Source organism: Rosa rugosa, chromosome 6 (genome assembly GCF_958449725.1).
Source record: "Rosa rugosa chromosome 6, drRosRugo1.1, whole genome shotgun sequence".
Classification (NCBI taxonomy): domain Eukaryota; kingdom Viridiplantae; phylum Streptophyta; class Magnoliopsida; order Rosales; family Rosaceae; genus Rosa; species Rosa rugosa.
Window position 1 is genome coordinate 26,838,031 of NC_084825.1, and position 72,089 is coordinate 26,910,119.

The 72,089-nt window shown below is 38.8% G+C and overlaps 4 protein-coding genes across 10 annotated transcripts; 1 reads left to right on the top strand and 3 right to left on the bottom strand.

Annotated features, from left to right (window-relative positions):
* The first annotated feature begins 6,252 nt into the window (after positions 1-6,252).
* LOC133718903 (phragmoplastin DRP1E-like) lies at positions 6,253-12,422 on the top strand. The gene is made up of 15 exons (XM_062145778.1): positions 6,253-6,510; positions 6,656-6,719; positions 6,803-6,910; positions 7,445-7,546; positions 8,164-8,214; positions 8,312-8,373; positions 8,966-9,056; positions 9,157-9,221; positions 9,541-9,735; positions 9,823-9,942; positions 10,025-10,095; positions 10,781-11,006; positions 11,121-11,171; positions 11,262-11,666; positions 12,073-12,422. The coding sequence occupies exons 1-15, from the start codon at positions 6,370-6,372 to the stop codon at positions 12,199-12,201; spliced, it is 1,881 nt and encodes a 626-aa protein (XP_062001762.1). The 5' UTR covers positions 6,253-6,369; the 3' UTR covers positions 12,202-12,422.
* Positions 12,423-12,932: 510 nt separating this feature from the next.
* On the bottom strand, positions 12,933-17,286 carry LOC133718904 (very-long-chain aldehyde decarbonylase CER1-like). Its single transcript, XM_062145779.1, has 10 exons — positions 17,090-17,286; positions 16,724-16,944; positions 16,371-16,621; positions 15,603-15,822; positions 14,930-15,302; positions 14,734-14,841; positions 14,040-14,240; positions 13,848-13,943; positions 13,436-13,609; positions 12,933-13,319 (listed from the first exon to the last, which is right to left on the bottom strand). Exons 1-10 carry the CDS (start codon positions 17,147-17,149, stop codon positions 13,146-13,148), a joined length of 1,878 nt encoding a protein of 625 aa, XP_062001763.1. The 5' UTR covers positions 17,150-17,286; the 3' UTR covers positions 12,933-13,145.
* Positions 17,287-45,358: 28,072 nt separating this feature from the next.
* On the bottom strand, positions 45,359-49,185 carry LOC133718509 (uncharacterized). Of its 7 annotated transcripts, none has more exons than XM_062145365.1 (6): positions 49,024-49,184; positions 48,567-48,775; positions 48,366-48,483; positions 46,417-46,568; positions 45,806-45,932; positions 45,359-45,615 (listed from the first exon to the last, which is right to left on the bottom strand). In XM_062145365.1, the coding sequence occupies exons 3-6, from the start codon at positions 48,419-48,421 to the stop codon at positions 45,606-45,608; spliced, it is 345 nt and encodes a 114-aa protein (XP_062001349.1). In that variant the 5' UTR covers positions 48,422-48,483; positions 48,567-48,775; positions 49,024-49,184; the 3' UTR covers positions 45,359-45,605. The 7 variants fall into 7 exon arrangements, 5 of the variants coding, with proteins under 5 accessions (XP_062001349.1, XP_062001347.1, XP_062001348.1 ...); XM_062145363.1 differs by lacking the exon at positions 48,366-48,483 and adding an exon at positions 48,894-48,940 and having other exon boundaries at positions 49,024-49,182; XM_062145364.1 differs by lacking the exon at positions 48,366-48,483 and having other exon boundaries at positions 45,359-45,612; positions 49,024-49,185.
* Positions 49,186-57,128: 7,943 nt separating this feature from the next.
* On the bottom strand, positions 57,129-61,428 carry LOC133718834 (very-long-chain aldehyde decarbonylase CER1-like). The gene is made up of 10 exons (XM_062145710.1): positions 61,282-61,428; positions 60,922-61,142; positions 60,584-60,819; positions 59,800-60,019; positions 59,125-59,497; positions 58,923-59,030; positions 58,180-58,380; positions 57,987-58,082; positions 57,575-57,748; positions 57,129-57,456 (listed from the first exon to the last, which is right to left on the bottom strand). Exons 1-10 carry the CDS (start codon positions 61,339-61,341, stop codon positions 57,283-57,285), a joined length of 1,863 nt encoding a protein of 620 aa, XP_062001694.1. The 5' UTR covers positions 61,342-61,428; the 3' UTR covers positions 57,129-57,282.
* Between the last annotated feature and the right edge of the window lie 10,661 nt (positions 61,429-72,089).

Consider the following 72,089-nt stretch of genomic DNA (forward strand, 5'->3'; position numbering starts at 1 on the left):
TTGAGACAAAATTGAGCGAAAATCTGTTTTGTTGATACAGTTTGATATAACTTAATACAGTTTGACGTGGCAACCCTGGGTTCCAAGGGTGATTTGGGACAAAATTGAGCGAAAATTTGTTTTGTTGATACAATTTGATACAGCATAATATAGTTTGACGAGGCAGGCCTAGACTCTGAGGATGCTTTAAGACAAATTTGAGTGAAAATGTGTTTTGTTGATACACCTTTGATTAGGGCTGCCACTTAATTGGTTTGGTAATTACAAACCGATCGAATACCAACCGATGTTTTAAGTTTAGTAAATCGACTTTTTGGTAACCGAAACCGGTAAAATTGAAATCGAAAATGACTGAAAAAGTTGGTTTGGTTTTGGTAAATACCGAATCTACTGACTATCTAAATATTACCTTTATATACTATGGTTTTCAATACACATACATGTATATTAAGAAATAAACATAAAAAATTTCATAATAGTATGAACATTACTACATATACTACATTAACAGTACATGTATTTTTAGTAACCTAGTCAAAGACGGTTAAATAACCTAGTTTTATTGAAAATGGCCAAAACTTGATGTCATATATACAAAAGAAAGCTATAATTAGTAGATGAATACAAAGTTTACGACTATAAAATTGAAAAACCTAGTTTTGTTTATTTTAATTTATATTACAAAGAATTAGTTGTTCTAAAGTTGGTAATATCGAAAACCGAAAACCAAAAACCAAAATACCAAATTCGGTAGATATGATTAAAAACCAAAAAATTTGGTTGGTAATTGGTAGCTCAATTTTGAAACCGAAAGCTTTGATTTTGAAGTTAGTAATACCTATAACCGATTCGAACCGACTAAGTGACAGCGCTACCTTTGATACAGCTTGACGTGGCGGGTTTGGGCCTCGAGGGTGAGTTAGGAAAAAATTAAGTGAAAATGTGTTTTTTTATTTTTAAATTTTTTTTTGATCAAATAAACAACTCAAATACTACAACTAGTCTTTCGTGAGTCGAGCTCACAACCTCTCATTTACGATGGGAAGACTATATCACTAGACCAAATGGTAGGGGTGGGCGCGGTGCGGTTCGGTTCGGTTTGAGGCTCAAACCCAACCAAACCGTTTTTATCGGTTGGCCTATATATCAAACCGCAACCGCATTACAAAAGGGCTGAACCGATTATTTCGGTTACACCATTTTTCGGTGCGATGGGGGTCGGTTTCGGTTTGGAGCGATTTATTAATTTCAACTAGAAAGAGAGGGCTAAAATCAGACTTATTTTTACTGAACAATTTCAATAAGGCATAAATAAATTTTGAATGCATTTAGAGTCCACACAAGTCGGCAAATGTTACCCAAATATCAAGCAACTTGCAGAAAGACCATAGCAACTTATTACACACACACACACACACACACACAGATATATATATATATATATATATATATATATATATATATATATATATATATATATATATATATATATATCAATGATCAAGCAAACATAACAACTTATTACAAACTGAAAACCTAATCAAAAATGGATTTCTTATATATTGAAAACCAACATTTCCATCAATAGAGAAATAATAAATAAATAAAATGTAATTAAAATAAATCGGTGTGGGTCGGTTTAAATCAGGCGGTTTATGACCCGAGACCGCAACCGAACCGCTTTTGTACGGTTCGGTGCGGTGTGATCATAAAACGACACCGTTTTAGTTCGGTGCGGTTACCGAACCTTTTTTTCAGTGCAGTTCGGGTCGGTAACCACATTTTCGGTACAAAATGCCCACCCCTACCAAATGGTACTGGGCAGTGAAAATGTGTTTTGTTGATATAGTTTGATACGACTTTGAAAAAAAACTTTAAAAAACAATAGAAAAAAAGAAGAAGAAAAGGTGAACAATTATATTTAAAAGAGTTTCTAAGGAAACTACCCCTAAAATATCAATATTTCTCCATATTTCTATTAAAACTTTCACAATACTCGACTAGCCTCGTATAAAAATCACATAGTTTTTTCAAGGCAGCCGCGCTCTCTCTCTCTCTCTCACCACGTCTAGGGTTAGGGGTTTTTTGTAGTATGCAGCATTTTCTCTCCAACATCAATGACGATTGATGCAATGGCCATGCGTCTCTCTGCTTCTCTCGCTCTCGCAGAGGGGAAGAGACCCGTGGATTTGCGTCCATCCAAGGGACTGCGACAATAGGAGGCTTTTGTGGTGGGAAAGCTACTCACAGTAAGAGACTATACTTGCCGCTCATTCATGGGGATGTTTCGATCTGCATGAAGGGTGAATGACACTCTTAGGGTTGAGGAACTGGAGAAGATGATTGGGTTCTTTTCTCTTTTTGGATCCGGCTAACAGATTTAGGGTTTGGAAAGGAGGACCATGGGGCTTCAACAAAGCTCCGATTACACTTGTAGACTATCATGGCATCGAACAGATCTCGGCGGTGCCACTGCGGGCGTCGTCCTACAGGAGGACGTTATTGGGTGTTCCTCCTGCCCTTTAGATCTGAAAGGATTATGCGACTGATTGGCAGTACCTTAGGTGACTTCAAAGAGTATGATAGAACGACTTTCCGACAAAGGGTACTGCGCATCCGAGTTGAGATCAAGTATGTTAAACCATTATTGTTCAAACAGATGTTCTGGGTTGAAGATGATGTTGAGATGTTCAGTTTTTGGTAAAGTTCAAATATGACAAGGTTTTTGGGCGTTGTGGTTTTGTTACCCACGTTGGCCTCCCGTGCTCTGGCCCGAAACTGGAGGAGGATGAGGAGGAAGTTGCGGGTGTGGTGGTGCAACCATCTGCATTAGCGGTACTGTGTGATGAGCCAGGGACGAGTTCTAATGCACCTAGGGTTTCAGCGACTGGCCCAACCCTAATTTTCAAGGCCAAGCTACCGAGCAACGTTCCGGAGTTCTGTCTTCCTTCGACAATGGCAGCAGCGTGGCGTGAGAAGCGGCAAGTACATATTAGGGAGATCACAGAACCACGACAACAGGTCGAATCTATTCTTGGCCAACGTCAGATTAGGGATGGTGATGAGGTAACTATTTCTCCCAAAAAGCTGAGATTGAGTTTAGCTATAGGCAGAAAGAATTTGGATGCAGTGACTATGGGACTTTTGGAGGGGCCATCTGAGCAGGTTGAGCAGCAGAAAAGAAAGAGAGTGTGAATAAATAGCCTTATGGCATAGCGAGAAAAGGAAAAATGCCAAAAATGAGGATGACTCGGGAAAGAAGGTTCCAAACAAGAGCAGGAAGACCAACCTGATGCCGAGGTTGTTAGCTGTTGAGGGGACTGAAGATGGTACTACCTCCAACCCTAAGAGCATATGCACCTATGAAGCAAGAGCAATTGTTGATTTGCCAACTAATTAAATTGGTATTGCCAACTAAATTGGTACTACCAATCCACTATTCATCCAAAATTAGCAATTGCCTCCAGCTTATACAATGCACCAATAAAAGGTAATTGACATGCCAATCCACTATTTACATTTAAATATGTCATTAATTAAAATAAGATTAAATCATAGATTTAATTTATTAATCGATTTACAATGCAATTAATTGTAAACTATTAATATAACAATTTAAGACAAACAATGAGATCAGATTTCTCAGAAGAAGCAAAAAAACCAAGAATTTTTTATAGAACAACGATTGGAGATGACCTGAGTTATTGTACCTTCTTACGTCAAGAAATCCTAGGGTTTAGCAGAGTGAGGTGGCCAGAGCTTTTCCGGTTGCAGGTGGTTCTAGCAATGGCAAGGCTTCTTATCACGGGTCGGGGCAATCTAGGGCGTGGTCGTGTGTTTGGTCGGCCGGTCCGATCTTTGATAGAAGGCGGAGGGGTGTCTGTCAGTGGTGTCGGGGAGCATAGTCGATCTACCAGTTTGACGTGATCGACGTGATATAGATCGAGGGTAGCGCGGCGGTGTGGTCGTGTTGGTGGCTGGGCTATCTATGTTTGGCGCTTTGTCGGATTTGGTGTCGGCGGGGAAGGCTCTGATCGACCCGAGGTTGAGCAAATTGGGATAGATCGGTTGGTGCCGATATGATTGGTGGACCGGTTTGCGTGGATACAGCAGGGTGGATATGGTCTTCAGGAGAAGCCGGCCGCCGGAACTTGCAGCGCTGGTGGGTTGCTCAGAGCGGCTTCCTGGGCTTGGAGTGGGGCCTGGGGTTCTGGGTTTGATTCTGAACTTGGGCTAGCTAGGCCTAGGTCATGGGTTATCAAGGAGGGTGCCTTGCCACCCTCACTTGTTACTTAGACTTGGGCAGGCCTGACCCAAGATTTTAGACCTACTTGGGCTTGTTTGGGGCTACCTATGGTCTTTCAGTGCCAATCTATTCGGATCATGACTTCTTCGAGAGTTGGTAATTATCTTGGATGTGATTGGTGTTTTTCAAGCGAGCTTATGGATAAGGAGGTGCTCCTATTTGTTGGCTAGGAAGTGGTTTTCTGTTGGTACCACAATTGCGTGATTGGCTAATGGGAGACTAGTGAATGATTTTGCCCTAGAAGACATGGAGTTTCTTTGTTTATAAGTTCGCTAATTATAATGACCTTATCATTGACTTGTAATGAGTTTGCTTACCTTAGATTAGAGTTTCCGGATTTTCTTGCCGGGTATCTTTTTTTTTAAGTGCAGCTAGACTCTAGCCATTGGCTGAATGTCGGCTATTGATCCTAATGATATCAATTTCTATTAAAAAAGAAGAAGAATTTTTTATAGAAATTTAAAATTCTCACCCAATGAAAATAAATCGGAAAAAAAAAAAAAGAACATTAAAAATTACCCTTTCTTTCGTTGGGAAAAGAAATATAAATTGTTTAGAGTATCAAATAAGTTGGAGCAATTGGTAAGCAATTTCCTTGAAAATGTGGGATGATGGAGGTTTGAGTCCTCTTCCATGCAAAGTTTTGCATTTTAAGTGAATATTTTGCCTATTAGTGAGTTGCACAGGCCCAGCAGAAACTAGTGGAGCCCATGAATTGGTTCGGGTAATTGGATGACTAAAAATTGGTCAATCAATTACCTGACTTGATGGACCCCACCAATTGGAGCCCATGAATTGGTTGGGGTAATTGGATGACTAAAAATTGGTCAGCCAATTGCCTGACTTGATGGACCCCCCCCCCCCCAATTGCCCAATTGATTTAGGACCGCTGCATTCTCTTTTTTCCCTTAATCGGCCAATGGGTTAGCCAATGACCCGATTGATGCGTCTGCTCTAAGGGGAAGGAGATGGTGCTTTCTTAGATCTCTATGGTGCTTAGACATCTGGATGCAAGTCTTTTAAAGTAGGAATTTTCTCTATGAGGTTTTATTCTAAGATGTTTCTAGTCTTTGTTTGTACCACAATTGAGTGTTGACAGATTATACTAGATGATTAATTTTTTTTCCTTAGGAAGCGAGTTATTCTTGCTTAGCTAGGCTTGCTCTCCAGCGAGCGTCCATTTAGACTTTAATGAGTTTAGATATGACATCTGGTGTTTGTACCAGGTTTCTTGTGTAAGTGCTTGTTAAACTCTGGCATGTTTTCATGGCTTTGATTTCTAATAACTAGATGCCAAACACACCCTATGGGTGTGGATAACTACGTACGCAGTTATTTAACAAAATGTGGAGAAAACTGCTCCACCTTTTGTCTTTTTATTTTTATTTTTTGTTAAATTTCTTTATATTTTATTTTATTTTGTGAATTGACCTTTTTGTCCTTCTCGAATATTTCAGTTCAAAAGTTTTTTAATATTTGAGAGATAATTTGGTAAAATATTTCAAACTCTTCTCTTAATAATAGTATAGATATCAAATCCTATTCAAAAAAAAAAAAAAAAAAAACTCGAGCAGCCTCGTTGATAAATAGAAACGTTGGGTTATGTTCCGACAGAAATGCAGCTTCAAGGCCACAAAGCTTACATTTTCCAATTTCCAGAAATAGAAACTAAATAGTGAGCTGGCGTTCCACCGAAGGCACCCCAGCCGCCAAAACTTCCCAAATATTCCACGTTTCGTTACCAACAGTGGGATCGACGGCCGGGGACCACCAACGTCTTCAAGAACCATCTATTTCAAATTTCAAAATTTGAAACGCGTCTCGCATCCCTTACCTGACCGACCTCTCCCCGTGGACCCCCCACCCTTACCCGAAGCGGGTGGTGCCCTTCAAAGTTCAAACCCGACCCATTCGTCCAAAACAAAAAGTACAAGAAGCTCCTAATTTTGACCCGTTTTGATTCTTCTTCATTGCTACAGCGCCGTCTGTTCGAAGTCCAAGTTCCTTCCTTCTTCTTCTTTCTTAACGGCGAAGTGTTAACAGCTAGCTAGGGTTTTCTGAAGATGACGACGATGGAGAGCTTGATCGGTTTGGTTAATCGGATACAGAGGGCCTGTACTGTGCTCGGCGACTACGGCGGTGGCGACAACACTTTCTCTTCCTTGTGGGAAGCTCTGCCCTCTGTTGCCGTCGTCGGCGGCCAGGTCAGCTTCTTCATATTCTCTTCAATTTTACGGTTTTCGAGCCACGGAGTACTTTGTGGAATTGGAAATTGGGGAGGGCTTTACGAACAATTTTACTTGCTGGAGCTGGTTTTAACTTTTCGGTGTTGTTTTGGGATGAGAACAGAGTTCGGGCAAGTCTTCGGTGCTGGAGAGCATCGTAGGGCGTGACTTTCTTCCCAGAGGATCAGGTGAATTTCAAGCTTTTCGAGTTGGAACAAAATGTTTAAATTTTTTTTTTTATCTTTAGTTTTGAAGATTTTTTTGATTGCAGGGATTGTGACGAGGCGGCCTTTGGTGTTGCAGCTGCACAAGACGGACGAAGGGACTCAGGAGTATGCCGAGTTTCTTCATCTCTCCAAGAGAAGATTTACTGATTTCTGTATGTAAATTACTGGCCTCCTTGTGTTTCCTAGTTTCCTGTATGCTTGTGTATGTGAATGTTTGTTATGTTCTTTTCGCTTGTATTGATGTAAGATTGATTATTATAGCGGAGAAATGGTAGATTTTCTTTTTGGTCTATAGTTACTTTTATTCTGCTAATAAATCTGGACAATTTGAGGAATCACATGAGTGTACGGAGTTTAGTTTAGGGCCACCTGCTGATATTTCATGACCTCCTCTGATTAGTATGAGAGCAAGTTGAGTTCACACTACACGTGTTTCTAATTTTTTTGAAAGAACATCCGAATATGTTCTTCTGTTGGTTAGTCTATGAACAGTATGAACTTGTTTGCCAATTGATTTTTACCTTTTTTTTTTCTTTGTTAATTAATGCTCTTGATAGAACTTTCTGTCATGAGTTAGAGCTACAAGAGAATGGAATTTGTGTAGAGATAATGGAATTGCTACATATAACTTTAGTTGTTGCAAGATAACGCTATGCCAAAACTAATTTATTGCTGTCTTTCTGCAGCCGCGGTTCGGAAGGAAATTCAGGATGAAACTGATAGAGTAACAGGAAGGTCAAAAATGATATCTCCTGTTCCTATCCATCTCAGTATCTACTCCCCCAACGGTGTGTTACTACTACTACCACTACTATTTCTGCTGCTGTTTTTTCTCTTTTCTTTAGTTTCTGTAAATTTTTACAAGGTCCCAGAGAACTCTAGTCATACGGAATCATTGGTGAAATTGTGAAACTCTTCTAGCCTTCATATTACTCTATTGTTTGTGTCTACATCGTCGTGCTTATTAATATGATATTGTGGCTTGTCATTCTTGTGCCTATACCGCTTACATTTCCAGAAATAATTGTTCATTGCAGTTTTCTCAGATGATTATTTCGCATATAAACCGCTAAACACTTGTAGAACGTATAGAAAACAAGATGATGATTTCTCTAAGATTTGGGGCTATAGCAATTCCTAAGATATGTACATAATATATATTCTTAGAATTATCAAAGGAAGTCATATTTGTAAATTCTTGTACATCTACTTTGCATTATTGAGTGATCTAGCTTTCCCCCATTTATAACTTCTAGATATTATTTTTAAATTTTGCATAATATTTCACTTTTCCAAATTCCTCTTTGTGCACTTTGATGACATAAGTGAGGGAGGAATTGGAGTCTTATCTTATGTTCTCTGTTGTTATCCATACACTTGACTGTTGATTTCCTTCATTTGGCAGTTGTGAACTTGACCCTAATTGATTTACCTGGTTTGACGAAAGTTGCTGTTGGTACGTTTTCATTCCAGTGTTAATTATGCATTAAAATGCTGTTCTGCATGATGTGATTTTATTTGTCAGTCATCAATAAGGCAGTTATTATTTTCAGAGGGCCAGCCTGAAAGTATCGTTGAAGATATTGAAAACATGGTTCGATCTTATGTTGAGAAGGTAATAAATTATGAAGTCATAAACCCACACAAACACATTCATACATGCATGCACATTTATAGAAGTTATGAAGTTGCCTACTCATTGAAGAAGAAAAAAAAAGCACAATAATGTTGAGGTCAGATGGACTGAAACATGCAATTATCGTTGATTAAAGGAATTATTTGTCATTGTGCATTTGAATTTTTTTTGAGCAAATAGTGTAATTTCTCTTTCTCACTTGTTATGTGCTTTAGTTTTATCATGTTCGGTGATAATACCATTATTTTGCATTCAGTATACTACTAGACATTAGACAGCTAAATTTTAAGCTGTTAGGGAATTGACCGCTAATTTATGTCAACCTAACAAGTAGATATTAAACACCTTGAAACGCACACTGTGGAGGGATATATATAACAACATTAACATAGAGTTCTAGACAATTGTTCTACCATCTTTTTTCTCATTATCTGTTATGATCAAGTCATTTAGTATAGAATGCAAATAGGGTTTCCTATTCTTGGTGACATCTGTGTAAATCTATTCCATCTTATTTTTCACATGATGAACATCAATTGTGTTCTGATTGATGGTTTTGTGCTTATTGTAGCCTAATAGCATCATACTAGCAATATCTCCAGCCAACCAAGATATCGCTACATCTGATGCTATCAAACTTGCACGGGAAGTGGATCCAGCAGGTATACCCTGTTTACTTGTTAGAGTAAACCATTTCCCCTGCTTCTGGACTGTCCTACAGTTAATTTGTCTCATAAACTTATATTTATAACTTGCACACAGGTGAACGAACGTTTGGGGTGATGACAAAGCTTGATTTGATGGACAAAGGAACTAACGCTTTGGATGTATGATTCTCTCTGTTCTGTACCATCTTCACAAACGGTTTTTGCAATGACCAAGCTAATGTTCAGTTGCATTATAAATTCTGAAAATAGTTGGGTCATAATTAGCTAGATGCATTTGCATTCCGAATACAACAGTTTTCAACCATAAGGCATATATTGTTTTAAAAGGATGTGATCCGTAAAACTCTTTTATCATTTTCTTTACATGTTCCCATGCTTGTTGCATGCATGCCTTTTGCACTCATTGCTTGATATAAAGCTTTGTGTTAAAACAAAGAAATATTAGTATTATTAATATCTTACATGTTTAACCCAAAAGGTTATTGAAGGAAGATCTTATCGCCTGCAACATCCTTGGGTTGGAGTTGTGAACCGTTCCCAAGCAGATATTAATAAAAATACGGACATGATTGTCGCAAGGCGCAAGGAACGTGAGTACTTTGCAACCAGTCCTGACTATGGGCACTTGGCTAATAGAATGGGTTCAGAGTACCTTGCTAAACTTCTGTCACAGGTTTGAGTGCGAATATCTTTCTTGCAATTAAAAGTATCTTGCTCCTTCAATAAAGTATCCATTTTGATGATTTGATCTTGTTTATAGCACTTGGAGTCTGTAATTAGGGCTCGTATCCCAAGTATCACATCCTTGATTAACAAAAGCATTGATGAACTTGAATCCGAGATGGACCATCTTGGTAGGCCTATAGCCGTTGACGCTGGGGTGAGTTTAACTCTATTTTGTAAATTTCATCATGTATTATCTTGGGTAATTTTGAGTTTGTAACCAAGACTTTGTATTGTAGGCTCAGTTATACACTATCCTGGAACTTTGCCGTGCATTTGACCGAATATTTAAAGAGCACTTAGATGGAGGGTAAGATTTGTTCATTAAACTCTCAATTTTGGCTCATCACTGTATTTGGAATTTAGTGTTCTCAGATGCAAAACTTTTGTAGAATTACAATACCATTTTGCAGTCTAAGTTGAAATGGAGCCTATATTGTTAATTTGATTAAATGATATGTTTTTTTTTTTTTTTGGGGTTTAACTTTAATGTATGCTTTGCGTTCTTAACTATCAGTCTCTTTAGTAAATGTGGCAAATTATCTGAGATATGATTCATGCATTGTACAGGAAACTTAATGTAATTGTTCTATATCTAATCAGAATGCTTAATAACAACTAACTGGTTTCTTGGGCAAAGAATTACATAAGAAAAGTCCTCAACAGCCAAGGTTTGACAATTTGTAGTAGTCAGTACTGGGTTCTAGGTGGTAGAGCTAATGTTTAGTTTCTAGCTGCATAGTTCATGTAGTGGACATAATATGCATTGGTATATCACACGGACTTATATTACGTTTTTTTTTTTGGTTAAACGGACATGATATGGATCAGTATGCATTGGTTGTTTCTGTTATTTATCAATCGGAAAACAGGGTTTGATAGAGAATCAAACTTGCATTACCCCTCAGCGGATTTGGTTTATTTCTTTTCACGAAAAAAATCATCTATAATACTACTCTGTGACTGTAACTTTGTGCTTGATTTTGTCATGATAGGCGACCCGGAGGTGATAGGATTTATGGTGTCTTTGACAACCAGCTGCCTGCTGCTTTGAGGAAGCTTCCATTTGATCGACATCTGTCTATGCAGAATGTAAGGAAAGTGGTTTCAGAGGCTGATGGTTATCAGCCTCACTTGATCGCCCCAGAGCAAGGTTACCGCCGCCTTATTGAGGGATCACTGAATTACTTTAGAGGTCCAGCTGAGGCTTCTGTGGATGCTGTAAGTATTCATTTTTGGTAATCTCCAGTAGAAAATGATTTTCTGAAGTGTATTCAGTAGTTGAGAACTTTTGCTAAGTCTTTATCTTTGACTAGCTGAAAATCCATACTGTAGGTCCACTTTGTCTTGAAAGAACTTGTGAGGAAGTCATTAGCAGAAACTCAGGTAAACAGAACTTGTATGTTAGGCTTGCAGCTTAACAAGTGTTCTTTCAGTGATAAAGAGATTAATGATTTTGATGCTTGTGACTCATAGGAATTGAGACGGTTTCCGACTCTGCAAGCTGAAATAGCGGGTGCAGCTAATGAAGCATTGGAAAGGTTCCGTGATGAGAGTAAAAAGTCAACTCTGCGCTTAGTGGACATGGAATCCTCATACTTGACTGTGGAATTCTTTCGAAGACTTCCACAGGAAGTGGAGAAACCAGTTGGCCCAGGAGGAAAACCAGGACAGCCGGGAGGAAATCCAGCTGCCAATGCTGCTGTGGACCGCTATTCAGAGGGTCACTTTCGGAGGATAGGATCGAACGTGTCCTCTTATGTGGGAATGGTGTCTGAGACACTGAGGAATACGATTCCCAAGGCTGTCGTTCACTGTCAAGTCAGGGAGGCAAAAACGTCATTGCTAAATCACTTCTATATACAAATAGGAAAGAGAGAGGTACTCTCTCTCTCTCTCTCTCTCTCAATACACACAACCACACACTCTTGGAGCTCATTGACTTCTAAGCATGCAGTACATAAATAATCAAGTTGAAGACTTATTAAAAAGTGAACAAGATTACAGCCTCCTAAAACTCTCCTCAGATGTTTACTAGTGTATTTCATGTCAGCCAGAATTTACTAGTGAACAAGATTACAGCCTCTTAAAGATCTCCTCAGATCTTTTTATATAATGCTGTTCAGTGGTTCAAGATTATTGTGAATCACAACTATTAGTTTCAAAATCAGGGCCTCCATTGGTGAATGCGCCTTCAAGCATGAGTGGTCATTTATATTCTCAAGGCGTGATTATTAGGGTTGGGATTAATTTTTTTCCATTCTGGTTTCTTTGGCTTGTTTTTCAGGGTAAGCAGTTAGGTCAGCTGCTTGATGAAGACCCAGCATTGATGGAGAGGAGGCTACAGTGTGCTAAAAGGCTTGAATTATACAAGTCAGCTAGGGATGAGGTTGATTCTGTATCATGGGTCCGCTGATCTTTGTTTCTGAATGTCATCATAGTTTCTGCTACGGAGTTTTTTCTTTTTATCTGATTATGTTGTTGACCCAAGTTCTCAGGCTTTGGGATGGGGTGGTGAATTCTAGTTTTATTGTTTGATTATATTTGCTGTATTTATCTTTTGTATATCTGTAGTACGTATGTAATGTACTCTTTTATAATATATGATTACATATCAGATTGATGTTGCATGGCGTATGTACCCGCTTCTTTCCTCTTCTCCATGTCTCTTGATTTCAGTGTTGCAATTTGTATGATTGTTTTATCGGTCTTGCCAAGGAATAGTAACCGTGAGTTTTAAGTGGATATCAATTTAAGTATTTGATACCCTTCATCTTAAGACTTGTGTTTGCATACACCCTGTTAGAAAGCAGACCCATCATGCATGTACATGCTTCCCAACGCCTTGGAGCAATAACATCCACCGTAAGCATTCCGCCAGATCAGAAACTGCACCACTGGCCGAACCACCGAGCCAATGCTACTTGAATCCAATGGAAAACCTAAACTACAACACTACCCAATTGAGGAGCTAGAACCGCTAGCCAAGCCATTCCAAAGAGAACAAGAAATCAGAGGTCAGAGCCTACAAGGAGAAGAGAGCGCCATCCCCGTTAACCGGCTGCACACCATGAATGTTGTTGCTGAATAGTAATATTCTTTCCCTTAAACACAGCAACATGATTTGAGAGCTGGGAAGCATAGTCGAACTCGAACATAACCTTCAAATGGCATTACATGAATACAAGAGTAGTACATAGAGGAAATGCTTTGGTTGAAGATGTGACTTATTAATTTTTGGTTCAAGAACTACCAAGCACAGTACAGCTGAACATAAACTCAAACAATATCAAAATAAAAACAAGGCGTAGTCAGAACATAAATCATAATTGGGTAATGCTTTCTTGAAGAGGTGACTAATCAATCTTTGCCTCTTTGGAGATTTAGAGGCTGAAAGCCATGTCGAAGAGTTGCTTGCCAAACTTTGTCAATGCTGGACATGGTGTAACCACACTCGTGCTCATGCCAACCTTCCAATGCATGCACTATTCCTGCTATACGCCACGCACTCATCACCCTCCTTGGCAACCAGTTCTGATTGTCACAATATATAAGCTTTAGTTAACCAATTACCTACTATAATAAATAACAAACTAATAATGGATGAAGAAACATTATAGAAATTTCTTTTTTGGTTACTAATTACCCACCTCGCAAGAGTAAACATTCTCAAGAGACTTGGGGATCTTCATTGCTGGTGTGTAGTGGTAGAAGCAGTCTCTGCGCAACTGTTTTGGTGGAAATTGAGAGAAGGGAACAAAAATTGTTCCTTTTGGTGCACTCAACTGTTCTTTTTTACTCAACCCATCTCCCACCAACCAAACCTGCATTGAAATTCCACTGCAAATTAAGTATCAAAAAAAGTAATTTGAAGAGAACAAGTTTTCTATGTAGCTCTAAACCGTAAACCCTAGAAAAATAGAAATCCCTATTTTCTACCTAAAAATTTGTTAAACAGAAATATATTTCTTCAATTAATTTGTTATGGTTGTTAAATATCCACAGCATATGAATAGATAGAAACAATAAGAAAGCTGGTATAGAAAGCAAAATTTTCCTTACCTTTTGAGCATAGCTTCTGTCATGAACCACCTTACCCTCTGCAGCATTTAATGATTTGGTGAGCTTCAAATACTCAGCCTGCTGTAATGTAACTACCTGAAACAAATTTATCCAATATCGATATCATCAGGTCAGAAAACATATAGGAATAGAAATATGAAGTCATATATATGAATTGTAATTGACATATACCTGGATATCTCTCTGGCACAAAGAAAAGGCAAGGGCATAAGCTACCTTTGTGAGGTTGCCTGCAAGGAGAACCTGGGTTGTTCCTTTCGGAATGCTGTTAAGGATGACACCCACAGCTAAGCTACCCCCATCCACCACCTTGATTTTCAGCCGTGGATTCCTCTGAACATATATACCACCATTATTATTGAGCCTCTCACCCTGCAATGAGATATACGAAAAAGGAGATCAATCAATATCGATATGAATCACATAGAGATTCACACACACACACACACACACATGCATACAAACCAAATTAAAAGAATTTAAGGGGTTAGGATGACTCTAATTTGATCGACCACTTAACCGTCAAGATTTTAATAACACTACTAGTTATTTGGACCCGCTGATCTCTGTCTTTATTATTAAAACTTTACCCACATATATACACCTATGTACATGGTTACTAACAAATGACACCCACACCCACATATATACAGGCACCATTAATTGTTTCATCACTGATGTTAAATCTACTTCCATTCAAATAGGGAAGTTCAAGGACACATACACACACAGTAGGTCAGGAAGTTTAAGGACATAAGTGAGCTTAATTAAATAGGGAATAAAATGTGAAATAGATAGGTGAATTGATGAAAGAAATAATAGAGATCTAAAAACTTTAACCTACACACTTACACACTGTAGTTACCTGATTAAAGAGACCTAAACTTATAACTTTGACACCCATTTGCTCAGCTTCTAGTATGGCATCCTCAATCGCTCTATTTATAGCTTCATTTTTCCATGAGAGCAAGTACTGCAACTCATAATTAAAGGTAGCAAACAAAATCATGATATAGAGAAAATGAAGATATAGAGAAAAATGAAGTTAAGGTGCTTCCCACCTGCAAACTATATTTTGGAATAACCCAAGTTTGTAGTCTGTGTTTATCAAAACGCTGCCTCTCAATAACAAATGAACGGCCAAATATCCAAGTTAGCATCAAGGACCATAATGTCACCGGCCACAACAACCATAAGTACCATGTTGAAGTGTGTGGATTAGAGGCCAAGGAAGCAAATGCCAGTGGGAGTCGGTAGATGGATTCAGTTGTTGTTAAATGGGTTAGATGAACCACATCAGGTGATTCTTCTTTCCTGAGTGAAGATTCATATAGGGTATCACTAGACTTGTCCATGGTACCATATATATAGTCATAGACTGGCATGAAGAGAGAGTAATTGGTTCGAAATTGTGTGTGATGCAAAGAGTGGTACCTGCATATCAAACACGTTTGAATCATACAGAAACAGCTACAATGCTTAAATTTCTGCACTAAAAAGATTCTTACCAACAAAGTTTCGCGATCGCTTATTTTGAGAAAAAAAAAAAATAATTGATACAAGCTTATCAACAAGGAAAAAACAAACTTGGTGGTTACTTATAACCATAATTTGAATGTCTTTTTCATAATGTGCGTTCCTACATGTAGGACTTGAGTGTCTATGCGTATGCAACACATTGAATAACATCAATTAATAATAAAGAACAAAATTGTCTTATTGAAGAAAACTTACGAGGGAGTATATATTAGATACTTAAGAGGAGGAAAAAGAGAGAAGATCCAGTTCGGAATGAACTCGAAATTGCAGTGTCCCAAGTTGTTCATGAAGTCGATATAAGTAATATAAACAAAATAGGATGAGATGGAAGCTGTTCCGATCAACAGAGTTGCCACCATTGGTATTGCGAAGAGCATGAAATATGTTATGTGCTCCGCAAATGGGTGAGTCACAGCTGAAATATACATTCATCGATCCATGTCAGTAATTGAAATTACTATTCGTATTGTTCTGGATCTTTTACTTGTCAAGAATAAATTAGAAGTAAAATTTTTGTTTCTTGAATTTTTTTTTTTGGCTAGATTAATATGAATTCTGCATTATTGCATCTGTACGGTCTTTACAGTAGCATTGAATTGAAGTTTTCACATACCAAACAGTGAAAACAGAAGGTCAAAAATTTTTTTGAGAAGAAAAGACTAAGAAGGGACATTCTCATTGATATTTCATTAAATCTATTCAAGATATTTATATATAATGCACGTTCTGTAGATCAGTAGATATTACTCCTTATATGTGGGGCAATATTCCTAAAATAGAAGGTACACATTTTTTTTTTTTTTGGATATAAAGTAAACATCAATATCGCTTACTAATAGTGTAGATAAATTTGAAATGCAACTGAACATGAGAGGACGAAAAATAATCTTTCCTGACAAATACATCAAGTATCTCCAAAGTTTAGGCATAATGCAAATCTTGGAATATATAGATATGTCTTACAAGTAATTGGCTCAGTGACAATAGAGGAATGGTGATGAGAATGGTAGCGAGAGTAGAGGAAATGGTGGTGAAGTGCTCTGTGTAACCAGTAGTAGAGGTACTCGACCGGACCGGCATGAAGCAGCATCGTCATGACCAACCCATCTCCCCTCCAGATTGGTAGGTCATCAGTTAGAGCCCTAGGCAGGAAGCGCTTGGCCAGAAACCTGCCTATGTAAAACAGCATTCCATTGAATATGATTTGATCATCCCTGTCCAAAACAAATCAATTCAAATTTTAAACAACCATTCACTTCAACTAAACTGAGAACGAGTCTTAATTAGTTTAAGTTCGCGGTGCAAACACCACTAACCAATCTCTTTCTCTGTCGACTTGTTCAAATTCGAGGCCCTTGTCCACGATTGTTCCTTTGCCTTTGGCAGTTTGATAGCGAGAAAGTGAGATCCATATCTGGTTGTGGAGCATCCTCCACAACAGAAATGGAAATACGAGGACGTAAAATAGATCTGTGCCTTCTTCTCCAAACATATATGAGTATGTGCTGTGAATCACCCAAGGAGCTAACACCACGTACTGCAACAACAAAACCTCATATACATCAGTCTCACCAAAGTAGTCCACAAAGTAAATACGTACCATGCTGGTGATATATAACCGTGATATATATAGAGACATGCATTAGCTAGCAAGCATTCACATAGAATAGAGAAAGGCAGACCTTAAAGCTCCCAAGAGGTGTCCATGGCCAGTCAGTAAGAATTCCAAGTGTGGAAGCCATTTGTTTGTTTCTGAGTGGTGATCTCTACCTTGGGACTTTAGAGGTGTTTATATAGAACATAGCTTGAGCCCACACACTATGTGTGATCAGAGATGCTCAAGAGCCTTAGAGATGCTCAGCTTGCTATTGTGTTTGCTGGGCAAGGTTGCTGGGTTTATTTAAATAAGGATAAAACGGGAAATATAGAATGTGTATTTAGATATTTGCTGGGTACATTTAGAAAGACCCTAAAAAAATTCAAAAAGTGTGAAAAGGTAGTTAAAACTTTAAAGTAGTGAGAGCAGTAGAAACGTGGGTTTCATGCCCTTTTATTTTTTATTTTTTATTTTGGTTTCCAAATTGACTTTAGTATCCCTATTGATTATTTTTTGTTTTAAAGTATTTTAATATTTGAGGGGTAAATTGGTAAAAAAAATCAGTTATGGAGAGCAAGCTCTCCTCTCTTAGTAATATAGATGAAGAAACATATAATGCACACATTTTGGTAATAATAATGATAGAAAATGATTTGTGGCCTTTGTGGCCTCAACCTCGGTGTCATGCCATATCACTTACAAACATCACCTATTTGCCAAAGGGTGTGGCTATTGCCACCCTATTAACTACTTTGTTCACCCTACATTCTCTTTTCACCCTACATATATTTTTTTAATTACAAGTTTACTTTGTTAATCCATTTGCAGTATCTAAAATACCATTTTTCAATATAACTTAATTACTACGGCACCCAAAAACTATGCAAGTTCTTGTTCTCTTTACCTAGCAGAGCTAATTTTCACCTGATACATTCACTCAGGTATCAGAAAAAGTATAGAAAGTTAAACTTTAAACTTTCCAAAACTATTTCATTGAAATATTCAACTTGGCATCTAAAAAACTCAAACTGAGAGCAAACAACAAATTTCAGTTGTATTTCTTAAAAAAATAAAAATAAACTGCAGTACGTTTTATACTAATTCATAGAGGTATTATATCAAACACCCTTCATGCACATTTTCTTGCATAGCTAATTTCTATCACGACTCAGAATTAAAGAAACCCACTTTCCTTTAATATTAGCAACAACCTCCAATTGTATACTCATTCATAGAGGCATTATATCAAACACCCTTCATGCACATTTCCTAAAAGAGCTAATTTCCATCACGACTCAAAATTAAAGAAACCCACTTTCCTTCAATATTAGCAAGTGGGCAACACTCTGAATCAGGAATTTGGTTCCAACTTTCAAGTAAACATCTTTATCAACAAAACCCAAAGTACCATAGATAACTAAGCAAAGCACATTTTTTCTTCAATATTAGCAACAACCTCTAGTGTATACTCATTCATATAGGCATTATATCAATCACCCTTCACGCATATTTCCTAACACAGCTAATTTCCATCACGACTCATAATTAAAGAAACTCATTTTCCTTCAATATTAGCAACAACCTCAAGTTGTATACTCATTCATAGAGGCATTATATCAAACACCTTTCATGGCTTTCAAGCACATTTCCTAGGAGAGCCAATTTCCATCAGGACTCAGAATTAAAGAAACCCACTTTCCTTCAATATTAGCAAGTGGGCACCCTTTGAATCAAGAATTTGGTACCAACTTTCAAGTAAACGTACAGCTTTATCAACAAAACCCAAAGTAGCCATAAATAACTAAGCAAAGCACAACAAAATTTGACTGCAAAATGAGGCAAAACTTTAAGTTGTAATGGAAGTAGTTAGAAAGAGAACAAGAACCTACATAATGGGTGTCATCGTAAGGTATAACCAAACCGCACTTAAACCCATAACGTGGTCCAATATACATACCGAAAATGCGCGGATTCCAAAGCAGTAATAAATGAAAAAATGGTCAATTCGATAGCAAGTGATTAATTTCAGAGTGAGAGTGATAGTGAAGAGACAACGCCCATGTGTAATATCATTAATAAACTGAATTGATAGAGTTCTAGATTCCATTATTTCAAAATTTCTCGAGAATTTTTATATATATATATATACACACACATTTTTAGACGAATTATATATATATATATATATATAGGCCTGTTCTAGGGCGAACGTCCACACTGCCCTAAAAGTGCGGACACCAATGCTTTTACAGTAATCAGGAGCCGACAGCGGCGCGAATCTTGCCAGACGGAGGCCAGAGGCATCCCAGATTGCTTCTGGGCAGCGATCGAGGTCGAAGGTTCTGGACAGCGACTGCAAACTGGTAGTCGGCGAGTCCACCAGCAAGAAAAAGGTCAAGATCGACCCCTGGCCTCCATTCGGCAAGTCCCTCCGCGTCGTCGCCGCTTGAACGGAGCAGAAGCATCGACGTCTGCACTTTTGGGGCAGTGCGGATGTCCGCCTCTGATCCTCTCTCTCTCTCTATATATATAGACACACACATATCTTTTTTTTTTTTTTTTTTATGAATTATATATGTAAAATGAAAAAAAAGAAAAACAAGCCAAAATAATGAAAAAAAGAAAGAAAAATAAAACCAATTTTTATTTTTTATTTTTTAGAAGAAAGTCAAAATAATTTAGAGCCATTAGATTTAGAATGATAAGATGGTCGTTTTACTCAAGAATTACATGGCATGATTTGACAAACAAGTAATGTGTGTAGCTGACATGACATGACATCTAGGATTGAGGCCACAAATCTTAGGCCTCATTGAGGTCCTATATCATTGCCCAAATGATGATATATTGTCAATAAAGTCAATTCTAGAATAATACAAAAAAACTGCTTACGGTCGTGAAGTGTGTGTGTGTGTGTGTATGGATCCTTTTTTAAGAGATCTCTTATGGGACCCACTTTGCGATCATATTTCGTCATCTCAACCGTTCCGTTTTTAGGTTTTAATGTATCACTTATACAAATTTTCAGCTAAATTGATTATCTTTAAGGTATTGAACTTGATTAAATCAATGGACAAACCGAATATGTCCAACTTGAACCATTCATGTTTATAATTGTAAATCACAGTTATGAATGCCTTAATGATTATCAATTTGGCTGAAAATTTGCAAAGGTGATATACTCATATAGACCTAAAAACTGAACGGTTGAGATGTGGATATGTCATCGAAAAGAGAGTCTAATAAGCGATCCCTCAAATTAGCCAAAAAAAGGGATCTTATATATTGCCGTTCGAGAGCGGACGTCCGCAACCTAGAAAAAGTGCGGACGTCGCTGCTCCGGCTTCGATCAAGCGTCGACGGCGAGGCGCGGTTTTCCGGAAGGAGGCCAGGGGTCGAACGGACCAATCTGCAGTCGGGTAGAGCCGCCGGCGACGAGGTTGCAGCGCTGCCCAGAATGTTGCAGTTGCAGATGAGGTCGCAGGCGACTATCCTTCAACCTGGAACTCCTCTGATCTCGATCGCTGCCCAGAAGCGGACTGGGATGCCTCCGGCTTTCGTCCGGCAAGCCCCGCACCGCCTGGAAGCTGCTGCAGCGTTGACGTCCGCACTTTAGTGACAGTGCGGACGTTCGGCTGTGATCGGGCCTCTATATATATACAGAGGCGTTCTGAAGAGGACGTCCGCACTGTCGCTAAAGTGTGGACGTTCGAGATTTCTCCTCGTTCAAGCGCCGACGGCGCTGCGCCTCTTGCTGGGCGGAGGCCAGGGGCATCCCGGACCAGTCTGCAATCGAGTGGAGTACCCGGCTACCAATTTGCAGTCGCTGCTCAGAACCTTGAAGTTGTAGGTGAGGTCGCTGCTCAGAACCTTCGACCTCGATCGCTGCGGACGTCCGCCCCAGAACGGGCATGTATATATATAAGGGTTCCTTTGTGGGACACACTTTTTCATCATATTTCGCCATCTCGACCGTTCAGTTTTTAGGTCCTAATGTATGGATCATTTCTGTAAATTTTAAACTAAATTGATGATCATTAAGGTATCGAACTAGATTAAATCAATGGACGAACCGAATCTGTCCAACCTGAACCGTTCGTGTTCATAATTGTAAATCGAAGTTATGAATGCCTTAATGATTATCAAGTTGGCTGAAAATTTGCAGAGATTATCTACTCATATATACCTAAAAACTGAATAGTTAAGATGTGATAAAAAAACTAGGTCTAATGAGTGATCCCTTAAGATGACCAAAAAAAGGGATCCCTCACTAGAAGAGTCCTATATATAGAAAAACACACACATAGTTACATACATAAATATATTTCGTTAGATGGTGAAAAATCTATTACAGAACTAAATTACTATAGCGAAGTATTCTATCAAATAAATTTTCAATGGAATTTGTAAGGAAACATCAAGAAATGAGGACGATTATAGGACAAAATATTATTATTTTTCAAAAAATAAGTTGGATACTATCAGCATTATTATTTTTCTTCTTCTTCCTTTGTAGTACAGTGTTATTGTTAGAGTGGAGGAATCAATTAAATTGAAAATTTCAAGAAGCTCCTTGAGAAACCCTAAGGTCAAACTTCCATTTTTTTGCAATATCGTTTCTCGTCCCAGGGTGCCCGGACGTTTGGGTTGGCCTCCGGCCTCGCCGCCGTCATTGGGCTGCTGCCGGACGGGTAAATCGAAGTCTAGAACTCCTGGGGATCTGTTGTCACGCCCCGAATTTTGAATAAATAAATTCAAATCCGAAACGTGAAACTTACCAAGCACAAGAAAGCACATAGAAAATTCTTCATTTAAATTAAGCGATAAAACAAACCGAGCTCACCAACATCAAATACGGACTCGTTCTTTAGAGTCACATATTAATGTACAAACAGTTTACAAATTAAACTGATTGACAATTCAATAAGTAAACACACTCACTACACAGCGGAAGAATAAAACTAACGTACACTTCAACATCCAAGCTACAACCGCAACCAAACCTCATCTCCGATGACGATCACTCGATATTCTAACCTGCACAATAAAACCTACACCATGGAATAGTGCACCGGTTTGAAACAACAAACCCGGTAAGCTTTTGAAATACCACAAAAATAACATCTTTTCGACTCGAGAACAATAAATCAACAAGTGATTATTTCCAACAACAAAATCCTTTTCTTTTCTTTTTAAGGAATACACATGTCACAACAGTGACAAATCAAATCATTCTAATGAAAACCGGTAATCCCTGCATATAGTTTAGTTCAGGAGATTACATTTAAAATCAACCACTAGAATGAAAAGGAAAATCAATGAAGAAGACAAAAAACTCACATTAAAGTCAATGATCACCCATCAACTCCAAACTAAAGTCGATAGTGGATGATCACCCATAAACTCCTAACTTCCAATATATCACTAAGTGATAAAATCATATTAATCCAACTCACAACATAATATGAAACTCATGTCCCTCTTGGACAACAAAAGAAAGCAACCACCCGAAACTCTCTTTCAAAAACACGTGTACTAATAGGCCTCAAGTAACCCCACGCGTCACCCCCATGCAGTACAATGACAGACAGACTAAAGCTCTAACTGATCGCAACCACTCACCCGACCAAAGGCGTGGTTCCCGATATACTTGCCTCAGTCACCACTGTGACACTAGATCCGTAGATCCGAAAACATTTAAAAAGTCTCACGCGACTCAAAATGTTACACCAAAACTCGAGTATTCTCCACACAATATAGTCAAACATTCATGATATAATGTATCGCCACGAAGTGTAAACGCTCGAAATGTAATAATCCAAATAATATCATTATTGCTTCACCCAATGTCACATCATCCATATATTTCACGTAAATATATATATATATATATATATATATATATATATATATATATATATATATATATATATATATATATATATATATATTCACCCAATCGAGGCCGGAGTAGCGACGTCCTCAGCACAAAATCCCAACATCGTCCTGCCTCACCCTGAAGGAGGAACGTAACTGCAATCTTCTTCTCCATGTCGTTACAAACGACCATATCAAAGTAGGTCTCCATGTTCTCGATCCACTGATCGGCTAACAGGTAATCTGTACCACCCTGAAAAGCCACTGCTCCCTGTCTAATGACCTCCTTAGTCTGCCTTGTTAGGTGAGTAGCATCAACTGCCTCAACAACAGGCAGAACAGGTTGTACCACCTCATTCCCATCCGCTTGAGAGGTAACCATGTCTCTACCCCTAGCCCTGCCTCTCTGAGGGTCCATCACCTACGGAGCATAACAACACTTGGTTAACACTTACATAAAACTTAAACAAAAGAATAAGTCATATACAAGAACTGTATTACCCAAGACCCTAATATAAGAAGGATACACTTCCGTAACAAAATCTCTTATGTCAACCAGATCGAGTTCAATCTAGAGGTTCCCATTCGTCAAGGACTAAAACTCAAAAGAAGCTACACAAAGCTCCTACGCTCTAACGACTTAACATTCTAGACGACACCTAACACCCCCACATACCCAATGACTATATCAATATCGAAGAGTATATGACGGGGATCCGCTGCAGACGGGCCACCACTCGAGTAGTACTGATTGTCACCAAATATGCACCTTACGCTTTGATACCAAACTGTCACGCCCCGAATTTTGAATAAATAAATTCAAATCCGAAACGCGAAACATAACAAGCACAAGAAAACACATAGAAAATTCTTCATTTAAATTAAGCGATAAAATAAACCGAGCTCACCAACATCAAATACGGACTCGTTCTTTAGAGTCACATATTAATGTACAAACAGATTACAAATTAAACTGATCGACAATTCAATAAGTAAACACACTCACTACACAGCAGAAGAATAAAACTAACGTACACTTCAACATCCAAGCTACAACCGCAACCAAACCTCATCTCCGATGACGATCACTCGATATTCTAACCTGCACAATAAACCCTACACCATGGAATAGTGCACCGGGTTGAAACAACAAACCCGGTAAGCTTTTTGAAATTCGTATGAGTAAACCTAAATAACCACAAAAATAACATCTTTTCGACTCGAGAACAATAAATCAACAAGTGATTATTTCCAACAACAAAATCCTTTTATTTTCTTTTTAAGGAATACACATGTCACAACAGTGACAAATCAAATTATTCTAATGAAAACCGGTAATCCTTGCATATAGTTTAGTTCAGGAGATTACATTTAAAATCAACCACTAGAATGAAAAGGAAAATCAATGAAGAAGACAAAAAACTCACACTAAAGTCAATGATCACCCATCAACTCCAAACTAAAGTCGATAGTGGATGATCACCCATAAACTCCTAACTCCCAATATATCACTAAGTGATAAAATCATATTAATCCAACTCACAACATAATATGAAACTCATGTCCCTCTTGGACAACAAAAGAAAGCAACCACCCGAAACTCTCTTTCAAAAACACGTGTACTAATAGGCCTTAAGTAACCCCACGCGTCACCCCCATGCAGTACAATGACAGACAGACTAAAGTTCTAACTGATCGCAACCACTCACCCGACCAAAGGCGTGGTTCCCGATATACTTGCCTCAGTCACCACTGTGACACTAGATCCGTAGATCCGAAAACATTTAAAAAGTCTCACGCGACTCAGAATGTTACATCAAAACTCGAGAATTCTCCACACAATATAGTCAACCATTCATGATATAATGTATTGCCACGAAGTGTAAACGCTCGAAATGTAATAATCCAAATAATATCATTATTGCTTCACCCAATGTCACATCATCCATATATTTCAAGTAAATAAATATATATATATATAGATACACACACACACACACACACACACGTAGTCATGCACTCTAGAATGCCTACTAATACCAACTATAGTTCATACGTATTAAAATCAAGAAATTCATTTTATACTTAAATTCATTTTTTTACCTGTGAGTCGTAGCCTTGTGAACCGTAGTCCTCAGCACAAAATCCCACCATCGTCCTGCCTCACCCTGAAGGAGGAACGTAACTGCAGTCTTCTTCTCCATGTCGTTACAAACGACCATATCAAAGTAGGTCTCCATGTTCTCGATCCACTGATCGGCTAACAGGTAATCTGTACCACCCTGAAATGCCACTGCTCCCTGTCTAATGACCTCCTTAGTCAGCCTTGTTAGGTGAGTAGCATCAACTGCCTCAACAACAGGCAGAACAGGTTGTACCACCTCATTCCCATCCGCTTGAGAGGTAACCATGTCTCTACCCCTAGCCCTGCCTCTCTGAGGGTCCATCACCTACGGAGCATAACAACACTTGGTTAACACTTATATAAAACTTAAACAAAAGAATAAGTCATATACAAGAACTGTATTACCCAAGACCCTAATATAAGAAGGATACACTTCCGTAACAAAATCTCTTATGTCAACCAGATCGAGTTCAATCTAGAGGTTCCCATTCCTCAAGGACTAAAACTCAAAAGAAGCTACACAAAGCTCCTACGCTCTAACGACTTAACATTCTAGACGACACCTAACACCCCCACATACCCAATGACTATATCAATATCGAAGAGTATATGACGGGGATCCGCTGCAGACGGGCCACCACTCGAGTAGTACTGATTGTCACCAAATATGCACCTTACGCTTTGATACCAAACTGTCACGCCCCGAATTTTGAATAAATAAATTCAAATCCGAAACGCGAAACATAACAAGCACAAGAAAACACATAGAAAATTCTTCATTTAAATTAAGCGATAAAATAAACCGAGCTCACCAACATCAAATACGGACTCGTTCTTTAGAGTCACATATTAATGTACAAACAGATTACAAATTAAACTGATCGACAATTCAATAAGTAAACACACTCACTACACAGCAGAAGAATAAAACTAACGTACACTTCAACATCCAAGCTACAACCGCAACCAAACCTCATCTCCGATGACGATCACTCGATATTCTAACCTGCACAATAAACCCTACACCATGGAATAGTGCACCGGGTTGAAACAACAAACCCGGTAAGCTTTTTGAAATTCGTATGAGTAAACCTAAATAACCACAAAAATAACATCTTTTCGACTCGAGAACAATAAATCAACAAGTGATTATTTCCAACAACAAAATCCTTTTATTTTCTTTTTAAGGAATACACATGTCACAACAGTGACAAATCAAATTATTCTAATGAAAACCGGTAATCCTTGCATATAGTTTAGTTCAGGAGATTACATTTAAAATCAACCACTAGAATGAAAAGGAAAATCAATGAAGAAGACAAAAAACTCACACTAAAGTCAATGATCACCCATAAACTCCTAACTCCCAATATATCACTAAGTGATAAAATCATATTAATCCAACTCACAACATAATATGAAACTCATGTCCCTCTTGGACAACAAAAGAAAGCAACCACCCGAAACTCTCTTTCAAAAACACGTGTACTAATAGGCCTCAAGTAACCCCACGCGTCACCCCCATGCAGTACAATGACAGACAGACTAAAGTTCTAACTGATCGCAACCACTCACCCGACCAAAGGCGTGGTTCCTGATATACTTGCCTCAGTCACCACTGTGACACTAGATCCGTAGATCCGAAAACATTTAAAAAGTCTCACGCGACTCAGAATGTTACATCAAAACTCGAGAATTCTCCACACAATATAGTCAACCATTCATGATATAATGTATTGCCACGAAGTGTAAACGCTCGAAATGTAATAATCCAAATAATATCATTATTGCTTCACCCAATGTCACATCATCCATATATTTCACGTAAATAAATACACACACACACACACACACACACACACACACACACACGTAGTCATGCACTCTAGAATGCCTACTAATACCAACTATAGTTCATACGTATTAAAATCAAGAAATTCATTTTATACTTAAATTCATTTTTTTACCTGTGAGTCGTAGCCTTGTGAACCGTAGTCCTCAGCACAAAATCCCACCATCGTCCTGCCTCACCCTGAAGGAGGAACGTAACTGCAGTCTTCTTCTCCATGTCGTTACAAACGACCATATGAAAGTAGGTCTCCATATTCTCGATCCACTGATCGGCTAACAGGTAACCTGTACCACCCTGAAATGCCACTGCCCCCTGTCTAATGACCTCCTTAGTCAGCCTTGTTTGGTGAGTAGCATCCACTGCCTCAACAACAGGCAGAACAGGTTGTACCACCTCATTCCCATCCTCTTGAGAGGTAACCATGTCTCTACCCCCTAGCCCTGCCTCTCTGAGGGTCCATCACCTACGGAGCATAACAACACTTGGTTAACACTTATATAAAACTTAAACACAAGAATAAGTCATATACAAGAACTGTATTACCCAAGACCCTAATATAAGAAGGATACACTTCCGTAACAAAATCTCTTATGTCAACCAGATCGAGTTCAATCTAGAGGTTCCCATTCCTCAAGGACTAAAACTCAAAAGAAGCTACACAAAGCTCCTACGCTCTAACGACTTAACGTTCTAGAGGACACCTAACACCCCCACATACCCATTGACTATATCAATATCGAAGAGTATATGACGGGGATCCGCTGCAGACGGGCCACCACTCGAGTAGTACTGATTGTCACCAAATATGCACCTTACGCTTTGATACCAAACTGTCACGCCCCGAATTTTGAATAAATAAATTCTAATCCGAAACGCGAAACATAACAAGCACAAGAAAACACATAGAAAATTCTTCATTTAAATTAAGCGATAAAATAAACCGAGCTCACCAACATCAAATACGGACTCGTTCTTTAGAGTCACATATTAATGTACAAACAGATTAAAAATTAAACTGATTGACAATTCAATAAGAAAACACACTCACTACACAACAGAAGAATAAAACTAACGTACACTTCAACATCCAAGCTACAACCGCAACCAAACCTCATCTCCGATGACGATCACTCGATATTCTAACCTGCACAATATACCCTACACCATGGAATAGTGCACCGGGTTGAAACAACAAACCCGGTAAGCTTTTGAAATTCGTATGAGTAAACCTAAATAACCACAAAAATAACATCTTTTCGACTCGAGAACAATAAATCAACAAGTGATTATTTCCAACAACAAAATCCTTTTCTTTTCTTTTTAAGGAATCCACATGTCACAACAGTGACAAATCAAATCATTCTAATGAAAACCGGTAATCCCTGCATATAGTTTAGTTCAGGAGATTACATTTAAAATCAACCACTAGAATGAAAAGGAAAATCAATGAAGAAGACAAAAAACTCACACTAAAGTGAATGATCACCCATCAACTCCAAACTAAAGTCGATAGTCGTTGATCACCCATCAACTCCCAACTCCCAATATATCACTAAGTGATAAAATCATATTAATCCAACTGACAACATAATATGAAACTCATGTCCCTCTTGGACAACAAAAGAAAGCAACCACCCTAAACTCTCTTTCAAAAACACGTGTACTAATAGGCCTCAAGTAACCCCACGCGTCACCCCCATGCAGTACAATGACAGACATACTAGAGCTTTAACTGATCGCAACCACTCACCCGACCAAAGGCGTGGTTCCCGATATACTTGCCTCAGTCACCACTGTGACACTAGATCCGTAGATCCGAAACATTTAAAAAGTCTCACGTGACTCAAAATGTTACACCAAACTCAAGTATTCTCCACACAATATAGTCAACCATTCATGATATAATGTATTGCCACGAAGTGTAAAGGCTCAAAATATAATAATCCAAATAATATCACAATTATTGCTTCACCCAATGTCACATCATCCATATATTTCACGTAAATATATATATATATATATATATATATATATATATATATATAATTCATTCAAAAAAAATTATATATATATAATTCGTCTAAAAATGTGTGTATATATATATATATATATAAATTCTCGAGAAATTTTGAAATAATGGAATCTAGAACTCTACCAATTCAGTTTATTAATGATATTACACATGGGCGTTGTCTCTTCACTATCACTTTCACTCTGAAATTAATCACTTGCTATCGAATTGACCATTTTTTCATTTATTACTGCTTTGGAATCCGCGCATTTTCGGTATGTATATTGGACCCCGTTATGGGTTTAAGTGCAGTTTGGTTATACCTTACGATGACACCCATTATGTAGGTTCTTGTTCTCTTTCTAACTACTTCCATTACAACTTAAAGTTTTGCCTCATTTTGCAGTCAAATTTTATTGTGCTTTGCTTAGTTATTTATGGCTACTTTGGGTTTTGTTGATAAAGCTGCACGTTTACTTGAAAGTTGGTACCAAATTCTTGATTCAAAGGGTGCCCACTTGCTAATATTGAAGGAAAGTGGGTTTCTTTAATTCTGAGTCCTGATGGAAATTGGCTCTCCTAGGAAATGTGCTTGAAAGCCATGAAAGGTGTTTGAAATAATGCCTCTATGAATGAGTATACAACTTGAGGTTGTTGCTAATATTGAAGGAAAATGAGTTTCTTTAATTATGAGTCGTGATGGAAATTAGCTGTGTTAGGAAATATGCGTGAAGGGTGATTGATATAATGCCTATATGAATGAGTATACACTAGAGGTTGTTGCTAATATTGAAGAAAAAATGTGCTTTGCTTAGTTATCTATGGTACTTTGGGTTTTGTTGATAAAGATGTTTACTTGAAAGTTGGAACCAAATTCCTGATTCAGAGTGTTGCCCACTTGCTAATATTGAAGGAAAGTGGGTTTCTTTAATTTTGAGTCGTGATGGAAATTAGCTCTTTTAGGAAATGTGCATGAAGGGTGTTTGATATAATGCCTCTATGAATGAGTATACAATTGGAGGTTGTTTCTAATATTAAAGGAAAGTGGGTTTCTTTAATTCTGAGTCGTGATAGAAATTAGCTATGCAAGAAAATGTGCATGAAGGGTGTTTGATACTGCAAATGGTATATTGAAAAATGGTATTTTAGATACTGCAAATGGATTAACAAAGTAAACTTGTAATTAAAAAAATATATATAGGGTGAAAAGAGAATGTAGGGTGAACAAAGTAGTTAATAGGGTGGCAATAGCCACACCCTTTGGCAAATAGGTGATGTTTGTAAGTGATATGGCATGACACCGAGGTTGAGGCCAAAAATCCTGTCTAATGACCTCCTTAGTCAGCCTTGTTAGGTGAGTAGCATCAACTGCCTCAACAACAGGCAGAACAGGTTGTACCACCTCATTCCCATCCGCTTGAGAGGTAACCATGTCTCTACCCCTAGCCCTGCCTCTCTGAGGGTCCATCACCTACGGAGCATAACAACACTTGGTTAACACTTATATAAAACTTAAACAAAAGAATAAGTCATATACAAGAACTGTATTACCCAAGACCCTAATATAAGAAGGATACACTTCCGTAACAAAATCTCTTATGTCAACCAGATCGAGTTCAATCTAGAGGTTCCCATTCCTCAAGGACTAAAACTCAAAATAAGCTACACAAAGCTCCTATGCTCTAACGACTTAACGTTCTAGACGACACCTAACACCCCCACATACCCAATGACTATATCAATATCGAAGAGTATATGACGGGGATCCGCTGCAGACGGGCCACCACTCGAGTAGTACTGATTGTCACCAAATATGTACCTTACGCTTTGATACCAAACTGTCACGCCCCGAATTTTGAATAAATAAATTCAAATCCGAAACACGAAACTTAACAAGCACAAGAAAACACATAGAAAATTCTTCATTTAAATTAAGCGATAAAATAAACCGAGCTCACCAACATCAAATACGGACTCGTTCTTTAGAGTCACATATTAATCACATATTAATGTACAAACAGATTACAAATTAAACTGATCGACAATTCAATAAGTAAACACACTCACTACACAGCAGAAGAATAAAACTAACGTACAATTCAACATCCAAGCTACAACCGCAACCAAACCTCATCTCCGATGACGATCGCTCGATATTCTAACCTGCACAATAAACCCTACACCATGGAATAGTGCACCGGGTTGAAACAACAAACCCGGTAAGCTTTTGAAATTTGTACGAGTAAACCTAAATAACCACAAAAATAACATCTTTTCGACTCGAGAACAATAAATCAACAAGTGATTATTTCCAACAACAAAATCCTTTTCTTTTCTTTTTAAGGAATACACATGTCACAACAGTGACAAATCAAATCATTCTAATGAAAACCGGTAATCCCTGCATATAGTTTAGTTCAGGAGATTACATTTAAAATCAACTACTAGAATGAAAAGGAAAATCAATGAAGAAGACAAAAAACTCACACTAAAGTCAATGATCACCCATCAACTCCAAACTAAAGTCGATAGTGGATGATCACCCATCAACTCCTAACTCCCAATATATCACTAAGTGATAAAATCATATTAATCCAACTGACAACATAATATGAAACTCATGTCCCTCTTGGACAACAAAAGAAAGCAACCACCCGAAACTCTCTTTCAAAAACACGTGTACTAATAGGCCTCAAGTAACCCCACGCGTCACCCCCATGCAGTGCAATGACAGACAGACTAAAGCTCTAACTGATCGCAACCACTCACCCGACCAAAGGCGTGGTTCCCGATATACTTGCCTCAGTCACCACTGTGACACTAGATCCGTAGATCCGAAAACATTTAAAAAGTCTCACGCGACTCAAAATGTTACACCAAAACTCGAGTATTCTCCACACAATATAGTCAAACATTCATGATATAATGTATCGCCACGAAGTGTAAACGCTCAAAATGTAATAATCCAAATAATATCATTATTGCTTCACCCAATGTCACATCCTCCATATATTTCACGTAAATATATATATATATATATATATATATATATATATATTGCTTCACCCAATCGAGGCCGGAGCAGCGACGTCCGCTCTCGAACGGCTATATATAAGATCCCTTTTTTTGGCTAATTTTAGGGATCGCTTATTAGACTCTCTTTTCGATCACATATCCACATCTCAACCGTTCAGTGTTTAGGTCTATATGAGTATATCACCTCTGCAAATTTTCAGCCAAATTGATAATTATTAAGGCATTCATAACTGTGATTTACAATTATAAACATGAATGGTTCAAGTTGGACATATTCGGTTTGTCCATTGATTTAATCAAGTTCGATACCTTAAAGATAATCAATTTAGCTGAAAATTTGTATAAGTGATCTATACATTAAAACCTAAAAACGGAACGGTTGAGATGACGAAATATGATCGAAAAGTGGGTCCCACAAGAGATCTCTTAAAAAAGGATCCATACACACACACACACACACTTCACGACCGTAAGTAGTTTTTTTGTATTATTCTAGAATTGATTTTATTGACAATATATCATCATTTGGGCAATGATATAGGACCTCAATGAGGCCTAAGATTTGTGGCCTCAATCCTAGATGTCATGTCATGTCAGCTACACACATTACTTGTTTGTCAAATCATGCCATGTAATTCTTGAGTAAAACGACCATCTTATCATTCCAAATCTAATGGCTCTAAATTATTTTGACTTTCTTCTAAAAAATAAAAAATAAAAAATAAAAATTGGTTTTATTTTTCTTTCTTTTTTTCAATATTTTGGCTTCTTTTTTTTTTTTTTTCATTTTACATATATAATTCATAAAAAAAAAAAAGATATGTGTGTGTCTATATATATAGAGAGAGAGAGAGAGGATCAGAGGCGGACATCTGCACTGCCCCAAAAGTGCAGACGTTGATGCTTCTGCTCCGTTCAAGCGGCGACGACGCGGAGGGACTTGCCGAACGGAGGCCAGGGGTCGATCTTGACCTTTTTCTTGCTGGTGGACTCGCTGACTACCAGTTTGCAGTCGCTGCCCAGAACCTTCGACCTCGATCGCTGCCCAGAAGCAATCTGGGATGCCTCTGGCCTCCATCTGGCAAGATTCGCGCCGCCGTCGGCTCCTGATTACTGTAAAAGCATTGACGTCCGCACTTTTAGGGCAGTGCGGACGTCCGCCCTAGAACAGGCCTATATATATATATATATATATATATATATATATATATATATATATATATATATATATATATATACACGTATTCATGCACTCTAGAATGCCTACTAATACCAACTATAGTTCATACGTATTAAAATCAAGAAATTCATTTTATACTTAAATTCATTTTTTTACCTGTGAGCCGTAGCCTTGTGAACCGTAGTCGATCGAGTTCATATTATTTTATACAAATCTTTATTTTCGAAAACGATTTACAATTATCAATCAATTCCGACTATTAAATAACTCAGTTCGTAAATGAATCACGTGAGATTTACTCACCTCAAAATCCCGCTGCGTTTTCTCTTACAGCATGGATATGGTATTGACTAGTCTCTGTCAATCACCTTAGGAATGTACGACACAACTTAGTACACGAATCGAAAACAATTGAGTGTCAAACCCCTATTTGCACTAAAATCTCAAACGTAATGCCAATCGAGGTGAAACTTCATCCGAGACCACCCAAGGTCTCCAGAATACTTATACATTCAATCTATCAAAATTACAAGTCGATCGGACAGCCAAATCCTCTCGGATCGAAAACCGATCGAACTGAAAACCCTTAAACTTTGAAAATTTATAACTTGCTCATACGATTTCCAAAAATGACAAACTATATATGGAAATGATCTTATCGATGTTTAAAATAAAAAGAGGAACATAAACTGTTCCTGGGGTGGCCGGAAGTGGTCGGAGACTACCACCACAGTGGCGGCGCCGACGCCGGCTCAAAGTCAAAATTTGACAAAACTTCCAAAGCAAAAGATCTTCTTCTCAACAAGCCTAACAATATTTATAACTAGCATAACGTCAGAATCAAAGTCATTTTGCCGGAATTTACCTCGCAATGTTTGAAACCCGAAGAACCCTAGATTCCTAATCTCCAAAATTCGATCACCACGAGTCGAATCGTTGCAAGCTACATTGGGAGAAGCCTTCTACATCCTCTGAGCTCCAAAAGCCCCCAAGAATCACCGGCTATGGTGGCCAGAAACGTGAACTCCGACCAAAGCGATTTGCAGCGTCGCTGCCAAACTTCCCGGCCTTGCTGCGTCATGCACGGGCCTACCCACGTCGTGAAACTTCACAGGGTTGTAGATGGGAGTGAGGCGAAGAGATAGGGACAAGAATCTCTGCCTATAGTGGTCGGACGACGGAGAACGAAGCCGGCAAAGGTGGCTGGCGGAACTGGGGTCGGGAGAGAGGAGACAAAAGAGTTTCCATTTTTGGAAACTTTGGAATTTTCTGATATTTTTTTTTCAGAGTTTTCCTATATATCCAAAAATGGAAACTTTTTCCGATTGCCATAACGTCATCATATGAACTCCGATTCTCGCATTCCGTATGTCCACGGACTTGTATCGACGCGCTCTACAACTTTCATGAAGGAAGTTTTCACAGAATCCTAACGTATAAAAAGTCAACCCTTGAGACGAAGCATTTCGAGCGAATAATTGTTCGAAATAATTTCCGCTCTACCCTTGAACCACGAAATCGTGTTATCGAACACTTTAATAACTCCCAAAGCATTTAGGAATTAATAACGAATTTCCAAGTTATTACATCTGTCAAGGGAGGTTTCGCACAGGGCTTTATCAGGTTGGTTTTTTGGCTGGGTTGGTGCGAGGTGGTGGTTGTGCGGTACAGGTCCGGCGATCGATCCCTGCTGATGGTTCTTAGCCGACAGCTCCATGAGTCGAATCTATGGCTGTGTAGGATGTGAGGATCTGGATCGGGGATGGGTATTCCGTGGTGGCACCGGCTTGTGGCGGCGTTACTCGTGGCGATTTGGGTCGTGGATGGTAAGTGGCCGTGGCGGCATGGATTGTGGCGTTGCAGGTCGTGGTGATGCAAGTCGTGGGTCAACGGAGCCTGGCCCGACTGGTACGTACAGCGGGGGGAGGGAATGACGATGGTGGACTGGCCCAAACCAGGCTTGATGGACCTTGCGTGGTTTTTCTTTGGTGGATGCCCTCTTGGGCTTCGAGTTTTGGGCTGGGGTTTTTGCCCTAGTCCATAAACTATGTTTAAGTGTAGTCTTTTACAATAATTTCCTTTTAGGAAGCTAATGCACTTTTTGTGCACTCTAAGTATCTCTAGCGCCTCTAGAGTAGTATCAAAGGAGGATTTCCGCTACCACTAATGAGTGAGTCTATTTCTATGTACCATTGTGGGTACTACCACTATCTTCTTGTCTGTCTGTAGATGGCAGCGGAAGGGTATGTAGCGGCCTATTCTGACTTTAGATAAGTATATTGGCACCCACCCTATGGGTTTGGGTTTGATTCAATAACAGTGTTATTGTTAGAATCATTTATTTTCTAAACCAACTTACAAAAAAAAAAAAAAAAAAAAAAGAAGTTAAACGTACGTCTTGCCAAAAAAAAAAAAACAACTTTAATCTAAAAAAACAAGAAGGATTGATCAAATTCTAAATTATTTAGTAAGCCACTGCATTAAAGACCATACCTTAACCGAGAGTTTGAAAAAGAAAAAGAATGTGTGTGTGTACCTAAAGATATATATTATACTTTAATACTGGCCACAAAGAAAAATAGTTTTTTTTTTTTAATTTATTTATTTTATAATCAAAACAGAGAAGAATTGTAATGGGGTTCAAATAATTACTATTTATAGGTTTGTTACATATAAGTGCATTTTTAAATGTTTTTTTAGCCATAAGGCCACCGTCCAATTTTTTCCCTCTTAAGGCCACTAGATTTAAAATGGTGTTATATTTTGGATATAAAAACCAACATATTTACGTAAATGACATTAGAGTAAAAAGTCAACAACCATTCTCTCTCTCCTCTCCGGCGAGGTCTCCGGTCAACTCCGGCCAACTTCCGGCAAACTCCAGCGACCACAAAATCTACTGTCACTAACACCAAAAGCTACTGTGGCTAGCAACAAAAACTACTCTAATGAGATTTCCGGCAACGTTCGGCGAGGTCACAAAAGCTACTATCACCAATAACAAAAGCTATTGTTACCAATAAAAGATACGCTCCCAAAAATCAAAAGCTACTAACATTATTAACAAAAGCTACTGTTACGGACACAAAAATATACTCTCACTAGCAACAAATGGCTACTGTCACCATCACCAGTAACAAAAGCTACTTTCACCATCACCAAAAGGTACTATCAAGCAAAACAAAAACTACACTAACCAACACCAAAACCTACTCTCACAAAAACCAAAAGCTACTACCAAGTAGAAAAAAAGCTACTCCCATAAACTGAGAAAGCTATTCTCAAAGTCTAACAAAGCTATGAAAATAAAAAGCTACTTCTATAGTTTTAAAAATCTACTATCATAGTTGTGAAAATCTATTACAATAGATGTAGAAACCTACTGTCAATGTGCTAAAAAACCATTATAACAAAAACTATTAACATCAGCTTAAAAAGATACAAATAGAGACATAGAAAACTACTATCACCTTGTTGAAAAACCAATATAACAGTTATAAAGAGCTACTAACATGAAATCTATCAAAATGAAAACAAAAACTATTAACATCAATTTGAAAATATACGAGCATAAGAAAATAGAAAGCTACTATCACTTGGTTAAATAGCCATTCATAACAGTTGTAAAGAGCAACAGCATTCCTATCGACATATCTAGTCAATAATCCAGATTCAACAAAAGAGCAACTTATATAATCATAAAGTAAAAGGAAATCGGAGTGTTTCATTATTGATCTGTCAAGAGGTCAAAGCACTCCTCAAGCCCAACTCAATCATTTCTTTTCCATCTCTGTCATCCCCTCAGGGCCTTTCTTCACCGGAAACTCATGGAAGATGAAGAAAAAAATTTCTCGTCTGCTCCTCGCTAATTTAGCTTTAGCCTCCCTGATTTTCCCTAATTCAAACCAAACAAAATTCAAATCTATTGGTATTTACACAATCCCCCAATTTGAAAACCCTAATTTCACAACCAATCAATAATACAGTCTCAATTAATAAGCAAAAACTCTGACTCTGGAGAAGACAAAGCAAAGAGTTAAAGTGAAAAGAACGGACTATGGCAGTGGATAGTTTCTTGTAATCTGGAGTGGATCGAAGCCAGGGAGTCGCGAAGAGCTGCCGTGGCTCTCAGCAGCCTTTGACCACCAGAATTTCAGACCGGATATGCGAAGAGGTTAGACAAGAAAAGCTCCGGCTCCTGCTTGTATCGACGGTTATACTCCAGCCTGCTTCGACTCCGACAACTGGATCTGCTTCCCCGGCCTGGCCAATCGGACCTCCATGAGCTGTCGAATTCAAATGTTATTGCGGCGATCCGAACTCAGCTCCGACTCCGGCCTACTTCGCCTCAGAGAGCTGCACCTGCTTCCTTGGCCCGGCCAATCACCTCAGTGCTTCATTGTTTGATTTTCCATCGCTTCGACACCATTCGAAGCTACGAGATCCCTCGCCGGACGGCTCAAATTGAAGAAAACCCGAGAAAACCAGAACGAGGAAAAGAAGACGGATCTGACGGGGAGAGAGAAGATTTCGCCAGAGAGGGAGAGAAAGAGGGTCATCGCCATAGAGAGATGGAGATAGAGAGAGATGGGCTGGAGGTGGAAGGGTAAAATAGTCAGAAATGAGATAATTCGAAGCTATAAGTGGCCTTATGTGTACAAAAAAGATTAGGTGGCCTTATAGCTAATTAAAATTTTAAAATGACACTTGTGTGTAATTTTCTATTATTATTTATAGGTTTATGAAGAATTGAGTAATTTCATTGTATTGGAGTTCAACTCTACGTGCTATGGCCCTGCTCCTACTTAGCTTGTTTTTTAGGCCTCGTTTGATTCACGAAATGGAAATCAATCCGCTTGTCTTTCCTATGGGGAAGGGAAACTAATGTTCCTGTCATGTTTCCTTTTCTCTGTTTGGTAAAGCAGGGAAAATATTCAGGAAAGACCATTTGATTTTCCTTTCGATGTTTGGTTGGTGCAGGAAAGGAAAGTAAAAATATATCAATGTTTCAATAATACCCTTGTATTTTAAAATAAAAACAACATCATAAAAATTCAAAAGTACACCCATTTTTTATGCAAGAGAGGGTATTGTTGTCCAAAAATTTTGTAATAAATGCTGGGAAATGGGAAGGGAAAATCAATCCCATGGGATCTGAGTGGAATGATTTTCCCCCATACTTTCTCCTCTGTCAGGAAAGTATTTCGGGAATTTGTGGGTACCAAACAAAGGAAAGTAACTTTCATTTCCTGAGTCCTCAATTCTGTGAACCAAATGAGGTCTTAGTTCTGCTCCTCCATCCTGCGTGCATGTGGGATTTATAGAGCTATTTCTGTTTCATAGTTTCTGCTGTATTGTTATTTGTTTCTAATACAAGTTCCTAATTCTACAGGCTAATGAGTTTTGTTAGAATATAATTCATTTCTATAGAATTTCTGTTACGCATGCACCTGGAAATCCATGATATATATGACGGGAATACATGTAAGGTTTAGTTCCAGATGACATTCAGGTTATAAGGATGTGAAAGGCAAAGTGTTATTTGCATGACTCCTCACCTAATTGATCAGTAACCGATATCAATAATTCCTTTTTATAGAATTTCTGTTACACATGCACCTAGAAATCCATGATATGATGGGAACACATGTAAGGTCTAGTTCCATATGACCATTCAGGTTATAAGGATGTGAAGGGCAAAGTGTTATTTGCATGATTCCTCACCTCACCTATCGTAAACTGGGACAAACCTAGTTTAATTTAAGAGCAACTCCAACAGCTTCCCTATAATTTCTGTATTATAGGGAAGTAAAAGTCAAAGCTTTAGCCTCTTTTTCTGCTCCAACTCCAACAGATTCCCTATTTTACAACAATCTCTAAAATCTCCATATTCTTCCTTAAAATTTTAGAGTTTGCTGTAAATATAGGGAATTTGGTTTTCTCTTTCCTCACTTTCCCTAAAATAGAGATAGTTATAGGGAATCTGTTGGAGCAAAAGAGGCTTATTTTTTTCTAAAGTGTAAATATAAGGAATCTGTTGGAGTTGCTCTAATAGGCAAGTGGTCGACCCACTTGTTTCAACGTAAAAAGTAAAGCGGCTTGTTTATCAAAAAGTCTCTATTTCATTTGTCAAGAAAAATATATCTATTCAATAAAAAGCAAATACAGTGACATGTACTAATTCTGCGAAATTATAAGAACAAAATGTCAATAATTAATTGGATTGATCAAGATCCTCTCCTTGTTTATCCTTGACTTCAATTCTAGACCATCGATGTAATATCCAAGGGCTATCATATTGACACATCAGCAAATAATCTTAAAAGCTCATTTACTATTACTTTTTAATGCCAAACGCCGAATATTTAAAGAGCATTTAGATGGACGGTAAGACATTAAACTTTCAATTTTGGCTCATCAATGTATTTAGAATTTAGGCTCCATTTGGTCGCGCGTTTTCTGTTATATAAAGCACGTTTATTTAACATCAAGTTTGGTAAAACAATAAAAAGGTGCGGTATAAAAAAATTCAGGTCCGTTTACCACTTTACAGCGATTTGAAGAAGCAGGTAAAGGCCTGCTTTTTACCGAGATTTCCAACAGCATGCAGAGCTGTGAGTTAGAAGCCCTCACCAAATACAATACTTTAGAAGTTAGAACCCCCCTCACGCTTCGTCCTTCTCTACTTCTTCTCTGTGATCAAATTAAACACCCTTTGTTATTATTTGGTTATTTTTTCTTGTTTTCAGTACACGACCTTCCCAATTTCTTGATATCCCCTTCATCTTAATTTCATCTTCTTCCTTCACTTTTCCTCCTGGCTCAGTTCCATTCCGATCTTAGAATATATAAGCTTTTTGTTCTAATTTGCTCCCAATGGCTTTGTAACTTACAAAGTCTCTTGTTGATCTAATTATGCTTGCTCTTAATTTAATGATTGTGTAATTTTTGATGGTTGTATATATTTTAAGGTTTGTCGATTAAGATCTGTCTTTTTTTTTTTTTTTTGTAGAGATTGAACACATTCTTTCAGACGGAAAAAAAACAAAAAAAAGAACTCATTCTTTGCTTATATAATGGCGGAAGTAATTATTCTATAAACAAGAAAGATGCCAAAATATAGGGTTTAATCATACCACCCTTAAACAAAATAAAAGTTTACCAAACGGTTAACTGATTATTTTTACAGTGATTTTTTTTTTAAAGTAATGAATTCATTCATAGCAAACACAGGTTAGAATGACCCAATACAAAGTTCCTATCAGAGGGATATGTGTCATTACATTTGAAACAATTCCACTCCTTTTGCAGGAGCCTAGCAGAATAACATAATTCTAAACTAAGAATAATAGCAGACAAAGGTCCCGGTGCCAATGCGCTCAATTGCGGTACACCAAAAAACTTTGCACCTAGATGTGTAGAATTACCGATCATTCTGTATGAAAAGTACATAGAGTGTTCCTAATACAAGGAACTTATTTGTAATTTAGTAAAACATAGCAATGGGCTGAGAGCAAAACCCTAGCCTAATAGAAAGCCCAAAAAGCAGCCCAAAGCCTAGCAAGTTGATGAGCACCCAGTCCACCTCTCCCCCTCCTTCACGCTCTTGCAGCATGTACAACAGGCTTCCCCGCCATCAATCGAGGCCGCCACCAGCACGCCGCCACAATCATCAACGCCACCACCACGTCACCGGTACCCCGCGGCCACGACCATCACCACGACCACATCTCCTGCACCACGCTGCCATGACCTTCGCCACACCCACGTCACCATGGCCATCAACGCCACGACCACTACCGCCACGACCATCAACCGCCCAAGCTCCACCTCTGTACATCACCACTGCCGCGCATCGAAGGCTTCAAATCAGAACCCCGCCACCCCAACAAACCTACCAAAGCATTAAGCGGCAACCTCTCCAGACCACCTAAGCAATAGCATCAAAAATTCCCGTCCGGCGCACTCACCACACAACGACGAAGCCGGAGGCTTGCCGCAGGCGGGATCCACAGGATGAGCAGCGAGATGGAACCGGAAAAGAAAAAACCTATTTTTTGTTAGGGTTTGCTTCGAGAGAGAAAAAATTATGTAAACCCCGACTTTTTATCGAATTGGGTTTTGATTATTTTTACAGTGATTATTTTCACAGCTTCGCTTTTTAATAACTGAGTATTTTCACAAAATGAATTTTGAGAAATTTGCCTCAGTATTGTAGGCTCAGTTATACACTATCCTGGAAATTCCAAGATAGTGTATAACTGAGCCTACAATACTGAGGCAAATTTCTGCAAAATTCCAGGATAGTATTATAGGCTCAGTTATACATTTACTGGAAATTTTTTTTTTTTTGGGTACTTACTATCAGTCTCTTTAGTAAATGTTGCAAATCATCTAAGATATGACTCATGCATTATACAGGAAAGTTAATGTAATTGTTCTATATCTAATCCGAATGCTTAATAAAAAGGCCAAAATTGGCCAGAATTATCCCACTTACCCCAACAACATATTTTTATTTCCACTAACCCAATTTAAACTGAAATGACAATTTTACCCTAAACCTTATTAATAAACTCCAGCCACTGCCATGAGACACCTTTCTCTTTCTCTCTCTCTCCTCTCTCACATCCCTCCGATTTGAAGTCATACGATTCTTGTCAGTTAAGGCGTCCGGCACTGGAGTCAACCTCAACCACCACCGCCGCCTCAATTGGCTTCCTCAGAAATCCTCTCACCGTCGCTCACTGCGTGACGTGGCTACTCTGCTTTGTCTCTACCGCCGACTCAAACCCGTCGCCGGAGTTCCCGCCTATCTCAGATCCGGGCAAGGAGAATCGAATCGAATCATCAGCTGCCCACTTCTACTCTCTTTAATTTTCTCTTCTTTACAGTTTGCCTCTCCTCCCCTTTACCCATCTCCAAGAGAATGAAGGCCAGATCTCATCCCTTATTATCATACATCTTTATGAATCCCAGTGAGTGAGAAATAGAGAAATTGGAACACTATTTAATTTAGTGTTGGGTGCACCAACCAAATAACATCAGAGGATTCAATGTCATTATGAAGAAAACGACATGGATTGGAGTATCAATTGCTGAGTGGTGCATGTGTATCTACAATATGGTAGGAATGGGTCATTTAGCTATAATGTGAGTTTGGATTTTATGAGATATTTCTACATGCTAATTTTTTTGGACTTAAAACATTTTTTTTTGTTTTGTTTTGTTATAACAGACATAATTTGGTATAAGTTGCAGAGATTACATAACTATTCTTTGGGTCAAATATTGCACGTTTATTAATATTCATATTTGTTATATAGGACAAAAAAGAAATTGAGTATTAATATCCATTAATATTCATATTTAGGGGCAATAATGGTCTACTGGGGGGCAATAGAGGTCTGTTAAGGGTCTATTGGAGGGATATAGATGTATATTGGGGGGCAATAGACGTTTTGAATTGATGTAATTTTTTTTTCTCTGATGAAAGTTTTATTTGTCTAATTTTAGGAAGATTAGTTCTCATTCCGGTAACCGACAGTTCTATTGGGGGGCAATAGACGTCTATTGGGGGGCAATATATGTCTATTGGCTCTCTATTGGGGGGGGGGGGGGGGCAATAGACGTCTATTGGAGAGCAATAGACGTCTATTGGAGAGCAATAGACGTCTATTGGGGACAATAAACCTTTCTGGTGAGGTTTTCAGAAAAATCCGTTGGGCGGCGGCCGGTGATCGGATTCCGGCAAAAGTTGGCCGGATTCCGACGACCGGTGACCGGAATCCGGAGGCCGATGACCGGGCTCCGGTGAAGTCTCCTATGGTTTCTCTCTTTCTCTCTCTCTCTCTAAGTAACAAAGGTGAGGGTAAAATGGTATTAAAAAAAAAAACAAAAAAAAAAATCTTAATGGGGTATTAGGGAAGTCCTCCTTAGAGAATTTTGGATAAGCGGGAATTAAAAAAACTTAACGGGGTAAGTGAGAAAAAAATCTCTAGAAATAGGGTAAATGGACAAAAACCCTAATAAAAAATTATAAAAAAAAAAGATAATTGGAGCAATCTTCTATCTTTTAGTACTACTGCTCGATCAATCTTTGTTATAAAGTTGGTAGTGTTTGGCTCCAAAACCAGTTGCCGTGCAAACTGTCTCTTTTGAGCGTGTGCGCAGGCGTGCCAGCACCATGGGGTGCAGTCGTCGGGGAGTCCCTTGATCTGAATTCTGAATCAAACGATGTGGACGAGGAGAGCACCAACCTCGTCACAAGGTTCTTTTCTCAGCCTTCCGGAAAAGGACTTCTTGCCTTACGGGTAATGGCTTTGATTGTGGTCTGTTTGCATTCACCGAATCGATACTTAACGTTGTAGGTTAAGCAGAGCAATCACTGAGAAGTAGGAGAAAACACGGGTTTGCTAAAGCGTATATTTAGCTTCGATGGGTTGCGAGGGCGTTACCCTTGCTTCCCTGGGTTGAAATAGTATCGGTGGCAGTGGTACAGGCAGTCGGCTCCTGGGGAGACTGGGACTGGAAGTACGGTCGCCGGGTTGGTTTGGTGGCGCTGACAGTCGTCTCTTGAAGAGACTGGGACTGGAGCGTGGTCACCGGTAAGAGAGGTTGCTCCGGGGAGACTTGGGTAATCGTAGAGATTAGTTTGAGAGTTGTGTCTTGTTGTATCGCTTTAGCCTCTATATATAGGCTAAATAGGAACAAAATACTTTATTTTAGGCCACAATTATTGGCCTTGAATCAAATCAAAACTCTTAATAGTTTTGATAACCATCATAGGCGATAAGAGATTAACTTTGTCGTAGCAATCTTCTAGGCAAGGTTAATTACCTTCTGGAGTCCTGGACGTAATCTTCTTGAATACGGTAGGATATGCTCATATCTTAATTGCAAATATATCTTCGCGAGGACTCTGTAGCTAGCGGCATGCAATTATACCATCCCTTATTTATTGCAATCAAAGATTATTGCAACTTACTCATACTGCTCCACTTCTATGAAACCTTAATTGCATGGAAGACTTGATCGCTTGCATACCATTGGTAGCGAATGATGGCCCACCATATATAGTACTTAATTGCATGAGTCTCTTGAATATAGGTAGAGAAGCACAACACGTTGCCATGTTTAATTGCATGGGGAACCTTCCTTAATTGAACCATGCATGAGCCACCATACATATATATATATATATATATATATATATATATATATATATATATATATATATATATATATTCCTCTTTGACCACCATCAAGCATGATTGCATGCTTCCCCTTGTTCCACGTCCACCTTAATTGCATGGGCTATATCAACCCAATTTGCTCGCGCTCGCGACTTTGCACTACTACAAAAAGTTCATCAGACAACGGTGGATTTCTGTTGTCTGGTGAAGAAGTCCACCGTTATCTAAGTCGGTGTTGTGTGATTGAAAAATCACACAACGGTAATTTCACCGTTGTCTGATAGTAGTTGGCTCAACAGAATAGCTATTTTTCAGTTGTGTGAATTCTGCACAGCAGGTGCCTGCCATGGCATGCGCAGGGATGTGTCGAGCCATTCAGACAACAGAAAATAATTTCTGCTGTCGTCTAAGATTCATAACACACAACAGCTATAATTGTTTCTTTGTTGTGTGAGATTCATAAGACACAACAGCTATGATTCATTCTTTGCTGTTTGAGATCAATAACACACAACAACTATGATTCTCTCTTTGTTGTCTGAGACACATAACACACAACAGCTATGATTCATTCTTTGTTGTATGAGATCAATAACACACAACAGCTATAATTCTCTCATACAACAGCTATAATTCTCTCTTTGTTGTCTGAGACACATAACACACAACAACTATAACTCATTAATTGTTGTCTGAGATTCATAACACACAACAGCTATAACTCTTTCTTTGTTGTCTGAGACTCAAAACACACAACAGATATAACTCATTCTTTGTTGTCTGAGATAAGTAACAGACAACCAAAGTGAAATTATCTCCCTTGTTTGTTATTGCATTCAGACAATAGAGACAATTTTATTTCTGTTGTGTGTTATCAATCTCACACGACAAAATTTTGTTTCTTTTGTTGTTGGTTGTTAGTTCACACAACAGCTACATCACAGCTAAGTGTGAATATTGTAATCAAATTAGCTAACAGCCAATGACTGCTGTAGGAGAAGCCTTAATTTTGAACTCTTTTGCAGTCATACAACACATTGTTTTGTATTGTGTTGTATGACTGAATATTGGATAGTAGTTACCACGAAAACAATACTCTAATCCATATCATTCAATTACCACTTTTCAAACATCCATACATTCAAGTAACTAGATAATGTACCAAACAAGAAATCATTCCTAGCTAGCTACACTTGAATCAAAAGCTGATATAAAACCATATTCCTAGATATCATTCCAACTGCTGTTCCATTGACAATTACTTTGCCACCTGATCTGCAACTGCTTTGATGAGCTCCTCAATATCAGCCTCTTCATTTTTTGCATCATTTTCTGCTATAAGATGCCAAAATAACATGGAATAAGCCACTTTGATACATCAAACAAACTTCAATTGATTCAGCATATACAATTTTATAAACATTGAAACAAACTTCAAGTGATTCATTGTATTCTTGTTACAAAATCGAAATCACAAATCAAGACATAAAAAAAAGTGAGGAAACCAGCAAGCAATTTTAGGTACCTTCCATCCATGCCAATGATCATGATGGTATTCTTCCGCTTGCCGAAGGCAACAATATGCTGCAGACCTTCCTGCAAGTGAAATTTGGCCACTGACCATTCTGAGTTGAAATACCTTGGGAGCACACCTGCAAAAGATAAAACCCAGAAAAAGGATAAGAAACCAGAATTGTGATCCACAACTAATATTATTCACTTACAAACTGTGAACAAGTTTCCATGCCACCAATGCAGTAGACATCAAATAGGCATACTAATTAACTATAAGTTGAAAGGTGTATAGCAAGCTTTGGCTAAGTAAATAGACATTAAATAGACATATGAAACCAAGAGAAGACATAAATTAGAGTCCTCCATTTGTTCTGTCATAGTGTAATACATAAATTAGAAGCGGTTTATATGACATGCAAAGCAATAGAAGACCTGGAGCTACGAAAACACTGAGAAATGAAAAGCTATTTAGAATAAGCCAATAAGCACTACCCTCAATCAATCAAGATCCATAATAGGAGCCACAAAAGAGAAATCAAATAAGAAGCAGTTTCAAACAATGAAACATGAAAGCTACCTAATGATCTTATCAGCTAAAATGAACTTGCAATTACATCTCACCAGTAAGATGACCCCTCAATGACTCAAAAGATTTGCAGGGCTTTCTGCACACTCCACAAATAGGATCATGAGCTGAGTGGAAAGCAACCTTCTTGTGCTCAATGAGATGTTCTTTCTTCTTATATTGCTTGTAACAGGCAGGACATTTGTGCCTGTAAGCCCATGGGTCAAGAAATTTCAGCGGAGTCAAACAAATTCATACATTGCATTCAGTCCCAAACACCCAATAGAAATAGACCCTTATAACAAGTAAACGACCCTCACTGGCATATAAGTAAATGTACAGATTCCATTTGCTTGTTTTGAAGATTTTATTATTTAAAAATATTTAGATACATTACTCTAATTGTGAAACTCTGAAAATATGTTAACTTGTTCCTGCAGCATTGTTATATATAAGCATTACAGTACTTTCTGGGCTTAAATCTGGAACCTTTATAACTACCTGACACATCGATTACTCTCCTGCAATAACTAACATGACTATACCAAACAAGATTTTCAGAGAAATGTGTCATCAAAGCAATAATAAACACTTCCACAAGAACCGAAAATGCACAATAACCCAGGCTATAATAGCACGGTAGCAGAGTTATCAACTTACTTGTATGCCAATACAATATTTAGGAAAAAATGGAACCAAACTCTCTCTCTGAAATGCCAAGGCAGTCAATGCATGGAGCACTATGAGAAGAAGCAACCTCATGGCTCTCTGCTCTTTACTCGAGGCTCCATTTTGTTTAACCACCATATAGATACTTTAATCCATACTATATCATAAGATGTTATCTAGAATGAGTAGTTTCACTAGCAAGGGGCAGAGGAAGAAGACAGATGATTTTTAACTCAACATATATAATCCCCAAACAAAACTCTAAATCTACCACTGAAATTTTTGCAAGATACCCAAGAATTCATATGAAATAATCAGTTTCTTAATTCTACAATTAACTTGGTATGATCCTCCCATATATTTATACCATGTTGATGCTGGTAGTGCCCATATAAATTGAACAATTAACCCACCCGAAAGAAAATTGTTAACATAAACTTAAAAGATAGTTACAAAATTTGGTTTTCAATAGAAGTTCGAGACTGGTTTCAAAAGCTAGTAATAAACCCAAGAGAACAATCATTATACCGAAACCAAAACCAAACCGTTCAATTGATATAGGGCACAAACAACAAGTACCAATACAATATAACCTCGGTAAGTTCACATAACATCAAACACCCAACATAACTGTTTATCAAAACCAAACTCTCACATTCCATGTTAACAGCAGCAAGGCAGTGGACATAATGAAAATAAAACAGCTAGCAAAGTAGAGAAGTCACTCACAGTAAGGCAAGGTAAACAAAGACAGTAAACAACCCAAAGCAAAATCCTCCACTTCAGAAAATTTCCCCCCTTTTGCCTTTCTACAAATTTGATCACAAGTAGAAACCAAACTCTCAAATCTTCACCTTTGCTACTGAAAATCAATCTAAACCCTCAAGCTTCTCCCTTCAAATCCAGAAATACCCAATTCGCAGCCTTTGGTAAAAGCCCAGACTCTCCAACTCTCTCTCTCTCTCGCTCTTGCTCTGGTTCTTCTTTCTCTCTCTCTTTTTTTTTTCTTCCTCTGGACTTGTTCTTCCTTCCCCCCTTCACTCTCTTTCTTCCCTCTATCTCCTTTCCTCTCGCGACCTTTTTCTTTCTGCTTCTCCTCTATACGTTGTCTTCTCCTCCTGTTTTCTTCTTTCTTTTTCTTTTTTTTCATCTTTCCTTTTCTTCTTCTCTTTCCTTCCCGTCTCCTCCTCTCTTCCTTTCTCCAGAAACCCCATCCACCACCCCATCAAACAAACCCCACCAAATCCCTTCTTATCTCTTAACAAAAACATAAATAAATAAAAAGTAATAATAGATAAAAACAAATATATATATATATAAAACAGAAAATTATGACCTCGTTTCCAAAGGCCTGGCCAACTTGAGCAACAGCAAAAGGCAGCTTGTACCCATTGTCAAAGTAAATGTCCATAAAATTCACAAATATGCCTTGTGCAGTTTCTGGGCGAAAGAAACTGCAAGTATGATGTAATATATAAATATTTGAAGGAAAAAGAAACAGCTAGCTCTAAACTTCTTTAATGGTTCAAATGCTCACCCAGTGCTCGAACCAGATGGACCAATTGATGTTTGAAACATCAAATTGAAAGGATAAGGATTTGAGAGAGGATGGTTATCTGTTTCAGGGGCATATTCCTCCCTCCATGATTTAGCGGCAATGCCCATTGATTAAGGCTTGTCGGACGAGGGAGTCCTCTTCTGTCTGTGCTCCTCTCGCACACTTTTCCCCTCCATCTTTTCGACTCACTGTACACAAATCACAAGGCAGATGCAGAAATCAATGAAGTAAAATTTGAAATTTGATTACTAAAACAAACCCAGTATAAGCAGATGCAGAACTCTGAATCGGAAATTCAGTACTCACAAACCCTAAATCCCAGAGAAAGATGAACAATCTAAAGGAACCGAAACCTAGGTACAAACACAAACACTTGTGTATCAATGAGCAGAAACTCAAGAAACCAAATAGAAGAACCCAGCAATTAGAGAATTACTTGTAAGAGCAAGAGGTGCAGAAACTAATCTTGATTGTGTTGCCAACGCCGAGTGAAGAGGTTAAGGACATCGAAGCACACTGAAGAGGCTAAAGAGAGGTTTCACGAGAGAGAGGGGTTTCATGGAGGGGAGGGAGGGGGAGAGAGCCCGAGAGAGGTTTTTAATTTTTCTTTCAAACACGATGCGGCTAGGGCTGGGTGGGAGGTATAATTAAACTTCAATAAATTTTAGGGGGATGTATTGTAGTTGGATTTTAGTGGATTTTTTTTAAGTGATAGATTTTAATAGATTTTATGAGTTTATTAATTTGTAAAGACTTTTCAATAGATTTGTAAAAATTTTCAGGATTTTATATAAATAGATTCGTATAAGGAAATCTCTTTTATGTGTTTGGCCAAAACTCTAGGTTACTTAACCTAGTGGTAATAGGGTTACATTAGAAGGATCTAGATTCCTATTCAATGTAAGATTACTTTCCTTGTATGATTGAGATTCTATGCATTGTAATCCTCTATATAAAGAGACCCCTATTATCAATGAGAACACACAGCAAATTCCTCTCAATTTCAGTTTCTCTACAACACGTTATCAGCACGAAGCCCTAACCCTGCAACAAATAGTCAAACCCTGATTCAAGAAGCTAAAAACCTTGAAGCCTTTTCTGCCTCCACCTCACACATTGAAGAACTCGATCCCAGGAATCCAGAACCGGCGGCCCCACCCCAAAAACCGGCCGGAAACCCACCGAACCGGCCACCGGAAGCTCCATACAACTCGCAGCAAATATTCCACCGGTTCACCATCTTCCGGACCTTCAATTTCCACCAAATTTTGGTAGCAGAAGCCTCTTGATCTGAAGTTTCGGGAACCGGAAGAAAACGTCCAGAAACCGGCCTAAAAATCCGTGAACCGGCAACCTAAGCAGCTGCACCTTGAACCGGCAGAAAAGAAAGAAGAAGAAAAGAAAAAAAAAAAAAAAAGGGGAAAGGAAAAGAAGCCCAGAAGCCCACTGACGCAGGCCCACTGCCATGTCAGCATCAGTCCACGTCAGCCTTCCGGTCAACGACTTTTCCGGCCACTTTCTGGCGAATTTTCATGCCATTTTCCGGCGACTTTTTCCGACCACTTTTTCCGGTCAAATTTTCCGGCGACCTATTTCGATGTATTTTTTACTAAAAGTTCCCGTTTTTGAAGTTTTTATTTCTTTTCTCTTCCTTTTCTCGGGGACTTGCAACCTCCCTTCTTCTACCCCCCTTTCTTTATCATAGGGGAGACTAAATTAAGCCGAACTGTGGGGGTTCGTGCTCACTCCAAGCTTGGAGCTTGTAGAGTCCTCGAAACTTAGAGTTTGTTGAGATAAAACGATCGACCGCAAACATCATTGTTTCGATCTAATCCAACCTCTCTTGGAATCAAATTTCTTGGAAGCGACTACGCTCGGAAATTCTTAATTTCTTGGAAGCGACTACGCTCAGAAATTTTATATGTTTTCGTGGTAGCCTTTCATGCTCCGAAACTAATCCTAATTTTTGTTCTCTTTCAGGATGAGTAACCTGAACAAATTGGACTTTGCTCCATTGGGAACAACTGGCTCTGAATATCACAGGTGGATTCGTGATGTCCGCCAGCATCTCAAGGCCGATGGAATCCTGGATACGATTCTCGAGCCTAGCCAGGACGTGCTAACTGTTGAGCAAGCTCAAGCCTTTGAAGCAAATAGAGCAGCCTTAGAGGCAAATAAGGCGAAAGCCATCATCCTAATGACTCGTCATATGGATGATTCGCTCCAGTACGAGTGTATGAATGAAGAAGACCCCAGAATGCTGTGGGTCTCACTCGAAGAAAGATTTGGCAACGTCCGTGACTCCCTGCTTCCTTACCTAGAAGTGAGATGGCATAGCCTCCGCTTCTGTGATTTCAAGTCAGTTCTTGACTATAACTCGGAAGCACTTCACATTAAATCCTTAATGGAATTCTGTGGTAAAGAGATCACAAATGCGATGTTGATTGAGAAGACTCTCTCTACCTTCCCCGTCTCTGCATTGATGGTTGCTAAGAACTATCGAATCGATGTTACTGCAGGACGGATCACAAGGTTTCATGAGCTCATTGGAGCTATGAATGTCGCTGAAAAGCATGACAACATCCTTGTGAAGAACTATAATTCGAGATCCGTGGGAACAGAGCATATTCCGGAATCCAATTATAGTCGCGCCCCTAAGAGAAGGCGCCAAGAGCGAAACCCTAACCTTAGGGATACTTCTGGACGTTCTGGTCCATATAATCGCTCTACTTGGGAAGGTAACCGCCAATATAGGCGAACACGGAACCGAAGAGGTCAACGTGGAAAGAGAGAGGGAGGCAACGCCTTTGGCCATGTTGGTGGCGCCACCAACACTAAGAGCCATCTAAATGACGCTTTCAAAGCGCCTCAATCAATGGAGTTTGAGCAAAGAGATGTATGTTCTCGATGTGGAGTGTCTGATCATTGGGCACACATTTGTAGAGCTCGTGAAGAAATTGTCACCGCCTACAAAGCATATTGTGAAGCAAGAGAAGCTCACTATGTGGAACAAGCAGATCAAGAAGATGATCTAGAGTGAAGGGTTCAAGACTACAAATCTGGCTGGGATCAATAGATCGCCAATTCTGTTTTAAGTCTTCATTTTTCCAAGAGATGTAATAGGCAATTGTCATATACTTTGTAGTAAATGCCATTGGTTTAGTTTTTCTTCACATAGGCTCATCCAAAATGAGTGTGATGTCTAGGAAGGTTTTGAGATAAGTGGTACTTAAGCGAGCTTTGCTCCACCGACATCTCTCTACTCACCTGGTCATATTTATTTTGGAGTTACCGAAAGAAGTCAAACGACTACCATTGTTTTGCATTAGCTAGCTTTTTGGATTAGATTTTCTTTGGTCAAAGAGACAATGATGTAACTCTGTTGGCTTATGAATAAAATTTCGAGTTCTTTTCATTATGACTCCATTTTAATTCTGAGCATATGACTTTGTGACTACGATGGCTGGGCCATCAGTATTAATTCAAGGACACGGAATAGCCCAAGTTCCACTTGCCAAATGGCACCTTGATTACTGTCACAGAAACTCTCTACGCTCTTAGGGCAAATCATACCCTATGAATAGCCAACGAATTCCATGCGAAAATGCATGTAGAGAACGGAAATGAGTTCTTTTGCAATACATTTAATGATTGCGAACAAAGACGCATCTTAGAGAAGTTTATGTGTCTCTCTAGTGGACTCTATGTCACTATTCGAGCTATTAATCCAATAAAAGTTATGAGAGAAGATCTCTTGGATTTAGACACATATTGGCTTTGTCACGACAGGATAGGTCATCCTAGTCATGATATGATGATCCGTCTACGAAAGACTTCACATGGACATCTTTTCTCTCGAGCGAAATGAAGCATGAATCAAAAGTTGATTCCTGGACTAAGTGTGACCGACGCTGCTGCCTAGGGCACTGCCTCCGTCCACCACCAGCTTAGGGCTGGCGTAGTCCTTATCCATGACGCCATGGATGGCGTCCATCATGGTGATGGCGGCCCAGGTGATGATGCAATCACCAACTTGCTTCAAAATAGCGTTTCAGACGCTCAGGCCCAACCAAAATTCTCATTGGTTGCTTCTAAAGCCTCTCGCTCGTTTTACAAAGCCCGTTCCTTAGGGAAATTAGGACTGAGACCGTCCTATGCAAAGGATATGAAAATACTCATTATGTTCTTACATAGAATCCATAGGGATTCTGTGGACTAATTCAACCAACTTGCGGACGTTTAAATATCTCATGATGATTGGTTGACACGTAAACACGCTGGTCACGTGTTGTGCCATTGTCCACTTGTAATGCTGCTTATGCTACACTCCTAGCAAATATCATATGACAACGGGCTCACTCCCCAGATCATCCTATTCCGTCAATTGGACTTGACGATGCTAGAGAGTTTACATCGAAGACTTTCGATGGTTATTGCAATGGGACTGATGTTGGACATCATATTCCCATGTACACACCCAAATGGTCTCACGGAAACGACTACGATGATAGTCAAGACATTGGTAATGCGCACCAATCTCCTTATATCCGCTTGGGGTAATGCAATATGGCATGCAGCTATGCTAATTCGTCTACGACCTACCGGCACTCAATCTACCTCAGCGTTACAGCTAGTGACTGGGTACAAGTATCGTACTTACACATATTTGAGTGTGCCATTTATGTGCCAATTGCGCCGCCACAGCGCTCTATGATGGGTCCATACAGACGAATGGGCAACTACGTTGGATTTGAGACTCCAACAATCGTCCGTCATTTCATGCCCTTGCTAGGCGATCTCCTTACCGCTAGATTTGCGGATGTCACTTTGATGAGACAGTCTTCCCGTCGTTAGGGGGAGATAAGAACACGAATGTTCAATAGGAACGACAGGAATTGTCGTAGTCTGTCCCCACTATGTCTTATCTTGATCCCCTGTTAAAGTGACAAGATCACACATCTGCTGCAAATATGCCTGCAAGGAAGTACGTCCCTACGAGAGGACGTAGCGCCACCCTACCCAGAGGTAGGCATGGCGCCAACGCCATAGAGAGTGACACTCTGGCGTTACAGGCCATGGCCCCAGCTAGGATGCATGGGAGGCCCGTGGGTTTCGAAGGATACTTTGGCACATTGCAATCCTTTGATCATCGACACTCAAAATCCGTCTCATGAGTATCTTCCGGGTTATGGTTATAGTTGGGGGACGCCTCAACGTTAGAACCTATTCCCGAGAATATAGAGCTCTATGAAACTTACACTAGTGTACATGAGACGTGGGATAGAAACTCCATCATAATTGATGATGTAGTTGCGCATTTCGTTGCGCATGAGTTTGTTGAGTCAGATGATATCGAACCACGCTCCGTTGATGAATGAATGCCAACGTAGAAAGATTTGGCCTAAATGCAAAGATGCGATCTAGGTTAAGATGGATTCTCTAACGAAGAGGAAGGTTTTTGAGCCAGTGATGCCAACACCTCCTAACATAAAACCTATTGACTAATGGGTCTTCGTTAGAATGCGTGATGAGAAAAAGAGATGGTAATCTCGCCTTATGGCGCAAGGCTTCTCACAAAACACCCTGGAATCGACTACGATGAGACATATTCTCTCGTAATGGATGTCATTGCACTCCACTACCTTGTCAGTTTGGTAGTTTCCGAATAACTAATTATGCAGCTTACAAATGTGGTCACTACGTATCTCTATGGGGATCTAGATACGGAATATACATGAAGGTTCATGGTGAACTTCATTTACCCAAGTTAAGTGGCTCTAGACCACAGAGAGCGTTTACAAAGAGGTTGAAACGCTCACTAAAGTGACTACTTGATTGGGAAGGGATATGCCATAAAAGGCGATGGCGTCGGCCGGAATAGAGTCTCGCGGCGCTGGACCCAATCCGACATGATGGTTTGGGAATCGAAGGAGTAGGGGTCTCTGGATAGTGGTGTGGATACGAATGCGGGCACCGATGCTGGTTCCCCAAGAATGGGCAGCCTTTTCGTTCAGTTCTTCTTCTTGATCGATGACTATCTTCTTTGGGGGAGCCATTTCTGGGTTTCTGTGAGGAGGGTGTTGGCAGTAATAGGGTTTTTGGGTTTAGGAGACTAAAAGAGTTTCTGATGTGACAGGTCTGAAGTGGCTGCGGATTTAAATAAGAAATTTTGTGAGGGAAACGATACGACAGAAAGGCGTTTTAGCAAGCGAGAGAACGCAACCCTCATTAATGATATCGTTTCAAGCAAAAGGCGTGCCGTTTTAGTCCCCTTCAATCAGTTACATTTTCGCGGGCCTGATTTCGGGGCCTGGGGGGCAATGTTTGAGCCCAAAAGTAATTTTGGCAAGATCCTTTAATGGGTTTAGCACAGCGGGCCGATACCTGCGGCCCAAAAATAAGCCTACTTGGGTTTGGGTTACAGCTTCGCCCATTCCGTGATCCATAAGGAAAATGAAACCTTATTGGAATCAAGTAGCAGAGATTGAATATGAAACTTCAATCAATAATCCTTCTGTGGCAAGGAACAGTCGAAACCCTAGGTATAAATACCAGGTTTCAAGGACGAATCAAGGACCTCTCTCAAATCAATCAATCCTAGCGATTACAAAGCCTCCCCCGGAGCAAACCTTCAACCTCGTTGAAACCCGGTGACCGCGCGCCAGTCCTAGTCTCTCCAAGAGCCGACTGCCAGTACCACTGCCATCGATACTACCAGCGAAGCAAGAGTAACGCCCTCTCAACCCAGCGAAGCTAAAGTCACGCTTTAGCAAACCCTGTGCTTTCTCCAAACTTCCCAGTGATTGCTCTGCTCAACCTACAACGTTGAGTATTGATTCGGTGACGCGAAGAGATCACACCCAAAGTCCTTATCCGTAAGGCAAGAAGTCCTTTCTCGGAAGGCATAGAGAAGAACCTTGTGGCGAGGTTGGTGCTCTCCTCGTCCACAACGCTTGAAGAAGAAGTCAGGTCAAGGGACTCCCCCGACGACTGCACCCCACGGTGCTGGCACGCCTGCGCACACGATCAAAAGAGACAGTTTGCAAGCCAACTGGTTTTGGAGCCAAACACAGTGTGCTAAAAGGCTTGAATTATACAAGTCAGCTAGGGATGAGGTTGATTCTGTATCATGGGTCCGCTGATCTTTGTTTCTGAATGTCATCATAGTTTCTGCTACGGAGTTTTTTCTTTTTATCTGATTATGTTGTTGACCCAAGTTCTCAGGCTTTGGGATGGGGTGGTGAATTCTTGTTTTATTGTTTGATTATATTTGCTGTATTTATCTTTTGTATATCTGTAGTACGTATGTAATGTACTCTTTTATAATATATGATTACATATCAGATTGATGTTGCATGGCGTATGTACCCGCTTCTTTCCTTTTCTCCATGTCTCTTATTTTTCCGTATTTTGCTTCTGCTTGCGAGTGCAAAGTCATTGTTGGAAAACTTGATACTGTCTCTTGATTTCAGTGTTGCAGTTTGTATGATTGTTTATCGGTCTTGCCAAGGAATAGTAACCGTGAGACTTAAGTGGATATCAATTGGAGTATTTGATACCCTTCATCTTAAGACTTGTGTTTGCATACACCCTGTTAGAAAGCAGACCCATCATGCATGGTACATGCTTCCCAACGCCTTGGAGCAATAGCATCCACCGTAAGCATTCCGCCAGATCAGAAACTGCACCACTGGCCGAACCACCGAGCCAATGCTGAAAGATTAAAAACACTAAAGCACACATAATTGCATATTGAATAAACACAACAAACATATCATTACAAAACAGAGTGCAGCATATATATAAAACATGTCCCATGAGCCTTCATAACTTGCAGAAGGACTCGTACCAGTAGACGATGAAAAGGAGGCCATTGATTAAGAAACAAGAACTTCTGTGATCCTCTCTCTGTTTACTTGCAACTATCTATGGGGCTAGATTTCTGAAAGCTCGTGAATAGAGAGGTCACAGAGACCTTGTTTATATAGTGATCAATGTAAATAGAGTCCTCCCCATAAGAGGCATATGAATTCTATCGAAACTGATCTACTACAATTATATCTGATGTTTATTACTTGGTTTCCAAGATATTTAGATCTCCTATTATGAAGTGTGATTCTTATCACAACATAATTATACAAGGACTAGGAAAAGTGTTCTGTCTCGGATTAATTATTTCTGCAATCTATGATAAGTTATCAATCATAATGCAAATTGTATTTATGTTCAAACTCTATTCTTACAAATGCTACTAGAATCCAATGGAAAACCTAAACTACAACACTACCCTATTGAGGAGCTAGAACCACTAGCCAAGCCATTCCAAAGAGAACAAGAAATCAGAGGTCAGAGCCTACAAGGAGAAGAGAGCGCCATCCCCGTTAACCGGCTGCACACCATCACCATGAATGTAGTTGCTGAATAGTAATATTCTTTCCCTTAAACACAGCAACATGATTTGAGAGCTGGGAAGCATAGTCGAACTCGAACATAACCTTCAAATGGCATTATATGAATACAAGAGGTAGTACATAGAGGAAATGCTTTGGTTGAAGATGTGACTTATTAATTTTTGGTTCAAGAACTACCAAGCACAGTACAGCTGAACATAAACTCAAACAATATCAAAATAAAAACAAGGCGTAGTCAGAACATAAATCATAATTGGGTAATGCTTTCTTGAAGAGGTGACTGATCAATCTTGGCCTCTTTGGAGATTTAGAGGCTGAAAGCCATGTCGAAGAGTTGCTTGCCAAACTTTGTCAATGCTGGACATGGTGTAACCACACTCGTGCTCATGCCAACCTTCCAATGCATGCACTATTCCTGCTATACGCCACGCACTCATCACCCTCCTTGGCAACCAGTTCTGATTGTCACAGTATATAAGCTTTAGTTAACCAATTACCTACTAAGTAAATAACAAACTAATAATGGATGAAGAAATAACATTATAGAAATTTCTTTATTGGTTACTAATTACCCACCTCACAAGAGTAAACATTCTCAAGAGACTTGGGGATCTTCATTGCTGGTGTGTAGTGGTAGAAGCAGTCTCTGCGCAACTGTTTTGGTGGAAATTGAGAGAAGGGAACAAAAATTGTTCCTTTTGGTGCACTCAACTGTTCTTTCTTACTCAACCCATCTCCCACCAACCAAATCTGCATTGAAATTCCACTGCAAATTAAGTATCAAAAAAAGTAATTTGAAGAGAACAAGTTTTCTATGTAGCTCTAAACCGTAAACCCAAGAAAAATAGAAATCCCTATTTTCTACCTAAAAATTTGTTAAACAGAAATATATTTCTTCAATTAATTTGTTATGGTTGTTAAATATCCACAGCATATGAATAGATAGAAACAATAAGAAAGCTGGTATAGAAAGCAAAATTTTCCTTACCTTTTGAGCATAGCTTCTGTCATAAACCACCTTACCCTCTGTAGCATTTAATGATTTGGTGAGCTTCAAATACTCGGCCTGCTGTAATGTAACTACCTGAAACAAATTTATCCAATATCGATATCAGCAGGTCAGAAAACATATAGGAATAGAAATATGAAGTCATATATATGAATATGTAATTGACATATACCTGGATATCCCTCTGGCACAAAGAAAAGGCAAGGGCATAAGCTACCTTTGTGAGGTTGCCTGCAAGGAGAACCTGGGTTGTTCCTTTCGGAATGCTGTTAAGGATGACAGCCACAGCTAAGCTACTCCCATCCACCACCTTGATTTTCAGCCGTGGATTCCTCTGGACATATATACCACCATTATTATTGAGCCTCTCACCCTGCAATGAGATATACGAAAAAAGAGATCAATCAATATCGATGTATCACACACACACACACACACACACACACACACACACACAGATATATATATATATATATATATAGACACACACATACACACATACATACAAACCAAATTAAAAGAATTTAAGGGGTTAGGATGCATGGCTCTAATTTGACCACGTACTTAACCGTCAAGATTTTAATAACGTACACTATTAGTTATTTGGACCCGCTGATCTATGTCTTTATTATTAAAACTTTACCCACATATATACACCTATGTACATGGTTACTAACAAATGACACCCACACCCACATATATACAGGCACCATTAATTGTGTCATCACTGATGTTAAATCTACTTCCATTCAAATAGGGAAGTTCAAGGACATATACACACACAGTAGGTCAGGAAGTTTAAGGACATAAGTGAGCTTAATTAAATAGGGATAAAATGTGAAATAGATAGGTGAATTGATGAAAGAAATAATAGAGATCTAAACTTTAACCTACACACTTAAACACTGTTGTTACCTGATTAAAGAGACCTAAACTTATAACTTTGACACCCATTTGCTCAGCTTCAAGTATGGCATCCTCAATCGCTCTGTTTATAGCTTCAGTTTGCCATGAGAGCAAGTACTGCAACTCATAATTAAAGGTAGCAAACAAAATCAAATTAACTGAATTGGGAATACATCAAGATATAGAGAAAATGAAGTTAAGTGCTTCCTACCTGCAAACTGTATTTTGGAATAACCCAAGTTTGTAGTCTGTGTTTATCAAAACGCTGCCTCTCAATAACAAATGAACGGCCAAATATCCAAGTTAGCATCAAGGACCATAATGTCACAGGCCAAAACAACCATAAGTACCATGTTGAAGTGTGTGGATTAGAGGCCAAGGAAGCAAATGCCAGTGGGAGTCGGTAGATGGATTCAGTTGTTGTTAAATGGGTTAGATGAACCACATCAGGTGATTCCTCTTTCCTGAGTGAAGATTCGTGTAGAGTATCACTAGACTTGTCCATGGTACCATATATATAGTCATAGATTGGCATGAAGAGGGAGTAATTGGTTCGAAATTGTGTGTGATGCAAGGAGTGGTACCTGCAGATGAAACACGTTTGAATCATACAGAAACAGCTAAACAGACGCTTACATTTCTGCACTAAAAAGATTTCTTACCAACAAAGTTTCAGATCGCTTATTTTGAGAAAAAAAAAAATTAATTGATACAAGCTTATCAACAAGGAAAAAACAAACTTAGTGGTTACTTATCACCATTTGAATGTATTTTTCATAATGTGCGTTCCTACATGTAGGACTTGTGTGTCTATGCGTATGCAATACATTGAATAACATCAATTAATAATACAAAGAACAAAATTGTCTTATTGAAGAAAACTTACGAGGGAGTATATATTAGATACTTAATAGGAGGAAAAAGAGAGAAGATCCAGTTCGGAATGAACTCGAAATTGCAGTGCCCCAAGTTGTTCATGAAGTCGATATAAGTAATATAAACAAAATAGGATGAGATGGAAGCTGTTCCGATCAACAGAGTTGGCACCATTGGTATTGCGAAGAGCATGAAATATGTTATGTGCTCCGCAAATGGGTGAGTCACAGCTGAAATATACATTCATCGATCCATGTCAGTAATTGAAATTACTATTCGTACGTATTGTTCTGGATCTTTTACTTGTCAAGAATAAATTAGAAGTAAAATTTTTGTTTCTTGATTTTTTTTGCTAGATTAATATGAATTCTGCATTATTGCATCTGTACGGTCTTTACAGTAGCATTGAATTGAAGTTTCCACTTACCAAACAGTGAAAACAGAAGGTCTATTGCCTTTTTTTTTTTTTTGAGAAGAAAAGACTAAGAAGGGACATTCTCATTGATATTTCATTAAATCTATTCAAGATATTTATATATAATGCACGTTCTGTAGATCAGTAGATATTACTCCTTATATGTGGGGCAATATTCCTAAAATAGAAGGTACACATTTTTTCTTTTTTGGATATAAATGTTTACATCGCTTACTAATAGTGTAGATAAATTTGAAATGTAACTGAACATGAGAGGACGAAAAATAATCTTTCCTGACAAATACATCAAGTCAATTAATATGTGTAGTTTAGGCTTATTGGCATAATGCAAATCTTGGAATATATAGATATGTCTTACAAGTAATTGGCTCAGTGACAATGGAGGAATGGTGATGAGAATGGTAGCGAGAGTAGAGGAAATGGTGGTGAAGTGCTCTGTGTAACCAGTAGTAGAGATACTCGACCGGACCAGCATGAAGCAGCATCGTCATGACCAACCCATCTCCCCTCCAAATTGGTAGGTCAGTTTGATCCCTAGGCAGGACGCACCTGCCTATGTAAAACAGCATTCCATTGAATATGATTTGATCATCCCTGTCCAAAACAAATCAATTCAAATTTTAAACAACCATTCACTTCAACTAAACTGAGAACGAGTCTTAATTAGTTTAAGTTCGCGGTGCAAACACCACTAACCAATCTCTTTCTCTGTCGACTTGTTCAAATTCGAGGCCCTTGTCCACGATTGTTCCTTTGCCTCTGGCAGTTTGATAGCGAGAAAGTGAGATCCATATCTGGTTGTGGAGCATCCTCCACAACAGAAATGGAAATACGAGGATGTAAAATAGATCTGTGCCTTCTTCTCCAAACATATATGAGTATGTGCTGTGAATCACCCAAGGAGCTAACACCACGTACTGCAACAACAAAACCTCATATACATCAGTCTCACCAAAGTAGTCCACAAAGGAAATACCATGCTGGTGATATATAACCGTGATATATATAGACATGCATTAGCTACCAAGCATTCACATAGAATAGAGAAAGGCACACCTTAAAGCTCCCAAGAGGTGTCCATGGCCAGTCAGTAAGAATTCCAGGTGTGGAAGCCATTTGTTTGTTTCTGAGTGGTGATCTCTACCTTGGGACTTTAGAGGTGTTTATATAGAACATAGCATGAGCCCACACACTACGTGTGATCAGAGAAAAGGAAAAAAAAAAAAAAATAATAACAACAACACTGTGTGAGGGAAGTTTTAAAATATAAAAAAATTTAAAAAGTGTGGAGAGGTAGTTAAAACTTTAAAGCAGTGGGAGCAGGAGAAACGTATGTTATTTTTTATAATTATTTTGGTTTTCAAATTGACTTTAGTATCTCTATTGATTATTTTTTATTTTAAAGTATTTTAATATTTGAGGGGTAAATTGGTAAAAAAAATGGAGAGCAAACTCTCATCTCTTAGTAATAGTATAGATGAAGATACGTGTGCATTATATATTTTGGTAATAATGATGATAGAAAATGATTTGTGGCCTCAATGAAGCCTAGGATTTTTGGCCTCAACCTCGGTGTCATGCCATGTCACTTACAAACATCACCTATTTGCCAAAGGGTGTGGCTATTGCCACACTATTAACTACTTTTTGTTAACCCTACATTCTCTTTTCACCCTACATATATATTTTTAATTATAAGTTTACTTTGTTCATCCATTTGCAGTATCTAAAATACCATTTTTCAATATAACTTACTACGGCACCCAAAAACTATGCAAGTTCTTGTTCTCTTTACCTAGCAGAGCTAATTTTCACCTAATACATTCACTCAAGTATCAGAAAAGGTATAGAAAGTTAAACTTTAAACTTTCCAACACTATTTCATTGAAATATTCAACTGGGCATCTAAAAAACTCAAACTGAGAGCAAACAACAACTTCCAATTGTATTTCTTAAAAAGATAAAAATAAACTGTTGTACGTTTTATACTAATTCATAGAGGTATTATATCAAACACCCTTCATGCACATTTTCTAGCATAACTAATTTCTATCACGACTCAGAATTAAAGAAACCCACTTTCCTTTAATATTAGCAACAACCTCCAGTTGTATACTCATTCATAGAGGCATTATATCAAACACCCTTCATGCACATTTCCTAAAAGAGCTAATTTCCATCACGACTCAGAATTAAAGAAATCCACTTTCCTTCAATATTAGCAAGTGTGCAACACTCTGAATCAGGAATTTGGTTCCAACTTTCAAGTAAATATCTTTATCAACAAAACCCAAAGTACCATAGATAACTAAGCAAAGCACATTTTTTCTTCAATATTAGCAACAACCTCTAGTGTATACTCATTCATATAGGCATTATATCAAACACCCTTCACGCACATTTCCTAGCAGAGATAATTTCCATCACAACTCATAATTAAAGAAACTCATTTTCCTTCAATATTAGCAACAACCTCCAGTTGTATACTCATTCATAGAGGCAATATATCAAACACCTTTCATGGCTTGCAAGCACATTTCCTAGCAGAGCCAATTTCCATCAGGACTCAAAATTAAAGAAACCCACTTTCCTTCAATATTAGCAAGTGGGCACCCTTTGAATCAAGAATTTGGTACCAACTTTCAAGCAAACGTACAACTTTATCAACAAAACCCAAAGTAACCATAAATAACTAAGCAAAGCACAACAAAATTTGACTGCAAAAGGAGGCAAAACTTCAAGCTTTAATGGAAGTAGTTAGAAAGAGAACAAGAACCTACATAATGGGTCGTAAGGTATAACCAAACCCTACTTAAACCCATAACGGGGTCCAATATACATACCGAAAATGTGTGGATTCCAAAGCAGTAATAAATGAAAAAATGGTCAATTCGATAGCAAGTGATTAATTTCAGAGTGAGAGTGATAGTGAAGGGACAATGCCCATGTGTAATTTTCAATTCTACGATCATAAACGAAGAAACATGAAAAGAAAAACGTGATTACCTCATTTTTAGGCTCCAAGTAGCGTTAATATGATATATTTTGAGGCATAAAAGTTGTTAGCATAACATATTGAAAACGATTGAAGAAGATGAATGCTAAGAAAGAAAGCGTTAGGTTTTAACAATGAATAAAAAGATTAAGAATGAAGTTTAAGTACATGTTTCGTAGGGTGTAATCTAAATTTGTTTTTTTTTAATTTTTTAATAAGATATTTTCCTTTATTATAATTTTATATTGAAATATTTTAGTCTTTCAATAAATCAAAAACCTGTAGGATGAACAAAATAGTTAGTAGGGTGGCAATAGCCACACCCTTTGCCAAAACATGCCATGTAATTCTTGAATAAAAAGACTATCTTATCATTCCAAAATCTAATTGCTCTAAATTATTTTGGCTTTCCTCTAAAAAAAATTATATTGTTTGGCTTTTTATTATTATTATTATTATTATTATTATTATTATTATTATTATTATATATATATATATATATATATATATATATATATATATATATATATATATATATATATATAGGGCTGGATTCGGTAGTAAACCGATCCATTTTTCCCCAAACCGATGCCGAACCGACCTTCGTCGGTATCGAGATTTTCAAACCGCCGCCGATCCGACATAGTCGGTATACCGACTGTCGGCAAGCCGAGATTTCGGTTGGCATAGTTCGGTTTTGAGTTTGCAGCTGGAGATTCAATGATGTTGGAGATGAGGATGATCTGATGATGGAATCTGTGTTGATTTGATGGGGATTGGGGAGGAAGAAAAACGAAAAAAAAGATGAGAAGAGAATAGATGAAGCAGAACTGCAGAAACTGCAGAAGAAGAAGAAGAAGAAAGGTCGAAGACCAGGTGAGAGAGAGAGATTCTGTTTTGTCACTTTGTGTTTAATGAGATTTCAAACTTTAATCTCACCTAAGAAGTGTATAAATATAAACTTTGAGGACATTTGACCATGAGCAGCTCGTGCTCTAGCGGTGAGGGGTTGAGTTCTTGTGAAAGAGGTTGAGGGTTCGAATCATCTCTTCCACAATTTTATATGTTTTGTATAATTGTTCGGTATCACCTAAAACGAGTATAAATATAAAGTTTGTTGGTATTATATTGAGAGCAGGTTGTGCTCCAGCGGTGGGGAAGTGAGCCGTTGTGGAAGGGGTTGAGGGTTCGAACCTCACCTCTTGCGTGGTTTTGTGTATTTTGTATAATTCGGTATGAGGTATTGTATACGGTCGGTACGGTATACCGACGGTATGCAATATCTCATACCGAAGCCGAGCCGAAGGGAGCCATACGGTACGGCTCAGCCGAGCCGAAAGTCGGCAGGCCGACTTTTCGGCCCAAATCGGTCCGGGCCGGTTCGAAAATCGGCCGGTTCGGTTGCTTCGGCCCATTTTGCCAGCCCTATATATATATATATATATATATTCAATGTAGAATTAATCAATTAATATGGTGTAAGTATATATATATTATCGTAATTCTAACCTACAAAAGTCAAAAATTTTAATAAAAAAAAAAAGGAAAATGATCATTTACCCGATTTTAGGCTAAAAATTGCCCACTTGCTCCACCAACTGTTTTTTAACCCCATTTACGCAAAACACTCTAAGGGATTATTTCCCCTTTACCCAATTATTTCTTTTTTCTTTTTTTTTGAGACTTTTTTGCCCTCTCCTTCTTTCTCACTTAGAGAGAGAAGTCACCTTCCACCTTGCTGTGCTCCGGTGACCAGTGGCCGGCGCGGTCTCCGGCGACCGGTGACCGGTCTCCGGCGAACGGTGACCGGATTCCGGGAACCGGTAACCGAAATCCGGCGACCGATGACTGGAATCCGGAATCCGGCTATTATTGCTCCCCAGTAATCATATTACTGCCTCCCAGTAATCATATTATTGCCTCCCAAAAATCATATTATTGCCGTCCAGTGAATTGTATGAACTCCCAAAACCAAAATGAATACACTACAGGAACAATTGATCAATTTATAATAATATTATTGGCTCCCAATAATCATATTATTGCCCCCCAATACAAAGTCCAATGTCTCTACTGCCTCCCAATAGACCACCAAAAATGCACCATTTTGTATGATTCACAGATAATTTGTCTTTAATACACAGAAAACAACATGTAACTTATCAATACACCACACTATAGTGATCCCTGTCCCTCATTTCAAAGTCTACTGGGGGCCAATAATGTGTCTACTGGGGGCCAATAATGGGTTATTATTATCTTCCAAATAACCATTTCCAAGTGCCTGATCAAGTAGATAAATCTCTTATGTTAAGAGAAACCTCGATCTGGTGGCCTACCCACGGGGCTCGGAGCCACCAACACATCAACACCAATCCCAGAGTAGCCAGTCAAAACAATCCATGCCATCACCTTGAGACGCGCAACACCAGAAGGCATGACCACCTCGAACGCCAGCCGCTAGAGAAGAAACCATAACAGTAGTGCCACGCAGCCATTCACCAATCTGAGAGAAGCAGAATGCGCGACCTCCATACTTGACCGCGCCAAAGGAGGTAGCGGTCCGAATGACCGGCTGGCTCCGACAGCGTCGCGGCACCGAGATGGTTGCTCCAATTGCTGTACTGCTTCGCCAATCGGATCTGACAGAGACAGAGTTTCAGTCGGATTCCGAAGGCCTCGACATCACCACCATTAGAGAAGTGAAGGAGGTTTGGTTTTCGTGACCGGAGACGACGGCGACGAGGATCATCACCGGGCATCGAGGCGACGAGGATCATCACCAGGCTGTACTGCTCCGCCAATCGGATCTGATAGAGACAGAGTTTCAGTCGGATTCCGAAGGCCTCGACATCGCCACCATCAGAGAAGTGAAGGAGGTTTGGTTTTCGTGACCGGAGACGACGGCAACGCGGATCATCACCAGGCATCGAGGTTCTGGGCCGTGAGCGTGAGGGAGGGAGGGAGTGAGCGAGAGAGAGAGATTAATGTAATTTATTAATTAAAATGAGGGTAATACTGTCAAACACTGTTAGTTTGGGTAAATGGGGTTAAATAACTCTTGGTGGAGTAAGTGGTCACAGCCCCAAAAAAAAAAGTCAAAAATTAAAATTAGTTGCACAAAAATGGAAAGAAAATATATTAATATCGTAATTCTAACCCATGAAATCTAGTAAATTGAAGTAATATTAAACTCTTTATTAAATGAATTTATTAAAATTAATGGAAGGTTAGTTACCTTACACTGACAAGTTAATTAGAAAGTCAAAAATTGAACTGGATCCACACAAATGGAAAGAAAATATATTGATATCCTAATTCTAACCCACAAAATCTGGTAATTGAAGAAGTAAGAAAATATCATTAATAAACTGAATTGATAGAGTTCTAGATTCCATTATTTCAAAATTTCTTGAGAACATGCATATATATATATATATATAGGCATGTTCTAGGGCGGACGTCCGCACTGCCCCAAAAGTGCGGACGTCAATACTTTTACAATTTACAACAATCAGGAGCCGACGGCGGCGCGAATCTTGCCAGACGGAGGCCAGAGGCATCCCCATCCCAGATCGCTTCTGGCTAGCGATCTAGGTCGAAGGTTCTGGGCAGCGACTGCAAATTGGTAGTCGGCAAGTCCACCAGTAAGAAGAAGGTCAAGATCGATCCCTGGCCTCCGTTTGGCAAGTCCCTCCGGGTCGTCACCGCCTGAACAGAGCATAAGCATCGACGTTTGCATTTTTGGGGCATTGCGGACGTCCGCCTCTGATCCTCTCTCTCTCTCTCTCTCTCTCTCTCTCTCTCTCTCTCTCTCTCTCTCTCTCTCTCTCTCTCTCTCTCTCTCTCTCTCTCTCTCTCTCTCTCTCTCTCTCTCTCTCTCTCTCTCTATATATATATATATATATATATATATAGACACACACATACCTTTTTTTGTTATGAATTATATATATAAAATGAAAAAAAAAACCCAAAATAATGAAAAAAAGAAAGAAAAATAAAACCAATTTTTTTTTTTTTTAGAAAAAAGTCAAAATAATTTAGAGCCATTAGATTTTGGAATGGTAAGATGGTCGTTTTACTCAAGAATTACATGACATGATTTGACAAACAAGTAATGTGTGTAGCTGACATGACATGACATCTAGGATTGAGGCCACAAATCTTAGGTCTCATTGAGGCCCTATATCATTGCCCAAATGATGATATATTGTCAATAAAGTCTATTCTAGAATAGTACAAAAAAACTGCTTACATCGTGAAGTGTGTGTGTGTATAGGGATCCTTTTTAAGAGATCCCTTGTGGGATCCGTTTTTCGATCGTATTTCGTCATCTCAACCGTTCAGTTTTTAGGTCCTAATGTATAGATCACTTATACAAATTTTCAGCTAAATTGATGATCTTTAAGGTATCGAACTTGATTAAATCAATGGACAAACCGAATATGTCCAACTTGAACCATTCATGTTTGTAATTGTAAATCACAGTTATGAATGCCTTAATGATTATCAATTTGGCTGAAAATTTTCAGAGGTGATATACTCATATAGACCTAAAAACTGAACGGTTGAGATGTAGATATGTGATCGAAAAGTGAGTCTAATAAGCGATCCCTCAAATTAGCCAAAAAAAGGGATCCCTCATTGGAAGAGCCTTATATATATATATATATATAGCCGTTCGAGAGCGGACGTCCGCAACCCAGAAAAAGTTCGGATGTCTCTGCTCCAGCCTCGATCAAGCGTCGACGGCGAGGCGAGGCTTGCCGGACGGAGGCTAGGAGTCAAACGGACCAATCTACAGTCGGGTGGAGCCGCCGGCGACGAGGTTGCAGCGCTGCCCAGAACGTTGCAGTTGCAGATGAGGTCGCCGGCGACTTTCCTTCAACGTCGATCTCCTCGGACCTCGATCGCTACCCAGAAGCGGTCTGGGATGCCTCCGGCTTCCGTCCGGCAAGCCCCGTGCCTCCTGGAAGCTGCTGCAGCATCGACGTCCGTACTTTAGTGACAATGCGGACGTCCGCCTGTGATCGGGCCTCTATATATATACGGAGGCGTTCTGAAGATGACGTCTGCACTGTCGCTAAAGTGTGGACGTTCGAGATTTCTCCTCGTTCAAGCGCCCACGGTGCTGCGCCTTTTGCCGGACAGAGGCCAGGGGCATCCCGAACCATTCTGCAGTCGAGTGGAGTCGCCGGCTACCAGTTTGCAGTTGCTGAGCAGAACCTTGAAGTTGCAGGTGAGGTCGCTGCCCAGAACCTTCGACCTCGATCGCTGCGGACGTCCGCCCCAGAACGGGCATATATATATATATAAGGGTTCCCTTGTGGGACTCACTTTTTGATCATATTTCGGCATCTCGACCGTTCAGTTTTTAGGTCCTAATGTATAGATCATTTCTGCAAATTTTAAACTAAATTGATGATTATTAAAGTATCGAACTAGATTAAATCAATGGACGAACCGAATCTGTCCAACCTGAACCGTTCGTGTTCATAATTGTAAATCGAAGTTATGAATGCCTTAATGATTATCAAGTTGGCTGAAAATTTGCAGAGATGATCTACTAATATATATCTAAAAACTTAACAGTTAAGATGTGAATATGTGATAAAAAACTGGGTCTAATGAGTGATCCCTTAAAATGGCCAAAAAAATGGATCCCTCACTAGAAGAATCCTATTTATAAACACACACACACATAGTTACATACATAAATATATTTCGTTAGATGGTGAAAAATCTATTCCAAAACTAAATTATTGTAGGGAAGTATTCTATCAAATAAATTTTCAATTGAATTCGTTAGGGAACATCAAGAAATGAGGACGATTATAGGACAAAATATTATTATTTTTCAAAAAATAAGTTGGATACTATCAGTATGGAAAATTCTATAATGTGTTAACATATGACATGCATACAATTGCCTTAAAAGTGGTAAAATAAGTCCTCAAAATAGTAATATTAGTCCTCAAAGTGTTAACATGAGTCCTTAAAGTGGTAAATTTTCTTAGTTACCACATGAGTCCTCAAAATAGTAATATTAGTCCTCAAAGTGGTAACATGAGTCCTTAAAGTGGTAAAAATAGTTGATGTATGAGAAATGTTAACATACCATAGCTTTACCCCTATCAGTATTATTATTTTTCTTCTTCTTCCTTTGTAGTACAGTGTTATTGTTAGAGTGGAGGAATCAATTAAATTGAATATTTCAAGAAGCTCTCTCCTTGAGAAACCCTAAGGCCGAACTTCCGTTTTTTTTTGCAATATAGTTTCTCGTCCCGCGGTGCTCGGACATCTGGGTTGGCCTCCAGCCTCACCGCCGTCATGGGGCTGCTACCGGACGGGTAAATCGACGTCTACAACTCTTGGGGATCTGTCAAGGGAGGTTTCGCACAGGGCTTTATCGGGTTGGTTTTCCGGCTGGGTTGGTGCGAGGTGGTGGTTGTGCGGTACAGGTCCTGCGATCGATCCCTGCTGATGGTTCTTGGCCGACGGTGCCATGAGTCGAATCGACGGCGGTGTGGGATGTGAGGATCTGGATCGGGGATGGGTATTCCGTGGTGGCACCGGCTTGTGGCGGCGTTGCTCGTGGCGATTTGGGTCATGGATGGTGAGTGGCCGTGGCGATGTGGATTGTGGCGTTGTAGGTCATGGGTCGACGGAGCATGGCCGGATTGGTACGTACGGCGGGGGGAGGGAATGACGATGGTGGACTGACCCAAACCAGGCTTGATAGACCTTGCGTGGTTTTTCTTTGGTGGATGCCCTCTTGGGCTTCGAGTTTTGGGCTGGGGTTTTTGCCCTAGTCCATAAATTATGTTTTAGTGTAGTCTTTTACAATAATTTCCTTTTAGGAAGCTAATGCACTTTTTGTGCACTCTAAGTATCTCTAGCACCTCTAGAGTAGTACCAAAGGTGGATTTCCGTTATGTCTACGTACATGACATGTCTAATGAGTGGGTCTATTTCTATGTACCATTATGGGTACTAGCACTATCTTCTTGTCTGTCTGTAGATGGCAGCAGAAGGGTATGTAACGGCCTATTCTGGCTTTAGATAAATATATTGGCACCCACCCTATGAGTTTGGGTTTGATTCAAAAACAGTGTTATTAATTGTTAGAATCATTTATTTTCTAAACCAACTTAAAAAAAAAAAAAAAAAGGTTAAACGTACGTCTTGCCAAAGAAAAGAAAAACAACTTTAAGCTAAAAAAACAAGAAGGATCGATCAAATTCTAAATTATTTAGTAAGCCACTGCATTAAAGACCATACCTTAACCGAGAGTTTGAAAAAGAAAAAGAGTGTGTGTGTACACCTAAAGATATATATTATACTTTAATACTGGCCACAAAGAAAAATAGTTTTTATTTATTTATTTATTTTTATAATCAAAACAGAGAAGAATTGTAATGGGGTTCAAACAGTTACTATTTATAGGTTTGTGAATTTGTTATAAGCTAGTTATTATTTATAGGTTTATGAAGAATTGAGTTATTTCATTGTACTGGAGTTCAACTCTACGTGCTATGGCCCTACTCCTACTTAGCTTGTTTCTTAGGTCTCGTTTGATTCACGGAAGAGAAATCAATTCCGTTGTCTTTCCCATGGGAATAGTTTCCCTTTCCCTGAGTTATGTCAGGTTTATGTCAGGTTTCATTTTCTCTGTTTGGTCAAGCAAGGAAAATATTCAGGAAATACCATTTGATTTTCCTTCCGATGTTTGGTTGGTGCAGGAAATGAAAGTAAAAATATATCAATGTTTCAATAATACCCTTGTATTTTAAAATAAAAACAACATCATAAAAATTCAAAAGTACACCAATTTTTTATGCAAGAGAGGGTATTGTTGTCCAAAACTTTTGTAATAAATGCTGGGAAATGGGAAGGGAAAATCAATCCCATGGGATCTGAGTGGAATGATTTTCCCCCATACTTTCCCCTCTGTCAGGAAAGTATTTCCGGAGTTTGTGGTTACCAAACAAAGGAAAATAACTTTGCTTTCCTGAGTCCTCAATTATGCGAACCAAATGAGGCCTTAGTTCTGCTCCTCCCTCCTTGCGTGCATGTGGGATTTATAGAGCTCTTTCTGTTTCATAGTTTCTGCTGTATTGTTATTTGTTTCTAATACGAGTTCCCAATTCTACAGGCTAATGAGTTTTGTTAGAATATAATTCATTTTTATAGAATTTCTGTTACGCATGCATGCACCTGGAAATCCATGATATATAGGACGGGAATACATGTAATTAAGGTTTAGTTCCAGATCAATGACATTCAGGTTATAAGGATGTACGTGAAAGGCAAAGTGTTATTTGCATGACTCCTCACCTAATTGATCGATCAGTAACCGATATCAATATATAATTCCTTTTTATAGAATTTCTGTTACACATGCACCTAGAAATCCATGATATGATGGGAACACATGTAAGGTCTAGTTCCATATGATCATTCAGGTTATAAGGATGTGAAAGGCAAAGTGTTGTTTGCATGATTCCTCACCTAACTCATCAATAAACGATATATATCTAGCGGGTCGACCACTTGCCTTTTAAATTAAACTAGGTTTGTCCCAGTTTTACACAGAGATTTCTTCACCATCAAATCCACCTATCTGCTAATTCTTATATGTTTTACGTTATGTACAGGAAGAGTACTAAATTTAATAATTTATAATACCATTGAATCAAATTTCTCGACAGCTAGTACATATAGCTATTTCTATTGATCTAATACGAACCCTAATTAATTAGTAGAAAACCTAGTTTTAAAAAGAACCGATATTTACATATAATGGTTGTTGTACGTGGCTCTATGATCGGGTGTAAGTAATGAATGAAGGGTCAGCTGCGCGTCA

Coding starts and splice junctions, on each gene's coding strand:
- LOC133718509 (XM_062145361.1), bottom strand. CDS start 48,694: ATGGGCATTGCCGCTAAATCATGGAGGGAGGAATATGCCCCTGAAACA. Junction 46,569..48,566: donor CCATCTGGTTCGAGCACTGG/GTGAGCATTTGA, acceptor ATGGGCTTACAG/GCACAAATGTCCTGCCTGTT. Junction 45,933..46,416: donor ATTGAGGGGTCATCTTACTG/GTGAGATGTAAT, acceptor TATCTTTTGCAG/GTGTGCTCCCAAGGTATTTC.
- LOC133718904 (XM_062145779.1), bottom strand. CDS start 17,149: ATGGCTTCCACACTTGGAATTCTTACTGACTGGCCATGGACACCTCTT. Junction 13,610..13,847: donor ACAGAAGCTATGCTCAAAAG/GTAAGGAAAATT, acceptor ATTTCAATGCAG/GTTTGGTTGGTGGGAGATGG. Junction 13,320..13,435: donor AGAATGTTTACTCTTGCGAG/GTGGGTAATTAG, acceptor TGTGACAATCAG/AACTGGTTGCCAAGGAGGGT.
- LOC133718834 (XM_062145710.1), bottom strand. CDS start 61,341: ATGGCTTCCACACCTGGAATTCTTACTGACTGGCCATGGACACCTCTT. Junction 60,820..60,921: donor GTCGACAGAGAAAGAGATTG/GTTAGTGGTGTT, acceptor TGTTTTGGACAG/GGATGATCAAATCATATTCA. Junction 59,498..59,799: donor TATCTAATATATACTCCCTC/GTAAGTTTTCTT, acceptor TTTCATCTGCAG/GTACCACTCCTTGCATCACA.
- LOC133718903 (XM_062145778.1), top strand. CDS start 6,370: ATGACGACGATGGAGAGCTTGATCGGTTTGGTTAATCGGATACAGAGG. Junction 9,222..9,540: donor AAGGAACTAACGCTTTGGAT/GTATGATTCTCT, acceptor TTAACCCAAAAG/GTTATTGAAGGAAGATCTTA. Junction 10,096..10,780: donor AAAGAGCACTTAGATGGAGG/GTAAGATTTGTT, acceptor TTGTCATGATAG/GCGACCCGGAGGTGATAGGA.